This window comes from Lactuca virosa, chromosome 5, assembly GCF_052849685.1.
Source record: "Lactuca virosa cultivar CGN04683 chromosome 5, Lactuca_virosa_CGN04683_v6, whole genome shotgun sequence".
NCBI classification, from domain to species: domain Eukaryota; kingdom Viridiplantae; phylum Streptophyta; class Magnoliopsida; order Asterales; family Asteraceae; genus Lactuca; species Lactuca virosa.
The window spans coordinates 389,060,649-389,132,737 of NC_136430.1; the positions used below are offsets into that span (position 1 = coordinate 389,060,649).

Consider the following 72,089-nt stretch of genomic DNA (forward strand, 5'->3'; position numbering starts at 1 on the left):
GTTCTCGGAGTCCTTGCACTTCAGCTCGGGTCGCAGCCATTTCCCATCGAAGAAGCTCGGTGCGGTCTTGAGTCTGATCGTGGTCGTCGTCCAATCGGCGAATACGAACGGAGTTGACTTGGCTGGTAGCACCAACCTCCATGAGATGTTGAGTGTTAACTCTTGTCTGCTCTTCGTGGCGTGTGATGCGGTGAACTATGACAGGAAGGGCTCGGTCGGCTGACCCTCCTCTGCTGAGATCGTAGAAGCCTCGTTGCATGCCATAGGGAGGTCGTTGACCTTGCTCTCGGCTCCATCGATGTATAGTTTCGGCCCATTGGGGCGTCGGGCCCTGGTAGTGTTGTGGAGGAATAGGTGCAGGGTGTGGATTGTAAACTTCGGGTTCCGAGTCGGTTCCATCTGAGTCTTCTACTTCTTCACCGTCTACTGATTCTTCTTCTTCCATGGGCTCCTCATCCTCCATGGGTTCTTCTTCGGGATCTTCCTCTGGGTCTTCCACAATCCAACTGGCATTCCCTTGGTTGGGAAAGTAGGGATCACCTGGTAAGTGGAATCCTGCCATCGTACCTGTACGAGAATGGGGATAAGGAAGAATGTTGCGAGAAAAACCTTGGGAATAAGAAGTTAATTGTCGAAGTTGTGATTACGGCTTTTTGTGTTAAAATACTCCTATAGTATTTTTAAGTTTGATTCTTGAAATTTTTGGTAAGCTACAGACTTGTTGCTCACCATGATCCTTCTTCGGCATACATTGGTCCTACCTTGGCTAAATATAGTTGTTCAGGCTATATTCATCCAAGATCTGACTACATACCCCGAAGCTGAATCATGGTGTTCAACTGGTCTTGATACTTTTATGTTATTGCCATTATGATACTGAATTAGTATGTGCGATTGTGCGGATACTTTTATAAAAATATAAATTTTTATATTAAAGCATTTTTGAAAAAGCTACGTCAGAGAATTTTTGTCCCGTTGTATTTATAGTTTGTATATCTTACGTGGTTCGATATACTTAGTTCACTATAAACAAAGCTCTGATACCAATCTGTCACACCCCCAAACCAGAACAGCATAAACGTTCGGAGGCGGATGACGTCATGCTCAGTATCATAATCATAGTGAAGAAAGTAAAACACAGCCATCATAGATATAATTTAAAGGATTACATCGTTTCCAAAATACATGTTCAAAAACATACATGTTTCCAATTAAATTACATATGATGATAAAATGTGGCAAAAGAATCTACGCCTTAGCGTCTTGACTTCAGAAATCTTGCGGTTACCTGTATTACTGATTACCTAAGAATACAAGTTGTTTTGAAAAGAGAGTATCAGCACAAAGCTGGTGAGTTCATGAGTATTTTATAAAAAATGAGAGTGGTTTGTTACAAGTTTGTTTCCAGAAAATCCAATATTTTCTAATAGATTTGTTGTAAACTGAATCGAAACAAGGCCTAGTGTGTATAAGTAAGTCGTCATACTTATGCGTGTGTTTTATATTTAAATAAAACTTCTCTGTATAAAAACCTTAGAATTTCCGTGATTTGTATGTTGTGTTAATGTTCCATGCGAGATGTTATAATCATACTAAAGACTAGATGGCCTTGAATACGACGTTCTTCAGGCGTCGGAAAGTTATGACACTTGTCACCCCAGACCTGCCGGTCTAGCTGTTGCAAGCAGCTTAGGTGCGGGTTTGTTAGACGCAGTATAGATCTATACACAACTATCACGTTCTCGATCCACGAGATTCTGATTATAACACAAGGACTTTTCTGTGGTACTTAGGAGTACCCCGAAGGAGAATGTCTCGCGAGTAAAATACAAGATCACGTAGTGTACAAAGAAATATTTGCTTTGTAAGTCGATTGAGTAATTGTTTCTTTGTTTAACGAAGTGCACAAACTATACCTATTATAGTTTATCAAAAAGTATTGTATGTGTTTGGATGAAACCTTTTTATGCAAGTCATTGTATTTCCAAAAATCAACATTTGACATGATAAGTGTAAACCGTATGCACACCTTGCTCAGCATGTTACAAGGTGTAGGAAAACTTTTAAACATGTGTTAGAAAGTTTTGGTATTTTGAACTTGTATCCCCCCTGAAAACTAAGGAAAACGTAAAAATGTAGGGGTATGAACTCACCGGAGAGAGTGCGTGATTTGAAGAAAACGAGATTTTCTTGGGCGGCACCTCGACCGGAAAGTGGCGAGTTTTTCGGGAATCTCGGAGCTTCGGACCTTCGTCGGGGCTGAGGTATGAAACCGGGAAGTCGGGATATTGTTTGCACGCAAAACGAGGTAAGAATGTGAGAGAAGGAGAGAAAATGAGCAACAAAATCTGGAACTCTCGCATCCCTTTTATAGGAGCTGGAACCCTCGCGTACGCGGGGCGTACCTCGTACGCTGGGCGTACTCCGAAGTTACGTTGGGCGTTCGCATGCGTCACTGCTTACCGCATCCTCGGACGAAGCATTGGGGCGACGTGGACGATCCGGAGCCTAGCATCCGAGTACGCTGGGCGTACTCCTTCGGATAAGCCTCGAAGTGTGTGCCAAAAACTTCAAAAATGCGTAACTTTCGTATACGAGCTCCGTTTTTGACGTTCTTTATATCCACGCGAAGGTGAGAAAATACTCTACAACTTTCATTTAGACTTCGTCGGCTAGTTTTGATTTATTTTTAATTATATTTTATTTATTAGGCCGGGACACGATAATTCCGTTAAAAATCCATAACTTCTATATCCGATGTCCGTTTTCGTCTGTCTTTTTACCATTGAACTACTATTGTAGAGGCCTTCAACTCTCGTTTAGGTTGCGTTGGCTAAAAATCGCTCGATCTTTATTTCGAGTTTTTAGCTGTCTACCGCTGTTCCGAAACTTAGAAAAATCATAACTTCCTCATACGAAGTCAGATTTGGGCGTTCTTTTTATGTATGTTCACCGTTTAACCTTATTTACGACTTTCGTTTAGATACCTAAGGCTAAAAAGTATTTTATTGAAGTTTCACTTTTTACGTTTAGCAGTGTTTTACCGGGTGTGTCGTGGATTTTCGATTGGTCATAACTCCTTCGTTATAACTCGGATTTGAGTGTTCTTTATGTTTTTGGAAACCTTGGCACGATATCTAACACTTTATGCATCCTAATTAAGATTTTAGAACACTTCATTTTTTACGCTATTTTTATTGATTCTAAACCGTTTATAATATTTGACTTTTCGAACATTACATTGAGTCGAAATATCGGGTTGTCACATGTTGTAGCATTATACCGTAGTGAAATCCGTATGTATATCGTATGTAGTGACAATTATAGTTATGAATGCCATGTTCATGTTGTGATGTAAACTATAACTAAATCTATCATATACGTTTAGTAGTGACAATTTCTGTATTTGTTATGTTTCGAAAATCCCAAACTATATCGATTATAGTTTGCATGTATAGCGTAGTGAACATCGAGTCCGGAAAACTATGCAATTTAGTGATAAGTTGAAAAACTTCCCTTATGCTCAACATAGTACAAAAGGGTTAAAGTATGAGAATTGCATGAGTTTTATATTTGTTAAAAGCTCTTTGTATTAATTTACAAAAGCATTTATGGTTTAGCTTGTATTCTCCCCCTGAAAACGTTTTAAAACTAGTAAAAGTGTAGGGGTATGAACTCACTGTTGTTGTGTGAAAGCATCGACTGAAATAAAGATCCTCGAGTTGTTGTACGTGGCACTTAACGGAATCCGGAACCTGCTTGAATCGAGAAAACGATCTTTCACCACTTAGGAAGGTTTTGCGGCCGTGAAGAGTGGTTTACGGTCGTGAAGAGTTTACGGTCGTGAACTGGGTTTACGGTCTTTGAAGATGGGCCGTAAACGGGTTTACGGTCTTTGAAGATGGGCCGTAAACTCAAGAACAACGATGCTGATTTCGAAGAGAAATGTGTTCCAGATGCCCCGAAATAACTCTAAACGGTGTTTCTCGGTGTTTTCTCGAAGATTGAAGGCCTTCCAGGTGTTTACGGTCAAGAGTTTTAGAGAGAGAAAGAGAGAGTTTCCGGTCAAAGGTGTTCAAATGAGGGTGGGGGTCTCATATTTATAGAGGTTTTGTGGTCGGTGGGTGGGGTCCACCCGACGCTGGCCGCAAACGAGTTTATAGCCGTAAACAAGTTTACGGCCGTGAACTCCAGTCAGGCCGTGAACATGATGTTTTTCGAGGATAAATCGAGTTTCGCACGGTTTTGGTTCCGACTTGCATATATAAGTTTAATTATATAATACCAGATGATTTTCTAAATCAAAGGTTCGACGGAAGATTAATAAAATTCAAATTTTAATAACGGAAATTGCATAAAGGAAACGGAAAAAATTTCGGGTTGTCACAGAGTTGGGCCTTGGGCTTGAATCAAGCTAGGTTGGGGGTAAAGTATTCTTTTACCCCAAGCATGGATTTATGGTTATGTGTTGGAACCTAATTATTAATTGGGTGTCTTTTTTATGTTGACAGCTCGGGAATCTATCATCCAGCAGCTGGAGTTTATCCGCGGGACTTCAGCAGTGTGAGGTGAGTTCTCTTCATTATACAGAAAGGGTCTACGGCACCAAGGTTGGCCCTTTCTATTGTTATCCTGGTTATAGTATGCGTGTATGTAGTTATGATCTGTTATATCGGTATCCTGGTAGATAGGATGATACTATGCTTAGTGATTTGTATGATTTGTGCTTGTTTGTTGATTGTTATGTACTATGAGTATGTCCACATATATGGGTATGGTTGGGTTGAGGCGGTCCTGCTGTGTGCTGAAGGCCAACAGACCCAGGGCAGTCCGGATAGACTGAAGGCCCTACAAGGTGGTCCAGTTAGGCCGAAGGCCCGGTGAGCGGTCCGGATAGGCTGTAGGCCCAGTGCGGTCCAGACGTGTCGAAGGCTCGGAGAGTAGTCCAGACAGAATTTAGGCATGCGAGGCGGTCCAGTCAGGTTGAAGGCTCAGTATGCATACTATTTGTATTGATATGGTTCTGGTTTGTATGATGTTGGTATTTTGGGGGTAACTCACTAAGCCTTCGAGCATACATTTATTGATTATTGTTTCAGGCACTTCTGATGATCGCGAGAAGGCGAAGGCGTGACGTACACTTCCTCAGATTTTGATTTGGATTTTTGGGATACTCTAATATGGAACTATTTTGAAAACAATCTGTAATAAATAATGGTTTTTGGGTTATTTAAAAAGTTCTAAATTTTTGTGAATTTTTATGGATGTTACAAGTTGGTATCAGAGTCTTGGTTTGAGTGAATTGGAGGCACATTTGTGTGAATCCGATCTCAAACTAAGGAAAAAGATTTTTAAAGGATTTTCAAAATGGTTTTCAAAAGAAAAAGAGGATGCGAAGTGTGCGATCAGTCGGAGCCAGTAAGTAGACCCTAACATACCATACAATGATCTGATATCGTAATATGATAGAACAGTATGCTAGTGCTAGGCTAGGAATCTTTAGGAGTTGCATGATATAATTCCATCATCATATGATGCATGATAGCCTAGGGTTTTCTTTATATGGAATTGACATCATTACTGTAGTTGCTTAGTGTATGCATCATAGTTGTATATAACTAAGATTGTATAGCCTGAGAATATTTGGTTTAGCTTTATTTCCCGTTCCTTGTTTGGTTGTGGGCTTAAAGTAGGACCGAGTATTCAGATGTCTATAGGGTCCAGCGTTATGTATGGCTAGCATACACGAGTGCTGCAGGGTTGGTGGAAGTTTCATGGATAAGATGTGAGAGGTTAGCCGGATAGTCAGGAGATACTTAGCTTTCCTCTAGGAGTGAGGATTAAGCGTTGTTTATGCTTGTGTACATTGATAGGGTGTTGTGATGACCCTTGAGACAAATATGGGTAGGTGTGGAAGGTAGTATGGGCCCGTACTACTGAAAGCACAGGACCCATACGAGTAGCAAGGAAGTCACAAATCCCTAGGGTTTAGTTGGAAATTGGTTCCCTATTATTATATGGATTATCTGAGACCGGAACCGGATCCGAATCAGGATCAGGAGCTGGTAGCCAGGGCGGGCCAGCAGCAGTGACAGGGACTACTGGTCAGATGAGACCAGAAGAGTTGGATGCTAGGATTCATGAGATCCTACACGATGAGGTTGCTACACTTTTTCGGGCACAGTTGTCGGAGATGTTTGAGTCTATCAAGACCGCCATGGTGGAGTATTTTGATGAGCGATATGCAACCTTTGGTGAGACGGTTGGCGCTGCAGCCTCAGCAGTCGTAGTAGTTGCATGTGGTGGGGCTGGTTAAGCTTTCCAGTACCGAGACTACGATAACACGAAGCCCCCGACTTTAGATAGGGTTCAGGACCCGATCATATCCATGAGGTGGCTATCTGACGTGGAGGGACGTTTCTTCACATGTTCATGTCCTGCTAACCAGAATGTCAGGTACGCTCTGAACTTTCCCGAGGCTGGGATGCCAGTCGCGGGGACTCAGGAAGGGAGTGATGATTATGATCAGCTTGAGTTTTGCAGCTGGAAGTAGAATGGTTAATTGATGGATTGGAATGTCGTTTTCTAGGGCAAGGATTGTGCCCTTTCAGTTTTTCGAGTTCAAAGGAGTGAGCAGGCTTGTGACCTCGGGGTCAGGTTGTATTCTAGCTCGGGGTCAGTTGGTCTCAGAGGTTGGCAATAGTATTACAGTGTTGGTGAGCGCGGGTGGGTCGATGTGGCATGAGTATCTTTTGAGGCGTACGCGGTTATAGTCCCTACCTATAGGAGATAAGGTTCGGCTCGCTTTGGATCTCTTGTTCCGGGCGGCATGGATTGATTGTGTGATCTATTGCGCTTTCGAGATTGGAGACTATGTCTTGGGAATAGTTGTAGTCGGGTTTAGGGCAGAGGTTGTTTCAGCTACTGCAATTTAGCTATAGACGATGGAGTTGGTGAGTGAGTCAAGGTGCGAGACCCTGAATGATATGATTTCTAGAGCCCGAGGGCGGGAGATTTGTTTGGAGCACATTGGGAAGAGGGATATTATGTGGGAGGTCTGCAGACAGGGTCCCCAGGATGGTTATTCAGCATTGTCAGGATTTAGTGGTTTTAGTAACCGTTATTGATTGGCGGATGAAAGCGCCAAGGGAGGTAGCTCGTTGCTAAGGTATGGGTTGGAGCATCTATCTTTTGGTCTTCAAGATTTGAGTGTGGTATCATTCAAGCATTAGGGATTGTCGGCTTTACTGGGATTCAGGAAGTGTTCATCTAGTTCTTAGAAGTGTGTGATCTTCTGGGATTGGCTAGTAATGGAGCACTAGTTCCAAAGAGTTGGTTGTCATCGGATCGATCGTTCGAAAGTGAGAAGGATTGGAAATTCTCAAATTTTCATGTATTGTGAAGGCTTAGTCGAATCTAAGTGGCGGAGAATCGTCCCGGAATGCAGAAGCAGGACCGGTTTCGAAACTAGGATAAGTTTCGCATCCCCGTCAGGGAGGAAGGCGGCCAAAGTAGCTGCTTGGTTTGAGGGTTGTGTGAGTTGGGAGTTTGGTAAAACTCCCCAGCATGTGAATCGCGTCTTCTTGGTGCTTGATAGCAGAATTTGTGGAATCATGTTGGGGTTCCAGTCATGAATTGAGTTCATTTCGGGTGTTCCGTTGAGTGTGTGCTCGACTCTGAGGGTATTGGGATTGATATATTGAGGGTAAGTCATAGAGCTGCAAATGTGGTGAGGTGAAAGTATTGTAAGCCTACGAGGGAGCGGTAGCATTCACTAGTAGTCAGTTGGGGTGAAAGTGTTATGAGACTGCAGGATGACCCGTAGCATTCATGGATTCTTTTAGATGATTAGATCAAGATGGGCTAATTCGCAAGATTGTGGGTAGACCATAGCATGATGGGAATCAGGAAACGGTAGGTCGTTGGGGACCGGTCATGATGTAAGACTATAGTATTCTGGTAACGTTCACTTTTCGTATTTGATTCGACGGCGACAGGTTGTCAGGCTATTATGATCGGATGGACCAGAAGGATTGATGGAGCCATGAGTGGGGATATAGCTAGGGCAGTTATTGCTAGTCGAAGTATCCTTCGGGAGTCACGTGGGGCGACTATGAGATTGCTCTTGGCTCAGCAACCGGACAGGACTTCAGTATTCCAGATAAGTTGGGACCAGGGAGGTCTTCGGATTTCAGAAGCAACCAGAAGGCAGCCTACTATTTCGGACAGAATTTGTGTTTAGGGCAGTATTGGCGAATTGGCTTTTCGTGTGCATGAGAAGTATCTAAGTGTTTGGGGAAATGCTAAGTCACACGTCGAAAACCCCCAGATATCAGAAGTTGAATAGTTAGTTGAGAGATAAGCGGACTGGGTCCAACAATAATGATTCAGTATGAGCGGTCTGTCAGGGAGGCAGACCATCTCGAGACTACAAAATTTCAGATCGATTAATGTGATCATAATGCAGGGAATTCGTCCATCTTTGGGTTTTAGAACCTTGTGAGGGTTGGTTTTGATTGCCTTGGGAAGGCTAGGGTTATGCTCGGGATTGTGGCCATGTCGTTCAAGTTGTCTAGCGTGTACAGAATGATAAGGAATGATTTCGAGGACGAAATCTAATTTAAGTGGGGGAGAGTTGTAACATTCCGTTTATTAAATAAATAAATGGATAAAAACGTATAAATGAATAATAGCCCTAAAATCCATAATATTTATCGGGGTGTTGGTTTCGGGGAGTCAAATGACATGATTTGGAGTTTCGGGGGTTAAAGTGTAAGTCCGGGATTTATTTTTAAAGATTTTCAGAAGTTAGGGGGTGTTTGGTATCATTTGGACTTATATTGAATAGATTTTTGGGGAAAGGGCTAAAGGGTAAATTATGGGGATTAGCTTGAAAAATATCTGGAATGGAGGGACCGATTTCGTCAATATGGCCAAATGTTTGAATTGAACGAGACATATAACCCGTCACCTCCTCAAACCTTAACCCTAAACCTAAGTCTACAGTTGTCACCGTCCAGACGTGACCCACCAGCCGCCACCACCCCCTTCACTCTCGTTTTCCGATCAGCAAAGGTCATCGACGACGTCTTCTACGACCGGAGATATCGAAGACCGACGGGAACCGGGAGTCATGGCCATTGTGTTCGTTTTCCAGTGGAGGCGCGACCACCATTGTTGAAGACATTTCAGCCGTCACCTGCTTTGTTGAGGCCGACCGTCGCCCTACTCCTCTACTACCCCGTTGAGTGCCACCATCTACAACCCTACTGCCGCCAGTGATGTCGTGAATAGCAAAGATCTTCATGTGGGTCTCCAGAAGCCATGAGGTGAGGCTGTTGCTGTTGTACTCATTGGGTTTCGCACCACCATCTTCCTTCTCCATTTCTTTCCGAGGTCGCATCGCTGCTGCCGTCCCGAGCAACTACTTTTATGCGCTCTGGTTGCCCTTCGCCACTTGTTCCTCCACTGTTGCATTGACGTGGCCGTCGCCGCCATGCGGCTGTTTCGCTATGACTGGTATTCTTCGACCGTTGCTTTAGCCGACGTCCGTCGCCGCCCATGGGGCCGTCAACGACACCGATTCCTCCGACTGTCCCACTGCCACCGTAAGCACCACTATTGTCGCCATCTCGGGCCGATGTCGTCGCCATACGCCACCAGGTGGGTGGTTGGGTTCATCACATCGAGAAATGTGTGTGTGGTCGTTTGTTGGCCGGAAACTGAGAAGCTAACCACGATGGCCGCCAGCCATGGTGGTTGCCACCTTCTGCCGCCACCAGCCACCGCGAGAGGTGGTTGTGTGTGTGAAATTATATTATGTGCATGTTTATTTCAGTTGAAGTGGTGTTTGGGTGTTTGTGTGTGTGTGTGTGTGTTATTTGTGTGTGTGTGTGTTATTTGTGTGTATGTGTGTGTTCATTTGGATATTGCGTTGTAATATTGTATTCAACCAGAATAATTAAGGAAATCTGTCACGACCACCGTAAGGTGGTAACCGCCACCGTGAGCCGACATTGACCACCACTACCCGAGGTGGTAGTGGGTGGTGCCTAACTTAATTAACAATTAATTAACCTAAAATCTTAAGAAATGGACTAATTGGAACGCAGTTGGGTTGGAAACCCTAATTAGTGTATAGAAAACCCTAATTTTGGATTTGTTGGTTTGGACTTATCGGGACCCGCGTTTTTGGCCATTGGAATTGAATTATAAATTACACCTGATCACACTGTATGATTGACCTAGTAGATTAATCTACTTAATAGATTAAGTCTTTCATGGGTTAAGTGTTTCTAATTAACCCTAATCATCATTTTATGTGAGAAACCCTAACTATGTTTGGGCTTCAAGTTAGGCCTTCAGTTAGGCTTTTATGATTGGGCTATTGATGGGTCATCCAAGAACAAGTAAATGGACTAGATATTTGGATTGGGCTTTAGGATAAGGCCCATTGAAAAGGCTTGGGCCCAATTTGGAAAATTGGGCCATAGATGGGCCATAATTGGGCTTTGATGAATTTGAGATATTGGACCATTTGAAAGCCAAGTGTTTGGACTAGAATAAATGGTTGGGCCTTAAGGTAAGACCATGTAAGGGGTTTGGGCCAATTTGGAAAATTAGGGCATATGTTGGGCTTTGGTTCATTGGTTGACTTTTGGGCCTTAGAGTGTGAGTTGGGCCTTGGGCTTGAATCAAGCTAGGTTGGGGGTAAGGTAGTCTTTTAACCCAAGCATGGATTTATGGTTATGTGTTGGAACCTAATTATTAATTGGGTGTCGTTTTGATGTTGACAGCTCGGGAATCTGTCATCCAGCAGCTGGAGTTTATCCGCGGGACTTCAGCAGTGTGAGGTGAGTTCTCCTCACTATACTGACAGGGTCTACGGCACCAAGGCCGGCCCTGTGGATTGTTATCCTGGTTATAGTATGCTTGTATGCAGTTATGATCTATTAGATCAGTATCCTGGTAGATAGGATGATATTATCCTTAGTGATCTGTATGATCTGTGCTTGTTTGTTGATTTTTGTGTACTATGAGTATGTCGACATATGTGGGTATGGTTAGGTTGAGGCGGTCCTGCTATGTGCTGAAGGCCAATAGACCCAGGGCGGTCCGGATAGACTGAAGGCCGTGCGAGGCATTCCAGTCAGACCGAAGGCTCGGCGAGCGGTCCGGATAGACAGTAGGCCCTGCAAGGTGGTCCAGACATGCCGAAGGCTCGGAGAGCGCTTTAGATAGACTGTAGGCATGCGAGGCGTTCCATTCATGCTGAAGGCTCAGTATGCATACTGTTTGTATTGATATGGTTCTGGTTTGTATGATGTTGGTATTTTGGGGATAACTCACTAAGCCTTCAAGCTTACATTTATTGATCATTGTTTCAGGCACTTCGGATGATCGCGGGAAGGCGAAGGCGTAACGTACACTTCCTCATATTTTGATTTGGATTTTTTGGGATACTCTGATATGGAACTATTTTGAAAATAATCTGTAATAAATAATGGTTTTTTGGTTATTTAAAAAGTTTTAAATTTTTGTGAATTTTTGTGGATGTTACAGAAATTTTACCAATTGGTGAAAACATGTTGTTTGTTGCAGGTAAACACAAGAAGTTGTAAAACAAATCAAGTACTGATGGTTTTTTGGTCATTATAGTATCTTACTTTCAAGATTTTCCTATTTTAACATTGTAGTTTGAGAATTCTTACCGATTTATAGCTTAATCTTTTCATTTTTTTTTCGAAATTACAATATTGTACTTCATAATATTTTCCTATTAAAACATGGTACTTACAAAATCTACCTTTTAACAATAGGTTGAATATAAACATGTGGTGTGGTGGATTGTGTTGATTATCGAATGATGCACATTTTTACCCATGTGTTGTTTTTTTACAGTTTTTGCAACATTTATGAGCTGTTACTCTTAGGCTGGACCATTTTTCCTTGGTTATGTTTTTTTCTCACTTCTTTGGTTGATGGTACCTAATGTATATGTGAATGTTATATTTTATTTATTAATTTAAGTTGTTTATCAGAATAATGTATATGATGTTAAATGGTCAATATTTGACATATAAATGATTTTAAGTTGTTCAATAATAGTCATGACAAATGAAATTTTGTGATTAAATGTTAACAATAATCACAGTTTAATCTACTATGTGTCACTAAAAGTCAACAGTAGTCATGACAAACAAAAAAACATGTGACTAATAGTAGTTTATAGTCACGGTTTAATATATTACATGTCACTAAAATTCAACAATAGTCATGATAAACGAAAAAACATGTGACTAATAGTTGGTTATGGTTATCACTTAATTTATTATGTGTCACTAAAAGTGAACAATAGTCATGAAAAACGAACAAAACGTGTAGAGATGGCAACGGGAACGGGGAATACAGGGAACCCCAATCCTCATCCCCATCCCCGAGTTCTCATTCCAATCCTCATCCCCATACCCATCGGGGAATATAAATAAACCCCCATCCCCACCCCCAACGAGGACTGGGGATCCCCAACGGGGAATTGGGGATTTCTTTTTCTTATTTAATATGAAAACTTTTACGTAAAGAAAAACTTTAAATTTCAATTTTACCAGCACAAGTTTAAAGATTTTACAAAATATAAAAATATACATAGATTGCATAAAAAATATAAACAAATTTTCTACCAAATTTAAATAAATACATGAAAAATCAAATAGAAAAAAGTTATCAGAGTGATATTTGAGGTAAAATAGATAAACCAAATAGAGAAAAAATTATAAATGAGTTTAAATTAGATAAAAGAAAAAAAGAGTATAATTTCAACCAAGTAATTACTAATGAGTAAGGTTACTTTGGATCAAGTTTTATATATTGTAAATTATACTATAAATATATGTTTTTATTGTTTTTTATATTAATAGATATCGGGGGCGGGTCTAGGGTCGGGGATTAGGGTTATCTCCATCCCCATCCCCATCCCCACTTTTTTTATTTGGGGATTCCCCATCCCCGCCCCCATTCCGGGTCAAATTGGGGACTCCCCAGTCAAAATGGGTGTGGGTTTCGGGTTCCCCATCGGGTATGGGGTTTTTTGCCATCCCTAAAAACGTGTGAGTAAAAGTAGTTTATGGTCATGGTTTAATATATTATGTGTCACTAAAAGTCAACAATATCCATGACAAATGAAAAAACATGTGACTATTACTAGTTTATGGTCATGTATTAATATATTACATGTCACTAAAAGTCAACAATAACCATAAAAACAAAACCGTCACCATTTTATGGTTTATAGTCACCACAATTAAACGTCACCATAACTTACCTTTAATGATGCGATATTTTCCTACACGAATGAAAAAAAAATGTCATAAAATGTCCATGTGATTCTATGTATAACCATATATAATATAATATTTCTTGAATGATGACTTATGGATTATCTATGATTTTCAATTACAAACACATACCTCATGATATGGCTATTTACATTTCAATGGTATTCCTGGTAATCTCCCGTCTGAATTTTCAATTTCTTGTTTCATTTTCAATATGTGACTAAAAGAATGCAATTGACCATAACAAGACAAAGAAAATATTGGAGCTTGATAAAACTGATGATTCTAAAAATTATTATATTTATATGTAAAACTTTCATATTCTACCCACCAAGTTCTCATGTAATGTCTTATGAGGGTTTTTATTAGTCACATTGTGCTTATGACAAAGGAAAAGAGGATGGTTATGAAGTTGTCCATCACAAAGCTGAGCAAATAATTGTCTCCTTAAGGCGAGTGATTTCATTATGTGTATAGCTTGTAGTGTTTTTTAGTAGAACTTGTAAGGGAAATCAAAAGATTAAAAGTAATAATTGTATTTGTGGATCATATCACCTTCTATAGAGTGATTAATTATCCTTTTTTTTTAAACTAATATAAAATTCCATAGATCATCTATTTAGATTTTGCCAAAATTGATGTTTGCCCTCTTTTTAGGACATTGTATTTTGGTTGCACACTTTCGTATTGCATAAAATTCATTCAACTGCTTTATATTTTAGGGAAAATGACTTGATAGGGTAAGATACTTTTTGAAATGTACACATTTAGTCCTTATTCTTTTTTTTTTGTAAAATAAACCATTATACTTTATTTTTTGTAACAATGCAATCATTTATACCGGTCATATACGGATTTTCTTTTAGGAAAAATGACTTGATAGGATAAGATACTTTTTGATTTGTACACATTTAGTCCTTATTCTTTTTTTTTTTGTAAAATAAACTCTTATACTTTATTAATATGTACACATTAGGTCCTTTTCACCGGATTCTACAGGTTTTGCTGATGTGGAAGCACAAGTGGCACTAAATAACAATTAATTAGCTTAGTCACCGGAGGTGGGTGATCCTCCAGCAACAAGAAAAGGGCGGCGACCCTTCTCTTTCTCGTCTCTCTTCCTTCCGGTCGAACAGCAACAGCCAAACACCCTTTACCTGTTGTGTTTCTCCGATCTGTCTCTCTTTGCCTCCATCTTTGAGATATGTTGCCAGAAAAAGAAGAAAGAATCGACGAGGGGGCTACCAGAGCAGCTCCACGCCGCCAACTACCGTCTCTACTTCCTCCTGCCTCCCCCTTCGACCTTGTTGTTTTTGCCATCATTCCTCCTTGCTACCAGTGATGTGTAGGAACATACAAAGGAGTCGCCGGAGATCGGGGTTCTCCCTCTTTTTCATGATGAATAAAAGTTGGAAAAATCTCGTTGTGGATATGTGGATGCCACCTGGGTATTTCATTTCAACAAAATAAAAGAAAGGGAAAATGACTTGATAGAGTAAGATACTTTTTGAAATGTACACATTTAGTCCTTATTCTTTTTTTTTGTAAAATAAACCCTTCCACGTCAGCAAAACCTGTAGAATCCGGTGAAAAGGACCTGATGTGTACATATTAATAAAGTATAAGGGTTTATTTTACAAAAAAAAAATAAGGACTAAATGTGTACATTTCAAAATGTATCTTACCCTATCAAGTCATTATCCCTATATTTTATGTCGCTTTATATTTTATGTCGATGCGTGGCAGGTTTTTTTTATCAGTGGGTGTTGTTTCATCTTACAAAACCTAACAGAAAAGCAGCATACTGCATAGTTAGAGAGAAATGAATAGTTAGAGCATACTTCGTAGAAGTCAAAAAGGAAAACTTGTACCTTTAACAATGAATATTGCATCAAACTGTCGACAAAAAAATTCTAACCATAAAAATCCTCTTTTTTTAATTTAACCTCGTGTTACTGTCAAAAAAAAAAAAAAATACTCAGAAATATTTTATGCCAAAGATCACAATATCAGTGTAAAGAAACATTACTTCAAAGATTTCTAATTATATATGATTCAATTCAAAAAATCAACTAAACAAAAAAAATGATAATAACCTCAAGATTCGTTTACATGATCTTAATGACATTCATCACACCGGTAATGAAATCATAACATTTCATTTTCATATTTTTTTGGTTACATAAGCAAAATAAAATTAATTGCTCGCCGCCCCTGGCGATCCAAGAGCTCGCCGGCTCCAACTCGCCGGCATAACGACGAGAGAGAGGAATAATTGTGTGTGATTGGCAGTTGGACTTTCGACTAGAAATTCACCATCTTTTTTACCAAAAAAAATGACAAGCAAAAAAAATGGCATTGCAGCAAAATAATAATAATAATAATAATAATAATAATAATAATAATAATAATAATAATAATAATAATATTATGAGAGGTGCTAGAAGTGTTTGCAACTTGAAAAAAATATTGGCCGAACATGCTCAAACTCCAAATACTCAGTCTCCCCGTTGCGGGACTTTATAGAAACCTCGATTGTTGGGTAACTTGTGACATGATCATTCCTTACCCTGAAGGTGTTGATATTATTAGTGCTTTCAACCTCAATAACAACACTCTCCCTGCCGTAGTTGGTTTTTACGGAGATATGTTTACCGTTTGTACAGTTATAGGCGAACTCCTTTTGGATGCTATCGCAATCCCTAAAGCTATGATGTCTAACCAAATTCCATCCATTGCAATTAATCGTTATAGTCACTTCATCGATTTTTGTAGAGCTCTTTACCTCTACTACGTTCTTATTGTCGGTTAGGGTTTTTAAGACTATCTGCATATTGCGGTTTGATGAAAATCTCGATCTATCTAGTTTTGGTGTTCTGGGTTTTTGTTTTATAGGTGAAGGATGCGGATAATCAACCATCGTATGACCAATTAACGGTGAAATGGGTTTGACTGCGGAGTCGATTCGGATTCTGTAACTTTTTGGAGCTGGCCTCTTCAAATTCTAGGTCTTCAACGAGATGTATGCATGAACGTCCCACGATTTAACTTTCTATAAGATAAGTCCAATTTCTTTAGTAATTTTATGAATAGGAATCATTTTAACAAATCCATAAGCATCCACTACCCTGCTTTACCTAGGGTTTATAAATTTTCTTCCCTTGGGTTTAAAGGTTTTTTTAAGTTATAGTATAAGATTTACCAAGTACATCTTTATATTTTTATTTTTTAAACTCTTAATAAATTCACTATATTAAGAAAGCAAATTATCTTTCTATCTTTTCTTCAAACTCATTTCAAATAATAAATGAGGAATATATTATTTTTTTAATATTTATTTTGATATAGTTAGTAGGAAGATTGACAGATAGAGGAACAAAAGATTAAAAAATATATATTTGATTTCTCTTATATTAAACTTAGTTTGTGATAATTACATAGCAAAAAACATGTATTATGTCAAAATGTAGACAAATGGTCGGTGGGTTAAAAAGTATAATGGAGGTGGTGGAGGTTAAATATAAGGTGTTGTTTGTTTTTTCGAAGCGAAAATTTTTGAAGTCTGTGGACCACCTCTGCAACCCTCTGTAGCAGAAGAGGTGGACCAAACGGCTGCAGCATATAATAAAAAATTTGTTTGTTTTTTAACGTTTGCAGACTGCTGCAGTATGTTAAAATAAGGTGTGAAGATGTTTGAAGCAGATGGTCTAATGATGCGCTACGCAGCACATACGCATCAATTTTTAAGTCATAAGTCTTCTAGAAAACAAACAGATGTGAATGGCCAAGTACTGAGCGGCGCAGCAATAAGAAGTCAGAAGAGGTTTTTTTAGAAAAACAAACAGCACCTAAGTTTAGATTGGTACCCCAAACCTTTAAAAAGTATAGGGGTGGTTGGATTAAATTTGTAAAACTTTGAGTATTTGTTAAAACAATTATGATTTGGATTTCTGAAATTGGATGGCAATTGTGTCGTGTTTGGGTTAGCAAGTCATCAGTTGGCGGTTTAGAAAATTCAACTCGGACATGACCCATATAATTATTTATATCGTGGTGTTCAACCTAACTCGTATATGTTTAACCCAAACATGCCTGCTAACTCATTTAATTATACGGGTTCAGGGGTCATAACTGTTTAGTTAGGAAAAAAAAAAATTTAAAAAAAGCTAATATTAGTACAAAGTAAAAAACATTCCAAAAAAAACATCCAAATCCAAAAGGTTATACAAATAAAATGTTTAAAAAGTCCATGAATAGATAACAAATAAACACTTCCAAATTCAAATAATGACATGAATAAAAAAAGTTAATACGTTAACGCAAAAGAGACATGGTTTAAGACTTTTTTTTGGAAACGAATGTGACACTACAAATAAAATGACATTTAGTGGCACAGAAAAAATGTCAATAAAAACTAAAAAAGTGTCACTAAAGACCCATTGCGCAATCAACGGCACAAAAGAAAAAGTGTCACTAGAAGCCTTCCCACTAAAGGCCTATAGTGGCACTTTTTGGTTGTGTCGCTGCAACATTTTTTGGTTTTAGTGGCACTTTTTTACTATGCCACTACAACACCTGTAGGTTTTAGTGGCACTATTTTTATGCCACTATTAAACTGCTAAAGTAAATATTATTTTCATCATTTAAGTGACCATTTTTTTAACAAAAAGAGTATTAATAATGCAGGTGTGACTTTTTTTTTAATTTTAAATGAAATATAAAATAATGATAAGACCATTAAGATAACAAATGGAATACATAATATCATTATTCCAGTTAAAACGTGTCTAACAACAAAATTCAAAATATTTAACATATAAATTCTTCAACAAAGTTCAATAAGTCTAAATATTCTGCTCCTCTTGAATCAATAACTTGTCCATTCTTCTTTAAACTTCATCACATATTGGAACTTTTCACCTGTATGTAACAACACAAAACAACATACATATTCTTTAATATGTTTATAATATAATCAACTAAAAATTGATTTTCATTAACTAAAAAACTTGTCTTTTTGTTACATTGTTTTTGAACATTCATGTTTATGTTTCCTCACCTTCATGTTTTTCTCCTCTTCATTTAATTCTTCTTCTCTGATTGATTTCTAGAACTCATACGCCTGCATGCATTTGTAATATATATATATATATATATATATATATATATATATATATATATATATATATATATATATTAAGACTACAATTTAAAAAGATTGTATATTACATCACATATACTTGTGTCGGCATCAAGACTGTATAAAAATCCTATCTTCAAGTTAAATACCATATTTACCCATGTTTAGTGATTTACATTTTCTGGTCACATAAGAGGAAAACATAAGGACCAGCAAAAACGAACCAACCATATGCTACCCCTGCTCATTCCAACTTCGTTTTATCTTGCAAAAAATATTTTAAGTGAAGTTTCCAAATTTTCCCATATTTCAATATGTGCTTTTTATGATGTAAGAACTCTAAACTTTTGATGCTTGCACTCTAATTTAGCCTTAATCCACTCTGCATTCGTAGGAAGATATATCAATTTAACCACTCAAAACATAAAACAATCAACCCCCCCCCCCTTTAAAACTCCAAGAAAAACGTTGTTTAAATCTAATGCCATTAAGTATCCAACAAACCATAATACTCTGATGATAATGAATTTTCTAAGACAAAGTACCCTAAAATGAAATACATGCAAATCAAACTAAAAAGTAAAGGTGCGTCATTATTTCAAAGGATCCAATAAACTTCAGGTGCATCATTACTCATTAGTTAATTAACAGGTAAAGGTGATTTCTGATACACCTTTCTCCATCTCAACCTTATGCTAATTATTGATTTTTATCCTTGTTTTTCTATCATAACCAAATATTAAGCAACTATATAACTTCAACTTTTATAAAATATTACCTATAAAGTTTTATAACCTTTGAATGAGTCAATCACCCATTTAATTGACGGTGTGAATCAAAGTACATTCCAATATAGCATAGAAAAATAGAAGAAAACCCATAATAGGAAAAAAAAATGATGAATAAGGGTATCATGGGGAATAGCTTCTGAAAGATGACATATAAATAATGTAGTAGATGTTTTCTAATGGACAATACGTCGAACACCTGGTGTGCCTAATAATAAAATTGAATAAGCTTGTGTTGCTTTATAAACAGAAATACATACATATGGAAGGAGGCATATCGATTCCAAAACATATAAATGGACAGAAATTCGACATCCCTACACATAGCAGCAAAGATATTGATCAATTCCTAGTTGGAAAATGGTGATTTTACTTAATAAGTGCCAAAAAAAGAAGTTGAATCATGTAATTTTAGATGAAAGAAAGGAAAATAGAAAATATCAGTAAATTGATAAAGAAGGTGTTACATTTTTCTTTTTTAAAGAGGTCGACGATAGCTGGTCGTGTCACATGGAGTTGTAAAGCCTTCAAGCGATAGCTTGCTGTTGGCTCCAATCCCTGATATCTATCGGGTTTAGTGATGGATGTTAGAGATACATTTGTGTGCCTGGTTTCTAAAAGGAAAGAGATGAATTTTGTACCTGATTCAGAGATGTGGGCAGATCGCGGCGACAAGCAGTGTCAAGGCAACGGTTGCGAGTGTCCGAAGACTGAGAGACAATGTTTTAGAGCTTGGATTCAGGTCGATGGCTATGGAGATGACGATTGGGGATTTAGGGCATGAGTGGGAAAATGGTGGGAGCGTGAGAGGTAATTAGAAGATAGGAATTGAAACTTTTAGTCTTCATCTTTATCTATGTAGAAATCGAAAGGGGGAAAATTTCTCGATGGGAGGGAATCAGAGTATAAGCAGGGTTTTGTAAATTTTTAGGGAAAATATTTTCCCGCTAGCAACCAAGGAGGGATATTTTAATTTTTGGTGATGATTCTCACAAAACATACTCATCTGTTTTTTAGTTCATGTTTTCCTATTACTAAAATGATTTAATTTAATTTTTATTTCATTTTATTAATATTAAAATTGAACATAATATATGACATATAAAACTTTTAGTGGCACATTTACGCCACTACTAATTATAAAAACAGTGTCATCAATTATTAATGCCACGAAAAGTAGGCTATTAGTGTCATAAGATATAAAGTGTCATTGTATCTCTTAAAACTTATAGCGGCACACACAAAAGTGCCACTAAAAATAGGTTATAGTGGCACAAAAGCAAAATGTCACTAAAACGTTGTGCCACTAAATGTAATTTTATTTGTAGTGTGATATTATAAAGGGAACACCTCAAAAGCAAGTAGCTAATAGAGGCTCCAAACCAGAGTACATGAAAACAGAGAAAACAGTAATTGAAATACAATTACATCACATGAGAGGTGAGTTAATCCAATCCTCCCAACTACAAAACTCGCCTTTACCCCTATTTTTTATCCAAATAAACACCATCGACTTAATGTTCTCAACTACTTTGCGCGGGTAAGAAAATCTCGCTTGAAACAGCCGTTCGTTTCTATTTTTCCAAAGCATCCAAATCAGACCGTAACAGATAGCAATGAATCGCTTTCGTTTTTTAGGATTATTTCCCCATTTAACCGCATAGTCCATAATATCCGCCACTTCGTTTGCTTCAATCGGATTAATCCCACACCACCTGAAAATCATCATCTCAGACACCATTACAGCAAATGGGCAACTAATAATGATGTGACTGGCATATTCAGGCCCGCCAATGCATGACCCATAAAGGATCGAATCAAGTTTAAAACCTATGTGAGATAGTTCCATCACAGAGGGAATTCGTCCTTACATAGCTCTCCATACAAAACAGGTTACCTTTATAGGGATCTGCTTGCTCCATTTGATTGTTACATGTTGATTGGTGATAAGGAACACTTGATCTATCTTTTGCCTTAGCATATGCACCTTATAATTTCCAACCGAGCTTAGTTTGCATTTGATCTCATCTAGACCAGGTTGTAAACGAGTTGGTGTGATGGTATTTGTTAAATTCTCCAGCTCAGTAGTTAGGTTCACATTTATTGGACAAGAACGCCAACTCCAATTGATTCCATCTGTAAGTATCCTAATACTCACCTTACACCTTTTTTGAGTTTCAAGAGCATAAAGTGAAGGGAATGTAGTCTTTAATTTACAAGTTCCAATCCAAAAATCATGCCAAAATTGAATATTGTCCCCTGACTTGATCACCTGTTGAAATATATCATCAAAACTAAGACTCGACCCTTCAATGTCCTTCTTAGTACCCGATATGTTGTTCCATACACCATAAATTTGTTTTCTTGATAAATGCTCATCCAGTTTATTACATAAATTATGAATTCCTGAAATAACCTTACATCATAGGGATGAAGATTCGTTTCTTAACCGCCACCACCAATTCACTATAAGAGCTATATTAAGTGATTTAATGGACCCAACTCCTAATCCACCATTTTCTTTAGATGCTATAACTTTTTCCCATGACACCCAATGTGTAACACCCCCAAACCGAAATGGCGGAAACATTCGGGGGCGGAGGACATCATGTATAGTATCACAACAATTGAATAATAGTAATCAAAGCAACAACAACCATTGTATTGATAGTATAGTGTTTACATTACATTTGAATCATACACGATTGACTCCAAAAGTAAATAACAAATAAAGACTCGAAGCTACTATGCTCCATCTTCTTGAACCCGGTGCATGTACCTGTCAACTAATGTCCTGAGAATACAAGTAGGTTTTGAAAGAGTATCAGCATAAAGCTGGTGAGTTCATAAGCTTTTTTTTTTAGAAAACTGTTTTTTGTCCTTTCGAAAAGTACGTTATGTTTCTCCAGAAAAACTTATATTTTCTAACGTAATGAATGTATAAACCTTAAGTAAAAATGATTCTTACCAGTTCCTCCTGCAAGTACTTAGTGTATACAAATCATATACAATACAGATCGAACAAACAATTGATTGTGTGGTTCTGCCCCAAGCCCACAACCAAACAAGTAACAGGAAGTGAGGCGGAGGCCACACATTCCACTGGTTGTCGGATCCTTATGTACATAATCCTGAAGTATTCACTAGATACTTACAAAGTTAACTGTATTGATTCGTTGATATCTGTTGAAAGTGTTCCTTAATAAAATCCATTATTTTCTTATTGAATGCATGATTAGCCAATTCTTTTTATAACTACTTAGCTCATAGTAGCTATGCATAAACCAATATCGAACAGACGATTGATTGTGTGGATCTGCCCTAAGTCCACAACCAAACAAGGAACAGGAAATAAGGCGGAAATCACACATTCCATGGTTTGTCAGATATTCTTCACACATAGCCTGGAGGCATAAACTAAGGAATTACATAATTATTAATGAATGTTCATTAGTGAAATGAATAACCGATTGTTTGAAGAGTACTAATGTTTATCCTAGAAAATCCTATATTTTCCCTAAGTGTAAGTTATTGAATTATCTGTTCCAAACCGAAAAGTATAAGCATGTACCATACTTATGTTGTTAAGCATTGTTCTGTTTGAAAACCATTATGAATACCTTTGTATGAATACCTTTGTAGGAAAACCTTTGTATGAATACCCTTGTATGAAAACCTTTGTATGAATATCGTAGTGTGAATACCCTCATGCGATCACTTAGTACATACGAGTTATAGAAATCTGGATCGAGCAGACAGTCGATTGGGTGATTTCGCCCTAAGCCCACAACCAAACAAGGAACAGGAAATGAGGCGGAAATCACACATCCCACTGCAAGTTGGATGTTAATTTCATATTACCCTAGTGTATACACTAAGTAATCACATAGTTACTAACCCTAGTGTTTGTTTATTAGGTGTATTATTATGTGAACGAGTCGTTGTTTCACCTGTGGATTCTTATAACCATACTATGGACGATCAACAATACGACGTACTCGGAAGTACGTCGATAAAAATGACGTTTGTCACCCTAGGTTGACTGTAGCTAATAGTCAGGGTGTGAGATTGTCACTCCCGTATAGATCTATACACAAACTCACGCTCTCCCTCTCAGGAGACTCTGGTTACAAGGCGTCTCACACTGCTGGCTCTCTCAACGAATTCACGAATAATACTATGAAAACCTTTTTTGTTATGAATCCTTATAAAATAATGTCTTTTAATTCATAATTCATAAGTTTGTTTCCTCTGTTCTGGAAACTGTATTTGTAATGTTTGTATTTTAACATGTTTTGTAAAACTGATTTCAAGTCTAGTAGTGACGATGTTTACCATGTATGCAATTTCTATGTTCAATGTATACTAGTGATAGGAAAATATAATAAATCAAATTATATTTTTAAACACAAGGTTACTTGTGCTTTTACTTGTATTCCCCCCCTGAAAACATTAAAAACTCGGAAAATATAGGGGTATGAACTCACCGTTAATTGTGTGCAAGCGTCGAATCAATGAACTGGAAACGAAGACCCTCGAGTTGTTGTACGTGGCACTTAACGGAATCCTAATAACGATTAAATACATATATGTATCTAACTTAGCGATTTTATTAAATAAAGTGTTGGAAAACACTTTCTTTCGGTTAAGGAATGTTACCGGGACTTGAGTGAATCGAGGAAAGCGGGGTTTCATCCTAATGTACCACTTAAGGAGTGTGTACGGTTGTGAAAGGGAGTGTATGTCCATGAACCGTGTACGGCCGTAGACTGCCTTGGAGGGGTGTACGGCCTTTGAAGGTGTACGACCGTGGATTAGTGTGCGGTCAACGATCTTGAAGGTGTACGGCCGTACACTCAAGAACAAGAGTGTTGGAATCGATGAATATGTGACCTAGATGCTCCGAAATGAATCCCCAATGGTGTTTTTCGATGTTATACAGAAGAATAAAGGTGATTTAAGAGTGTACGGTCGAGAGTCTAGAGAGAGAAGTAGAGGGTGTTCGGCCAGAAGAGTGTAAATGAGGGGTAGGGTCTCGTATTTATAAGGGTTTTTGTGGTCGGTGCTGGGGTCCACCCGACATGGGCCGTAAACGAGTGTACGGCCGTACACGGGTGTACGACCGTGAACCCAAGTCCGGCCGTGAATGCTGTTTTGATCGAAGGAAATCTCGAAATTTCGCGTAGTTTTTGGTCCCGACTCATATATGAATCTTAATTTTTTAACAAAATGACTTTCCAAGCCAAAGGAATTCGACGGGAATCAATAAAAATCCAAATTTTATTAACGGAATTTGGATAACGGAAATGGAAAAAGGTTCGGGTTGTCTCATCATCCCCCCGTTAGAGGGAATTTCGTCCCGAAATTCAGATTCCGAGTGGATGGTTAAGGATAAGGAAATGAGACGGTTACTTTGGTTCCATTCAATCCTTGCGTTCTTTCAATGAATTCAGATCCTCGCTGGTTGTTTCAGCGGATCATCATTGATGGGTGCGTTGTTCTGATCTGTGATGGGCGTGTAGGTTTAGCTTGCTCAACTATGTTCATCCAACTGGTAGAATGTCCTTTCGTAGTTCTAAGCAGCCTTTGTCCTGAAGTTCATGGTAGGACTCATAACTGGTCCATCTACCATTGTCTCATGTACACAAGTCGTATATAATTAAGATTGATAAGACGGTCGGATGGGTGACTCTGCCCCAGGTCCACAACCAGACAAGGAACATGAGATAGGGCGGAAACACACATCCTAAGTCCGTAGAATCTTAATTATATACCACCCTCGCGTGTACATTTAACATCGATAGGCTAACCGTATCTGTCCCTACCCTCTGTGCTTGAACTTGACTTGTTGTGCGAGTGATGTTTCCAAAACGATCTGCTGAGGGTGCTTAAGGAAGGTTACGGGTGGATACCATACTCCTCGCATGAGTATATTCGGGGGTTTGAAGCGAGATGAAATTTAGAGGTTCGCATCTAGTTTGTCGTTATGAGTGAAGAGAGTTTTGTTATTCGGTCGGTTTAAGGCAAAGGGGTCTCCTCGGTGACACGTGGGTTTGGTATAACGCAGACTCAGTCAGACTAAGTAGGATGACATCGTAAGATCGCGTGTTAAGTTAGTTTGGAAGGAGTGTTTCGTTATGGCGTCAGTGTATCTGTGTGTGTACATTTCTAGTGCTTTCTGTATTGACCTTGTTATTACTATTGCGAATGTTTTGTACTGTATTAAGTGTACTGAGAAATTGTTCTAGTGAATGATACTTGATATTATGATTCCTATCCGATCCTTCTATAATCGCTTGGTGTCTACAAGTCATATATATATCATTTTCACAACTTAATAGACTAGTTCAAATACTCATTCACATTATTCACAAATTAAAACATAAATCATTTTCATTGAGGCATTTCATCAAACACCTTTGTCTGCCTGTTGTTTTCAAAAATCAGTTTTCAAAAATCAAAAAGACAGAGAGCAAAGAAGGGAAGCGGTAACGGTAGAACCACCACAACCACCAACAGAAGGTGAGTTCTTATTAAAAAAAATCACATCTTACCATAAAAACATAAGAAGGTGGTGGAACCACCACCAGCCACCGGAGAAGACGAGTTTTTTTGTTATTTCTCAACAGATCTGACCGCAACACTTTTTTGGCTTCAGATTTGCTCTGTAGTCAGTTGCCGGAAAAACTTTGACGAATCATAAGCTACACGTCTGGAAGAAGGTAGAGACAGAGCAGGCCTGAAGGAAGGGTGGATCCTCACCAAAACTTCATAGATCTATAGTAGAAAATCAAAAATCTATAGACAAATATCGTAGATCTGAGGCAGAAATCAAAGATCTGAACCGGTCGAAGCTTGTACATCTGATGATGGTGGTTCAACGGTGGTAGGAGACGGCAGAGGCGGTGGTGCGGCGGTTGACAATAGATCTGAAGCTGAAACACCTTCATAAGGTTGTTTTTAGTGGTTGTTCTAGATCTAAAGTGAAAAAACGTTTCTGACTTGACTTGACATTCTGGGGGAAGTTGTGCGGCCAACGACGACGTCCATCGACATGTAGTCGTGTCGTCGACAGTGATTGTAACAATATCATATCTAAAGAAATCGCACCAAAAAGAACATATCTGATCAGATTAGAGTGACGTTGGAAAATTGTAGATCTGGAAGTGTTGGTTGTAAATATGAAGGCGGTGGTTCCAGATCTGAAGGTGGTGGTTCTAGATCTGAAGCAGTTCCTAGATCTGAAGCAGTTCCAGATCTGAATGTTATGGTCTACCGTCGGCGATATTCTTCTGGTAGCGTTGGTGCAGACGGTGTCAGTGGCAGAGAGAGAGAGAGAGAGAGAGAGAGAGAGAGAGATGAGAGTATTTGAGTTTGAAAAATTGGTAATAAATATGAAAATAATCTTTTAGTATTTAGTGTGATTGTAATGTAAAAACTGAAATAACACAAATACCCTTAATGAAAGGTTTTTAAATGGATCTTAACTTTAGGGGTTCTTATTTGATCTTTCACACACACACACACAATAAGAAGAAATCGAGCTTCTTTTTTAGTACATTGCATGCTAATGATGATGGGTTTATAATTTGTTGATCAGCTAAATGTTTATTCTACGGATTTTGTATATTCATATTAATTGACTTATTTATGTTTTCCATTTCCTTAATCCTTATAAAGATTTGTATCAAAACAAAGGACATCAAAGCTTAAAAATGATGTTACTTGGTTCGAGATTTGATATGAATTACTAATAAATGGAACATCTTCTAATCTTTATATTGTTGCTTGTAGGCACATATGCGATGGAGTTGGCTGGAAATATTGCCAAACAAATAAAACAAAATAATTCCAAGACATTTTGGGTTAGCCATTAGAAATGATGAAATACCTTTGGGCAATTATTTTGTATGCAACATATATAGTTAGTATGTTGACTCGACTATAATAGCATTCTATTAGACTTTTGGATATGACTCGACAGCATACGACCGGTGCAACCTGATTATATTAGCAATTATAGTCCATTTTTACATGTTTCTATAACATATTTTGGGGCTTTTTTTTACCAAATTGCTCAGGGCCTACAAAATCTCGTGGTCGGCCCTGATGAGAACCCTAACAGTCTCACAACCCAAACCGTCACCACCAGTGAAGAGGCGAGGACAAGGACAATGCTAAGCCATCAATTTTTGATTCATCTCTTTCTTTCATTCCTCAGTCGTTATCGACGTTTACCTGATAAGTTTTTCCAATATATTTTCTATTTGACCTAATTCTCACATATTGAGACCGGTAAACACAAAGACAAAAAATATTGTAATTTAGCGTCATTAAAAATGATGCATTTATTTATTTATATGTTTGAAAGGATCCAGATGTATCAACATACCTGATGTCAAACAATAATTTGTAGCTAATGCTTTAAACTAAATTGAGTTAAAAGTGCTTTAGATAAAAAGTTGTTGCATTCACTTTTTTACATGTTAAAATAGAATAAAATTTTTAAAAAATTATCTGGATATTAGAACATTCTTTGATAACTGGGATGCCTGGTTATTTTCTTAATGATAAATGATAACTAAGATTGTATATAAAACGAAGAATGAAGAACTTATAAGTTTCTTAAACTAGAAGTGTGTGTTGATTAATCTTTTGTGTTCATACCATTCTGTCAAGGTGATAATTAATAGATAAAGTTGGTTTGTGAAGGTATTTTAGTATGTTTCTCTTTGTTTAGATTACTAAAAAAAACCTTTTGTATATGTTGCAGGTAACAAGCCCCTCGACTCAACTCACCCCAGAAACACAAAAATACAAAGTTTTGACAGAAAATGAAGAGAAGGGTAAAATTGTCCAAATGCCGAAAATTTATGATTATTTGTGTCTATTTTGGTCCTGCTTGTGTTTGTGTTTGTAGTTACCAACCATTGTTTGTGTTTGTAGTTACCAACCATTGTTTGAAGAGATTTTCTTATATATCCTTCAAATCAAAGACCTTGCATCTGATATGCCCACTTGGTATGGTTTTTTTTTCGAAAAAGGGCAATGTACTTTTTATTTTGGGTTTCCAGTCACCTGGTATGATTTTTAGCATGAAAGGGCATTGTAATTTGATTTTTTTTTTTTTTGGTTTTCTATCACCTGATATGATTGTAGTCAAAGGGCAATGTACTTTAACTTATTTTTATAAATTAATTTTAGTGTTTATAGTTTTAGGATTGACAAAATACATCCAACATGTTGGCAATGTAATATAAACATGTTTATTTTTCAGGCAATCTATTGTACTATGGGACCATTTATTTTAACTATTTTTAAAAGTTGGCCATTTTATTCCGGTCAACATTGTCTAGATAGGGACAATATATACATTTTTTTTAAACAGGGACCATTTTTGTTATTTTTTAAACACAAACCATGTATGTGTTCTTTTTAATATGGAACCATTTCAGTTAATATTATGTATACAGGGACCATTTATTCATTTTTCTAATACATGGACTATTTGTGCTTCTTTTTTTTTAACAGGGACTATTTCTATTTATTTTTTAAACACGGACCATTATATGTTTTTTCACACATGAGTGGTTTCAATTAATTTTTTAAGTAGTTATAATTTAGTAAACATTCCTTTCACGTTTTGTCACTTGTATGACATTTTTCCATAATATGGTAACATACTATGATTTTATTATTTGGTTTTCTGTTACTTGATATTGTTTTTTCATTGAAAGATCATTGTACTTGGTATGGTATTTACATGAAATAACATCCTGCTTTAGAAAATTTTATGGAACACAACCAAAGGGTTGTACAAAGAGCATCCAACTTATCTAAACGTACATTTATCTTTGAACAAACAAGTCAATGACATTAAAAGAAAAAATTTGAAATTAATTATTTTTATGTTAAATTGTGGTTGTTGGTTTTCTTAAAAAAATATTATCTATATTCTATTTTGTCACAAAAACTGAAATTTAATAGTTTAATGAAAATGAATAAAATGACTATAGGATAAATCAGTCAAAAGAAAATAGTTTTTTGTTATTCAATGCAATCATCTTATTTTTTTTATTGTGTTAACCGGTTTACAAAATTTTCTATTATGTTTGTTTCTTGTAACTGTTTTGTCGAATGCTTTTATGTGTTTACAAAATTTCCTATATAGTTCACTTCAGTTTCTAATAAAAACTAGCAACATTTAAAAATAATTTATTAATGTACCTTACATGTTTTATGTGTTTGTCATATGTTATTTCAAATATTACATGTTTTTGGATATCCTATGTGTCAAAAGGGACTATCTAACAAAAGGAACTATACCCATACCTACTCAGCTACCCACCAACCCCCACACAACACACCCTACCCCATATGTCGAATGTTTTATGTGTCCGTCATGAGTTATTTTAAAATAATTAATCGCCTCTATAAACAAATTTCTAAAAGAAATTATTCGCACCCGACGCTTGGCGCTGGTAAACGGCTAGTATATATATATATATATATATATATATATATATATATATATATATATATATATATATATATATATATATATATATATATATATGGTGTGCCGGTCCTCTAGAAGTGGCATTTCGTCTTTTCATCGCGGATGGATGGAGTCATTAGTTAATTATGAAGGTAATTGATTATTTTTTACAATATTTTTGTATGTTTTATTTGGTGCTGGTGTGATTTTTGTGCATAGAGAAATTGTCTCAAGCTGAAGTCGTTAAAGAATATAATGCTTTCACGCACCCACTAGTTGATACTAAATTCGGCATTTTATAATATTTACGTTATTTATTCTATTATTTTTTTTATATTGAATATTTATCATTTTATCTTAATTACATTAATTAAGTCCTTCAATACTTTTGAGTAAACATATGGTATCAACGACATGATTTTAAGGGTTTCATAAATAAAAAAGTAAAGCTACTTATTTTCAAATAAGATTAAAAAATAATAATAATAATAATAATAAAAATAATAAAAAAGCGATTGACCATTTAATCTGATAAATCATTTTTTTTCTTTTTTGTATTTTTCTATTTCCGAGATTGAAATTTTATATGGTTTTATACAGAATATAAATTGAGCTTTACGTGTGTTTTTTTTTTCTTCCAAAAAGAGCCTTAAAAGTTATGTATTGAATATAAATTGATGCAGATAAAATTAAAGAAAATTCTTGAGACAAATTAGGAATCGATTTAGGCAATAATCCTCGAGTAGGAAAAGTTTTTGTGGGAGTATTAATAGTGTCATGGGTCAAGGACTTAATATTTAAGAAGATGAAACTCCGTTATCTTCCACCCCTTAACTTAAAGTCTTGAACCTTACAAGATCTTAATCTTATTGCTTAAAAAAATCATTATTTCGCATGAAAACCATAAAAGACGAAAACAAAAAGAGTGATCAAGGACGAGTGTTTTTATTGTAGAGGCTATAACCCAAAAGTCCCACATATTTACACCGTTTCAAAGCCTCCCAACACCAAAATCCCATCCAAAACTAAAACTTTATTTAAAAAAAAAAAAAAAAAAAAAAAAAAAAAAAAAAAAAAAACCCTAAAAAAATTCATCTACCACCACCACCACCATCTCCGCCACATTTACAACAAACAAACTTCACCGGAACCACACACAAGTCATCAATCCCCACACACCTCGTGTGTTGCCACACCCCACACCCATCACACGCCAACATCCTCTCTCCATCATCATCCTTCGCCCCACACCGACAATCCAACGTCCACGTCTCCACCCCTCTCTCCATCCGGTACCGAGTCAACCCGATCTTCCCATTCCCATTCCCATTCCCAACACACTTCCCACTAACTGTAACTGTATTAATATTATTATTATTATTCGACCCGATTAAGAGCTTGATTTGGGTGGACTCATCGACACCTCCATATCCAACGAGCTCATCGGCTTCAAACCTTCTAAGAACTAAATAAACATCTTGGAAAGCTTTCGAGGATTCGGTTTTTAAGTCATGGATTGTTGCGTTTGAGGGAAGGATTAGGTGTTCGGGAGGTGGGTTAATTGTGGTTGGTTCTTCCGTGAGTTGGAGTTTGCAGTTTAGGATTAGGGAATGCGGTTTTGAGTTTGGGAATTGGAGTTCGGGGTGGTAGTTTTTTACAAATTGTTTGCAGTCAAGGATTTTTTGGGCGGAGGAGGTTTGGTTTGTTATGTGATGTGGTGTTGTGTGTTGAGGAGGACGGAGTAATGATTCGTATAAGAATCTTAGATCTCGTAATAAATGATCTTCCGAGGGGCAATTTGGGAATTTCGGATTGTTGGTCATCGAGATTGAATTCCCGCTTCCCGGTTCCAACCTACATTGATTACTTTCTTGTTTTAGTATTGTACTTTCGAAATCAACAATATTATAACATAAATTAATGGAGGAATAATGACAGAAAAGCACTTAAGTTTGAGAGAAATGTACGAATTTGTCCTTTTGTGGATTTTAGCTTCACCAAAACCGGATGCATGCAACTTTTTTTTTTTCAATTTTACCCTTTTGTGTATTTCTGGTATATTAAAAGCCTTAGGGTGCGTTTGCTTGTGAAAAACTGTTTTAATTTTCCAAGAAAATGTTTAGAAAATAGAGTTTAGTTTTCATTTCAGTTTTCAATAATATTTTTAGAAAACATGTTTGGTCAGAAATTTTAGAAAATTGTAAAAATCACTTTTCTAATTTACATACAATTTGGAAAACAGAAAATTTTCATTTTCTTGGAAAAATTTTCAAAATGTTCGGTTTTACCTTTTTTTAAAAGCCCTTAAGTTTGGTTTTTCGATTCATTAGAGTCCTTAAGTTAGACAGAAATGTTCGCTTTTACCATGTAAATCTACAAAAAAACGTAAAATTGAAAAAAAAAAAAAAAAGTTGCAAAAATCCGATTTTAGTGAACCTAAAATCCACAAAAAGGTAAATCTACACAAATCTGCGTAACTTAAGGGCTTTTATGTCATTATCCTATAAATAAAAGTAGGATACTATAATAAACAACTTAAAACAAAATTTAGAACTAACCGATATTCGATAGAACCGGAATCCGAATTCAAACGCGCGTTAATCACCATCCCATCCGCCGCTTGTTTCCCTTTCAACTCCTTAAGACAATAATCCAAAAGCTCAGGCCGACCCACCCGACAGACCGCCCCACGTAGGGACCGCCAGCTAACCCAGGCGGACCCACTAACCGCGCGTAAAACCCTAAACATTGCCTCCTCAACACGGAGTATATCACCCATACTCCACGCACACAACACCCTCGAATCACTCAATTTAGCCTTCTTTGAAGAGCGAAAATCGACCTTGTTGGCATCGTGTATTAGGGTTGTTAGGTATTGGAAAAGGTCTTGAAAAGTTAGGAGTTTGTGATCGGATAAGGATTGGTAGAAGGAAATTGAATCTTGGAGATGTGTTCTGGGTTTACGGGGTTGGGGTGATAAGGTGGATAAGGGTGTGTTTGCTAGGGTTTCGATAGCAGTGTTGTAGGCTTCAAGGGTAATTCCGTAACTTCCCGCACCGAATTTGTAACCCCAGTCTCCGTACCATGGATGACCCTTGATTATTGAGTGGAGCAGTCGGAAGTCTAAACCGTATTTTTTTGATACGTCCATGACACTCACTTGTCTGTGTCATTGAAATACAGAGTAATTTTGTTAGAATTGGGTTGATTTTGATAAATTTTTTGAAGTGCAAGGTCATAAGAAAAAAAAATTAAAGTATATTTTAAATTGAGTTGGGGTTTTTTGTTCTAAAACAAAAGATGAAAACTAAACTGAACTATATGTTGTTTGATTAACTATTTAGGGTTTCTTTTAGTTTCCATTGCACTCCAATTGGTTTAGATTACCAAAATGCTTTTTATAGGATAAAAAACTGAAAAGCAAAATGTATTTCACCATTTAAAAAATTTGACAGCTTAACCAATTTCTTAGTGATTAAACAAACCATTATACCTATTAAAACTGTTTAAAAGTATCATTTTTCAGTCACTCTGTTTTCTAAAAGTTTAAAATTAAGAAAAAGAAAACAAGAGTGATTAAACAAACCATTATACCAATCACAACTGTTTAAAAGTACCTTTTTTTTCAGTCACTGTGTGTTCAAAAAGACTTAACAATTAAAAAAACATACACTCACACATAGCTTACTTTCATCTTATTATCACTTTAGCCACTGAACTATTAGTGAAATGGCATTGTGATTTTCTAAATGCCACGATATCAAAACCAGAAAAATGGATTCTTAAATCAGTTAAAAAAAGGATAATGTTTAATCAGTACAGAAAATAGTTTAAGTAACCAAAAACAAGAAAATAGCAAAAGTACAAGTGCTTTACAGTATTTTCCCTACTAAACAATTGCAAAATTCGATAAACTTGTTATTCATTCTTTTATAGATTTTGACTTTGAAAAATCCTTGTATTCAACTGTTATTTTCATTGCTTTATGCAACAGACAAACCCCAAAAATGGAAGAAAAAAAAATAACAAAAAAAACACCCAAAAAGGAGAGATTCCTAACCTGACTCCAAGAACTTTACAAAGTCGATCCCAAAAGTCCATGATATGAGTGCCTGAAAGGACCCTTGACCCACCTTCTCTCCCATTGACTCTAAGAAGATGTCCATAACCATTTACATGAACTACACCATGTAAAAGATGATTGGTATCATCCAATTGGTTATACATCCAATCCTCTATATCTTCTGTAGTCATCACATGGTTACATGTCTTACACCTACAAAACCTCAAAATCATTACACATACTCTTTGATAAATGATACATAATGTGTTCATTATTACTATGAAAGGATTGTATCTTTACATAACCTTTTGCAGAAACATAAAGAATGTATATGAACTTAATATACACCTTTAACAATTAACACAATGGATTACATACAGCACTAATTGGATACTTGGGATACATGGTTTTTATTTATGATTTTGGTTTCTTTGTGTAGAATTTACATGAGATAACAAGAAAAACATACAGAGACACATACACACACACAGACCTTGAGTCAGATAAATGGAGGGAAGCACCACAACCAGCACATGACTTGTTATAACCACCAATGGAAGCCCCGTCACCCTTTATTATGAAATGGTATCTCTTTCCACATACAGGATTCCCGCTCCAACCTTCATATACATATAACAATCAAGTTATACCAAGTCTTTGTATATATTAAGTGAATTATTCTTTATAACACAATAGCTCTTTCAAGCCCTATCTTCAAAATACAACATAAATTACATGAACACAATGAATAAAACACAGAATTATCTTATCTGAGAGAAAGTGTCATGTGTCATCGGATTTATGCAATGTTTGAACATGTAAAACCTAATAACACAAAAATCAACTAGCAATTTCGGATTGAAACCAGACCAAAGCAAAATAACTTGGAATTATCGACAAATCGCTGCCTAAACACTACGAATAAACAAAATCAGACGAGATCAGAGAGATCGGAGAGCATTTGGCACTAATGAGTACAGATACAGCTGAATTTGCCGCCGGAAAAACGATGATGCCTGAACAGAACGCCGGTGATTCTGGAACAGATACCATGTCGATGATTGGCGAAGAAATCACCCATCAATCAGTATCGATCTTCGGACCCTTGACTAGATCTAGTACCTAAATTTAATTAATCATTCAAGGAGGGAGATGGAAATACGATCTTGGAATTTCAAGGAGAATACGCTAATGGAAACGTAAAGATGGAGATAGATAGAAAAGGGAAAGAGGTAAAGACAAGGTGAAAGTACGATTCTCAAGCACATCAAGAAACACTCAATACGACGTCGTATGACATAAATATAATATATTATTTATGAATAAAACAAAATAAACATAATAATGTAATACCGAGTTTATTAAATAAAATATATATAATATCTAAAAAAAATCAAGTGATTTGAAATAAATTTTGTTTCAACTTTTTTAGCTAAAAGTACGTGACTAAAAAGACACGTACCAAACAAGAAGACCCACGAATGTCGTTAATGTCACCAAGTAATGTGTCAGCATCAATCATATCTACCCGGATGACAAACCCCCCACATGTCCATGAGTTTTAAATTATTATTATATATATATTAAAATTGTGGGAGAAAGCAATAGTAAACTTGGTATAAATTTTGTTTCTTTTGGTCCCTTAAGTTACATTCCAGGTCCCTAAACTTTTTATGTTTGTGAATTTTATCACTTTTAATCATTTTGCTCATTATTCTTTACCCATTTTGACACTTTTGGTCCTTGCAATCAATATTTTTACACTTTTTTGGAACCTTTTAATATTTAAAGTTTTGCCACAAAACTTTAACGGTTTGACAACTTTGATCACTTTTCTAAAAAGTTGCTAATTCCTACCCCTTTAATTCTTTAGCCATTTTCACACTTCTGGTCCTTGCAGTCAAAACTTTTACATTTTTTGTCCGGGGCAAAGCCCGGACTTTTCATCCTTACACTTTCTATGTCTGTCATATTTATCAATTCGGAAACAACATTGAAAGCTTCTGGCCCCCGCGTAGCGGGGGTAACCTTTCTAGTTATTATAATAAAACTGTTTATTTTATTATTTTATTAATAAAATAATTATTTTTATTATTAGTTTATCTTCGACAAAATTGATGATTAGCACTAATTAAGCTTAAGCAGCCATACAAATCAAAATTACCATCATTAATTAATCACCAATTTTCCCGCCAATCCAGCTGGCAATATTAAAGACGCATTGAGAATACGAGAAATTTGAGATCTAATTTGATTTTGGATATTTCGAGAACGCAACAACCAACCAAAAGCAAGAAAACATGCAAAAGATGACCGAGTCAAACTGAATCAGATTCGGTCGAGTTGAGTTAACTCACCAACAACTCGGCACTGATCGCAATAAACCGACCTATATCTGATCACGTCTTCATCTGATCACGTCTTCCTCCACCACATCGAGGCAAACAGACGCATCACCACCGCCCACGGCGGAGCTCGTCTGTTCCCCAACCCGGAACAGGATCTGCCACGTCAGCAGATGCGGTAGGAGAGACGACGACGGGGGTAGGAGCGCGTGCCGTAGCAAAAACTCACGGACGCTGGTACGGAAAGGGGCCGTCGGCGTCAAATCGCCGGAGGGGAAAGTTAGAAAATCGTTGAGGTCGGCGGTTACTCTTCTTTTCATCCTCTTTAATGGACGGCCGTTGACGACCATTATTTGAAACGTCAGATCCCGGCGTGTGAAAAAGGAATAAAAAACGTCGTACACTGGAATGAAGAAGAAATTGTTGGAAAGAGAAAAGGGAATTTGTGAAAAGGAAAAGAGGCGTAAATTAGGGCTTGAAGTATTGGTTGATTTAATGGAGTTGTGCGAGAGGGGGAATAAAATCGAAGGAGTAGAGTCGGTTTCGGAGGTGGAGAGAGTCAAGTGCTATGAAAACGATTCTTTAAAGGGATTTTGAATTTATCCGTTTGACGATTTATGGCAACTTCATTAATCTAATCAATTAGATTTAAATCAAATTTCAACTTACACCTTAATCATTAAGGGTGTGTTTGGTTGGGTGGAATGGAATTGACTAAGTAATGGAATGGATGAGGTAATGGAATGTTTCATTACCCTTCCATTGTCATGTTTGGTTAGTTGATGGAATGGAACGACTCATTCATCCATGTTGTTTGGTATGTACAAAAAAGAGAAAGTAATGGAATAAAAATAATTTACAATGACAAAAATACCCTTACAACACAAAATTCATAGAATTCAATAAAATTTAACATTATCTATTTGGAAATTGTAGTTTCTATTCTAAATGGTTTATATAAATAAGAACTTTTATTTATAATAAAAAACTTTATCTCATAAAAACATATCAAAGTCTAACCAACACTAACAAACTAAAATTATCATAATTTTCATAACTTAAAAAACTGCAATATCATAAAAAACCATATAAATAACGTTAAGCATCATCTTCAAGCAAGTCCTTTACCCATTCAAATTTGTCTTCATCCTCAACGGTAAAGAAGATTACCATCAACTCATCATTCTTTGAAAGCATACGAACTGCCTTGTTACAATCACGGACAGTTAAACCAACAACTTTTTTCATCTCAGAATTAAGTTTTTTACGTAGGTCTTCTCTATCTCTCTCGATCCCAAAAACCGCATTAAAGGTACTTGTTGCATTATCAATCTTTAAACGTTCTATGACATTCCTTGCAGGTGAGTGCTTCATGTTAAAATATTCCTCTGCCTTTTCTGGACGATGACCATTCAACCAAGTATTCAAATGATATCTTTGACCTCTGAATGGTGCGAGGAATCCTTCTCCATTCGTGTACTCGACATCAACAAGATAATAGTTGCCTTTACTAACTTGTAATCCATTTTCTCGAAGCATTGCACTACGCAGTATTCTACCATCTGCAGCAGATCCTTCCCAGCCTGGTAATACATAAATGAATTGCATATCAGGAGTGCAAGCAGCAAGTACATTCGTTGTAATTTCGCCTTTTCGATTTCTGTATCTAGGTTTGTCTGCCTCTGGTACATGTACACTTATGTGTGTCCCATCTATTGCTCCTAAACATCCCTATAGCCAAAATTAAATATGTATGAGAATTAGAATACTAACCAAGAATAATCTATATACACTCGAGTTTAGCAAATCACATACTAGACCTGGCAATTCGTGTATTCGTGTCATGAAAACGTGTCAGCCACGAATTTGACACGATACGATTACACAATGAGAAATAAGCTTTATCTCAATTTTTAAGATGTATTCGTGTCATGTATTCGTGTCGTGTCGTGTCTCTCACAGATTCGTGTCTTCGTGTCTGAAATTGCCAGGTCTATCACATACCTTGAACCATTTCCATCTTTCATCAGTTGAAGTTTCTAATATAGGCTCGGGTTTCTTAAACAATTCTTTTTCCAACCGAATAACAGCATTGAGTACATTATTGAAATGTTTACTAATTATCTCTCCTGATCTATGAAACTGAAACTTCGCCACACGATTTTTCACATGGTGGGCCAAAACATACAAAAATATCGCCACTTGTTCGTCAATTTGGAGATACCTAGAGGCCTTTAACTTGCCATCAATCTCAACCATATGACAAAGCTTAACAAACGTTACCCTATTCATTCTTAATTGTTGTGTACAAGTCTCATCACTTTCGTACACTAATCTTTGCATATACTGCTTTCTCTCTGGGTATAACATCTTGTAGTGAGGTCTAGTTGGACACATAAATATATGTATGGCAATAATAATACTCACTAGTTGAAAATACCAATTTACCAAACTGATTATCTCAATCCACAATGTACTAAATGCAGCAAGTTTCTTTGTTCTTTTTTGTCTATTCATTTTAAGGCGAGCCATAACTGCAATAGTAATAAATTTTTGTAAAATAATGAAATATTGAAAGCATATAAAATTTATTAATGGTTAAAGCTGAGGTGGCACTGGAGGCTAATCCGAAAAGGTGTGGTTCATATGACATGCCAAGTGGGACTGGGCGGACTGTTGTGGGTCAGCCCTTGGTGGGAGTGGGTGGGTCAAAGGATCCGGGTCCGGTGGTTACGGGTACGCCAGGTAAGAGGAGGACCCTGGTGTGTTTGTTAAACAGGAACCCAACTGATTTTACCATAATCGGTCCTGGGAATAAGTACATGAGAAGGTTCTGACTTTTGAGGTGAGTTGAGTTTGGAAATTTTTTATATATGAAGTAGTATGTAATGTATGCATATCATGAGATGGAAACTAGACTTTGTGACTCAGATCTCATGGTTTCTTAAGGTCAAACTAAACTTTAGTCGTGTGTTTGGATTTATGGTCTATGTTTTTTTATGTGTTTTTTTTGGTAAATCTATCATCAAACTTGTCATATTTCTTTTGTCCAGGTCAAACTGGTGGGAAACTCTGTGTGTGTGTGTGTCTGTTTGTTTTTTTTCATGAACAAATTACATATCCCTGGATATGGTATCTTTTTCTTGCATGCATATTTTGTGACAGATTTTTCTCCAGACCTGTCATCAAAACCCCCTGAAATGACACCATCTTGGAATCTGAAGATGGGTGTAGAACTCTTCGTTTTTAGGGTCTATATGAAATAAAAAGAGCTATATGGTTGGAATGTAAAGTTTTTATGATTTTCTTTTTAGAACGACAGCTAAAAAATGTTTTAATGATTTGACCTGAATAAAGGGATGAAACAACATTCTAGCGTTTAGAAAGATTCTTGTTAATCCTATATCCCATTCAATCTAAATCTACAGGCATATACACAACATATGTTCATCCCCCTTTTACAAAATTCAAGTTTTCTTATCAGATTTATACAGCATACAAACAATAATTTACAGCTCTAATTATATGATATCAGTGGCACATAGAAAGAAGAACACGCAATGAATAGAACACATTCAGAAATTAGATAAACAAAAATAAAGGCAGAGAGATGCTAACCTTCACAAATGACGTTTCTTGATGAGTATAACTTCAGATCAACTTGAAAGAAATCTTAAAAAGGGGATTACCAGTACTAAGAATGGTCGAATGAAACCCTATATAGAGACGATCTGCTGCCATACGTGGCTGATTTTATGCGATTTTGGAGATTGTGGTTGCTAATTTGTTTCCGATTTGGAGGGAAATCAATTGATATCTAGCTGATTTTTCTGCGTTCATGATAGATACCAGGGGTAAAATGGGAAGATGTGTAATAGCGCTTGAATGGAATGAAAAAAAATCAGGGGTACCCCCTTGAATGAAAACAGCGTGTTCAGGGGGAATGTGATTCCCTTTTGAATGGAGATATCATTTCCTTACTCCAACCAAACACACGTCTTGCCATTCCATTTGAATGCTTTATTCCTTTCCTGCCTTAATCACCCCTTACCAAACGCGCCCTAAGTTTCAATAGTATTTTAAATATTCATTTTTTATGGGAAATTGAGTAATCTAACTATTAATTATTGTGATTTACTTTTTTAAAATACATGTTTGAAATTTTTTTAAAATTAATCTTCTTCTTCTCTGGAATAGATCATTCCGGACTAATGTATTCGGTAAGACCCATATCGATTGGGATTGGGTTCCGGATATATATCATTACAAAAGTTATTATAGAATGCAAACGTGAATATCATCATATTTAGAACTAAGTGGGCAAATAAGATTCGGATTTGATTCCGATGAGTTGGAGGTTTTATGGTTTTTAACTCCTTTGCTTCTACTTGTTTATATTTTTTATTATATATGTAAATAAGTGAGTCTGAAACACAAAGAACCGGTCTGAAACACGAAGAACGGGTCTAAAGGTTACCTTTGAACTTTGAATGTGCCCAAATTATGTAGTTTTTAGTGTTAGTAAGTATCAAAGTATTAGAGAATTGGTTTTTTTTTTACTATCTTGCGTTATTCCACAATGAAAATTAGTAGTCCGAACACACATAACGCATTTCGAAACACACTGAACATGTTCGAAATGCAACGAACTACATCGGAATCCGAATAACAAATCTGGATGTTCATCCTGATGAAATTGAAAAGCTCCATACCCTATTTATACAAGAATCAAGGGAATGTATAATAGTGATTTGACCTATTCCAACGACTACAAATCTATCCGTTAAAATTCAAATTACCTTATCCGTTAGAATTATTTACTTTATTTTACTTTAAAATTATACCTTTAAATATGGGAAAACTAACTTCAATATTTCGCATGTATAACTTGGGGGAAATTGTTAGGGGCAGGATCCCAGAATCACATTCAGGATCCCCAAATATTTTTGAAGCCTCAGGATCATTAAATATATCCCAGGATCCTAATTATTACCACCAATATTTCTAACACTTATAACGGCTATATTTTTGCTTTATTTTTTCACATGTGTAGACCTAGCCAACACAATACTTATTATCAACGAAGAGTCATCTCAATCAGGCAAAAGACTCAGAATACCAAGTCAAATAACATCCATATGTTGATTCTAGAGGATCCCTGAATTATCGGACTTCTTGTTAATTACACCAGACTATAAATTACACATGTATCTAGCACACTATAGACATGATAAGCTATATCATTACACTTGTACTCGTATTACCTTCATCATCTTTATAATCTCAGATATAAATCAATAAAACACATCAAGGCAGGTGATCATTATCACCTCCCAAGGTTTTATGCCGGAGATCCTATAAAGGATCAAGTGCTTTCCTTGTAACTCACTTGTCTCACTTTGATCATTATTTTACACTTACATTGCACTAACACCACAACCTCTTATATAATTTGGTCGATTTACACTTGATTAATTTTTTACCAAAACAAGTACGATACTCATAAATAATTCTCTATTATTCATTCACCAAATAAATTACATTTATCTTCTTACAAGTTTCAAATATCACCTAACTACTAAAACTAACATAGTCTCTTAAACCTATGCTCCTAGCATGCTGGTAATATTTGACTCTACTTACAGCCTTTGTGAAAGGATCTTCAACATTATCCTCTGATAATACTCTCTTTACCAGAAGGTGTCCTTCTTCTACCCGATGTTGAATATAATGGTACTTTCTGTCGATATGCTTAGATATGTCATGATCCTTTGGTTCTTTTGCCAAAGCAATCGCGCCTTCATTATCACAGAAGAGTTCCATTATGTAACACCCATATTTTAGGTATTTTCAATTTAGAACCTTATCATATTTTATTTTTGCAAGAATGGTCCGTACGCGGGGCGTAACTTATTTCCTCCGCATGGCGTAAGAAAGGGGTGTGATATGTGAGGGTTTTATACCCTACATAGGGCGTACTAGCCGTATATAGGGCGTAAGGCTATGGTTTTCAAACCCTAATTTTTAGGGTTTAGACCCTATTTAAATGACTTTAAGTTCTTGAGAGCCTCCCTATGCTCAACCTCCACCCCCATTTCCAGAAGTAACAAAACCCTAGTTATGTTGTGAGGATCTTAAGCCTTTTGAGTATTCTTTTGTGTGTTTTGTGAAGAAGGAGATCATTGAAGGAGCTCTTGGGAGTTTATTGCTTGTATCCAGACCTTTCTTTTCATTTAGCTTCTTCAGGAGGTAAAAAGCTCTCACCTTGGTGGTTTATTTGTTAGATCTTGTTAAGTTGTTGGGTTTTTATGTGTTTTTATTCCTTGAACTTGGTTCTTGTGAGTATAAGTTACCCCATAACTCTTGAGCGCCATTTCTAGCCATTTATAAGCTTGTGAAGTCATAAAAATGGGAACTTGGACACCCCCATTCTTCCATGCATGAGATTTTAGACTTTAGAGAGTATTTTAGATCTAGCGATTGAGTTTATGCTCTATTAAGCCATGAAAAAACTTAAAGTTGATGACTTTATCAGTTAAGACATCCCTTAGATAAAGATATGTGAGTTGGACGTTTAGTCTTTAGGCTTTAAGGACTTAATGAGAAATTGGTGAATCAGTGAGGTTATGTAGGGCGTAAACCTGGCTATACGGGGCGTAGCCTACCAATTGCCCGATTTCTGCATAAGGCTCCTAAGTAGGGCATGGAGCTTGGAGTACACCATGCATAGGTCAACAGGAGTTCAACATTTTACTTTTTGACTTGTTGACTTTTGGTTAACTGTGAGGATTTAGGAATCGGAAGGGAAAAATGGTCTTTTTCCCAAATAAGGAATGATCTTGGAGTTGGACTTGTTGATTTGGGATGATTACCTTAATTATTAATTAGGGTTTGGTTTGATATGTATAGTATGAGGAGGTTCGCATACCAGCAGCTCAGGTGCGAGATTTAGCTGTTAGCAATTGAGGTGAGTCTCTTCACTGTACTTGCGGGTCAAAGGCACTAATGTCGGCTTGTTGGATTATGTTTGTAGGATGCTAGCTATCTTTGTGTCTATTGCATGTGTTTGTATGTATGTTGGGCAGGGCCCATTATGTATTCCAGGTGGGGGCCGATGAATTTCGGGTGGGGCCCGATGTATGTATGGTATGTGGTATTTAGGGTAACTCACCAAGCTTTGTGCTTACAGTTTTATGTTTATGGTTTCAGGTACTTCCGGTTCCAAGGGAAAGAGCTTGACATGATTGCATCACATCCGCTAGTATTCCGCATTTATGAGATGATTTGTACTCTGATAGTTATTTTATACATTTTCATACTTTGATGGGTTTTGAAATGAATGATGGTGATTTTGATTGACTTAAAAACAAAAGTTTTACTTAGTATTTTTGGGGATGTTACACATTGGCTCCTAAATAGTTGGATTGACTCCAAGATCTACGATAAAGTTCTTCAACCAAGCCGCTTCCTTTGATGTTTCACTAGTTGTAATGTACTCTGACTTATAGGTGGAGTCAGCCACTATGTCTTTCTTGAAACTCTTCCAAGTAACCGCTCCCATATTTAATAAGAACACCCAACCATACTGCGAACAAAATTTGTATCGGTCTGTTTGAAAACTGACATCAATATAACCAGTCACTCTTAACGTATCACTGCCTCCAAGAACTAGGAACATGTATTTTGTTCTTCGTAGATACATAAGAATATTCTTCACCACAATCTAATGGGCTCTGCCTGGATTTCCTTGAAATCGACTAACCATGCTCAAAGTATAAGACACATCAGGGTGAGTACATGTCATTGCATACATGATCGATCCTACAACCGAAGCATATGGGACTCGACTCATGTCAGCTATCTCTTTATCAGTACTACGACTTTAAGTCTTACTCATCTAGACAGTACCATGAATAAGTGATTCTCCTTTCTTTGAATTCTCCATACTGAAACGCTTCAATATTTATCCAAATATGTACTCTGGCTAAGACCAATAAGACGATTCTTTCTATCCCAATGAATCCTTATTCCTAGAATATAGGTCGCTTCCCTAGATCCTTCATAGCGAAAAACTTTCCAAGCCAAGACTTAACTTCTTGAAAAGTTGGAATGTTATTTCCTATAAGGAGTATGTCATCAACACACAACACTATGAAGGTCACTATACTCTCACTAGCTTTGACATATACACATGAATCATCTTCACTTCTAGAGAACCCAAACTCTTTGACTTTCTTATGGAAGAAAAGATTCCAACTGGGAGATGCTTTTTTCAATCCATAAATGGATTTCTCAAGCTTACACACTCTATCAGGAAACTTGGCATGCACAAAACCCTCTGGTTGATTCATGTAGACGTCCTCGGATAACTTCCCGTTAAGGAAAGCGGTTTTAACATCCATCTGTCGGATTTCATAATCATGAAATGCAGCTATAGCAAGAATAACCCTGATAGATTTTATCTTAGCTACTAGTGAAAAGGTCTCATCATAGTCAATCCCTTGGGTTTGAGTAAAGCCCTTTTCAACCAGCCTAGCTTTATAGGTGTGCACCTTCCCATCCATGTCAGTCTTCTTTTTGAAGATCCATTTGCACCCGACTGTCTTTCGACCAGGTACGTGATCAACCAAGTTCCATACTTGGGTATCATACAAGGACTGAATCTCACTCTCCATTGCCGACTTCCATTTAGCAGCCTCAAGGCCTACCACTGCTTCCTTGTAGTTAGCATGCACATCCAAATTTACCAGTGTATGATTGTTGATAAACGTATCACCATATGTAGTTATATGGAAACCATAAAACTCAGGTGACATGCTAACCCTACTGGATCGACAAAGGGGTAATGAGTTTTCAACTAGCTAAACTAGAATTTATTCCTCAAGTTGAGTGTTAGTGTTGTCATAGGTTCCTTCATTGGATGACTATTGAATTTCTTCAAGATCGATAAAACTCCCACCGTCCTCTTTGAATAGGAGCTATCTATCCCGAAAGACTCCTCTTCGAGCTACAAAACCACGTTCTCACTAGGTCTGTAGAACAAGTATCCAAAGGAATTTTATGGGTGGCCAATGAAATAACACTTCTCGGCTCTAGGTTCGAGTTTTCTGTGAGTCTCTCGTCTTACGAGTTTTTCACAACCCTAAACCTTAATATGTGCGAACAAGGGAGTTTTCCCTGTCCACATCTCATGAGGTGTTTTGTCAACCTTCTTTGTTGGAATAAGATTCACGATATGGGCGACTGTCTATAAGGCATACCCCCATAGATGAATAGGAAGATAAGCTCGACTCATCAGGAAACGAACCATATCTAGTAAGGTTCGATTATGCCTCTCATCCACACCATTAAATTATGGTGTTCTACGAGGAGTTAATTGTGAAACAATTCTACATTCCTTGAGATAGTCGTGGAACTCGATACTAAAATACTCACCACCTTTGTCAGATCTGAGTATCTTTATCTTCCTTCCCAATTGATTCTTGACTTCATGATTAAACTCTTTGAACTTTTCACATGTTTTCGATTTATGTTTGATCAAGTAGATATAAACATATCTGCTATAATCGTCCGTAAACGTCATGTAATATCGATTAGCATCTATTGTGGTGGATCTAAATGGGCCACACACATTTGTATGGATGAGGTCCAATAACCCTTCACCTCTTTCACATGTTCCAGTGAAAGGTGATTTTGCCATCTTACCCAAGAGACAAGATTTTCATTCATCACATGTCCTAAAATCAAATGATTCTAACACTCCGTCCTTTTGGAGTTGAGCGATGTTTTTTTGTTTATGTGCCCAAGACGACAATTCCACAAACATGCCTTGTCCACACCATTGGACGAATCAATATGAAACACATTATTGCCTAAGTTATCAACACGGGTCACAGTTTCATACACTCCATTACAAGGTAAAGCTTTAAATATAAAAACACCAACCAATATCATTATCAAAAGAATATTTAAAACCTTGTTTGAACAATGCATGAAAAGAAATAATGTTTCGTGTCATTTATGAAGAGTAGCAATAATTCACCAAATCAATCCTAACATCACTACTAAGCACAAGCCTATAAGTCCCAATCTTGGTAACAGTTGAAGATCGCCTATTGCCTATGATCAGATTGAGTTTCCCATGCTCCACTTCCTCACTTTCACTTAGTCCATGTAAATCGGAACAAATGTGGAAACCACATCCTATATCAAGAACCCAAGAATGAGAAAGTTATGTGTTATTGACATGGATAGTGTAAATACCTGAATATGATTCCTTGATCTTTCCATCCTTCAAGTCCTGCAAGTAAATAGGGCAACTTCTACTCCAATGACCCTTTTCTCCATAATGGAAGTAAGTGACCTCTTTTGGATCACTGATCGCAGGGACATCAAAATTGAGCTTCGTCTTGGACCCACTGCCAAACCCTCCAGCAGGGCCTTCCCTTTCCTGTTGGATTGGGAAGGAGACTTCCTCTTTTTCCCTTTGCCATATCCAATGGCTAGGGCAGGAGCATTGGTTGTAGTAGGAGCATGATTTTTCTTCATCCCCGACTCAACAATTTGCAACAAATTATAGCATTGGGTCAATGTCGTCTCCGTGTTTTTCAAATGATAAGTCAAAACAAACTGATGATAACTAGGAGGAAAGGAGTTAAGGGTCATGTCAATGGCTAACTCCTCGTTAAACAACACATTGAGCCTATGGAGTTACTCCATGTACCTTTGCATCTTATGTATGTGAGCACAAACCGATTCTCCTTCATTAAGCTTGCATGCCATAAGATACTTGACCACTTAATAGCGCTCTTGTCTCTCCTTCTTTTGGAACTTTTCAGCAAGGTCAAGATGCATCTCATATGGCCAGTAGTCCTCATAGAACTTGGCCAGATCAGGTGCCATAGGTGCCACCATGATGCAAGCAACATTTGTGGCGTCATTAAATGCTTTTTGTGGGAAGCAATTTCCTCAGGAGTAGCGGTGGAATGATCGATTTCAATAAAAGGATTTTCAAGGATATATTCTTTTCCCTCGTATCGAAGAGTCATCTTTAAATTTCTCATCCAGTCCATGTAGTTGGGACCAGTGAGCTTCTCTTTTGACAAAATCGAGAGTAGGGAGAAGTTTGAGTTGGAGGGGGCAGATTGAGTAGTAGCGAGATCACTAGATCATTAGAGATTCATTGAATCTTATCAATGGCATGTTTAATCTCTGATTATTCTATTTAATTTGTGACTGAGATGCCGAGGATCACAAATAAGATGTGAATAATCATGCAAACTCGCTTGACAACATCGATGTCATTTATCATCTCAAATTAATGTGCCGATAAACCACGTACACTCCACTAACAATGATAATTTTTGATTTGTCTATCACTCAACTTTATAGTCCCAAATTAGTGTGACGGTTAACCATGCACACTCCACTAACGACATATAAAGAGTGATGTGTGTTTTCATGGATTAACATACACTTCACATTTGACCTAAAGTAACTAGAGTTGGGATTTATAAAAGGTTTAGTCACTTTATAGTATCATACTTTTAGAGGTTATGTCGTATCAAACACATTCGGCTAACGACCCTCCACCATATACGGGAGCGGTGAGTGAGAGTGGACAACCATTCAATGGTCATTTTATAGGCCATTATCCTTATACCCCCCCTAGAGTGTGACTTCGTGAATGAGGCCTGCTATTGATTTGACTGACTTGTCTTATACATATATATATATATATATATATATATATATATAATTATATATAGTATAAGGTGTATTTTAAATATTTTTAAAATACAAGGTTCAAACATTAGTTATCTAAATTATCATATAATTAATTAATTAATTTAAACCTAGAATGAATTTATAATTATCCTTTAATTATTCTTATAATTAAATTAATTATTAAATTCATAAGAGATCATTCAATTTAATTTATCTAATTAAAAATTATCAAATAAGGATATGTCCTAATATTTAGGGTTTTGTTGATTATCACACAAGGCATTCAAAATTCAAAATCAAGAAGAATTAATACCTGATAATTACCAAAAATAATACCATAAATCAGATTAGGAGGATAATAACTGAAAATCTGTAAAATCTATTCTCATGTCGTGACAGGAGCATTGTCACGTCATGACAACAATCTATTTGCGAAAACAGGTTTTAGTTCGATTAAACTCATGTGCAATCAATGTTTGACAAGCCTAAGTTCTGATACCACTAATGGATTTTATAGAAAACAAAATTGTGCAATGCGGAAAACGAATAATAATTAATAGGGTATATGCATCCTATAAAAGATCTATGAACAACTAAACCTAGCATAACCCTAGTGTAATTCAAAAATTACAAGGTATAGAGTTACATACCTTTTGATTTGTTATTGTAAACAAATCACACCAATCCTTGTAATTGTAGAGATTGGAAAGTCTAGTGCAAAAGAGATGATGCATCTTATGGTTTGTACCCAAACCCTAGCAACAAGAGCACAAGTGGAGAGAGGAGATGGGAGAAGAAATTCGGCACTTTGAGGCTTAAGAAGAGTGGACGAAAATATGAGACCCTAGGGTCCTATTTATAGTTGATAAGGAAGCCTTGAATAATCCTAATTTGAATATAATAATAATATCTCAAATATCAGAATTATCCAACTCCTTAATTATCAATGAGGAGCATTCTAAAAACCCTAAATACATAGCCAAAACCGGCCATGATAAGAGGGTTCTAGAATCTCTCTCTCTCTCTCTCTCTTGTTCAACTATTGAACAATTACAACTTAGTCCTTGTACTTCCAATTAATTCTAATTAACTCGAAACTAATTCCAACTAATTTCAGATTATTATAAATTAATTATAACTATTTCTAATTAATATATTAATCATATAATATATTAATAAATTATCATCTCTCTCCAAATGCAATTCTTCTTGGTTGTTAGTTCTAAGGGCAACCCAAAAAGGGTTTTGCTTCTAATTCAAGAATATACTAATTTAGTTATTGGCTTAGACACATTAATCCAACACAAAGTTGTCTATGTCAAGATAAGTAGGCACTTGGTTGATCGACTTACTAAACTTATGATGAAAGATTTGGTTACATCTACCATGAGAGTCATTGTCACACCCCCAACCGAGAACGGCGGAAACGTCTGGGGGCGGATGAAGTGACTTCATGTACAATATCATAACAGTTGAATATAAGTGAAACATAGCAACACAAACATTCATACATTGAGATTTCAAGTATTACATTGTTTATAAATCTCTGTTTGTTCAAAACTTGAATACAAATAACTGAAAAGTAGAAAATATGAAACAACGACGCCGACCCTCAAGAAGGGTTGAGTACCTGTCTACTGGTTTCCTGAGAATACAAGTGATTTTGAAAAGTGTCAAACAATTAAGTTGGTGAGTTCATAAGCATTTTTGTGTGAGAATGATTTCTAACGTTTTCGTGTAAAATGATTTGTATACTTCTAGAAAATCCAATATTTTCTTTAATATGAACTATACTTGTATGTATTTCCTTTGTATCTTTTCCTTGTAAAATAATAATGTATGTTTCCAGAAAATCCAATATTTTCTTAATGAGTTGTAGATGTATGTATTTATTTTTTATCTTTCCTTGTAAAATGATAATCTATGTTTCCAGAAAATCCAATATTTTCTTCAATGAGCTGTAGATGTATGTATTCCTTTTGTGTCTTTCCTTGTAAAATGATAATATATGTTTTAGAAAATCCAATATTTTTTTGAATGTGAACTATAGTCTTAAACCCTAAGACAAAAAATGTATGAGTATTGATGTACTGAACAATAATATGTAGTTATATCCTTTTATAAAACTAATGAAGTGTAAACAATAGTATGTAGTTATATCTTTTTATAAAACTAATGAAGTGTAAGTTACTCCGTAAACCAAATCGTTTTGTCAATCCCTATGTGAGTTATTATAACCATGCTTAATATGATTGATATACCTGAACGACGTTCTTCAGGCGTCAGAATTGGTAGACTTTTGTCACCCTAGACTTGCCGGTCTAACTGTAGCGAACAACTGACGTGTGGGGTTGACAATCCCGTATAGATCTATACACAATTATCTCGCTCTCCCTCAAGGAGACTCTGGTTATAATGCAGGACTTAAGGTGTATGCTAGGTAGGTACAGCGAAGAGAATGTCTCACAAGAGCATCAACAGATTCACGGGAACTATGACTCATTTTTCAAGTAAAATGAAATAATTATACATTTGAATAATTATATGGTTCTTCTGAAATGAAAGTGTGGTTTCTGACTTCCAAAATTTACTAATTATAGTTTATTTTGAGTGTTTGTTGAGACTATTTATAGACTCTATTATATAAATATAAAGTTGTTATTTTGTCTAGAGTGGATTTGTGGGTATTTAGAGGTGATGAAGTGAAGATTTCAAGCCTAAACCCTTGTATGGAGTTGATGAACTTCCTTGAGAAACATGTTATCCTAAAGGTTTTTAACACATTTTAATGTGTGTAAATAGAGTGAAACCAACATAAAAATGTGTAGAATCACTAGGAAATCTCGAAAATACTAACCAAAATCTAAGGATAATGCTTGGAGAATGATGAACTTGGAAGCTTGTTATTTGGTCTTGAGAGGAAATTAGAAGTTAACAGGAAGTAAGAAGAGAGGAATGGTGGGATTTTGGAGATAATTTCGTCCAAATATAAGGAGTAGAAAACTTGATGTGATATTTACTTGGAAATCTGTTGGTTAATTTCATGGATATACGTTGTGTATTGTTCTGCATGGGGAACTGATAAGATATCACATCTTAAAGTCAAACCTTATCCTTTGTATCCCACTGGAATCATTCTAGGATGAACTACCTTGGAGTTTTCGGCCATACATGACCGAAATCTCCTCATTCCCTTTGAGATTTCGGTCCTAACTCCCACACTAATATGATTTCGGCCTTAGTGGACTCGTCCTTAGAGTTTTCGGCCTTAATGGACTTGGATCTTGGTGTTTTCGGTCCTAAGGGTGTTCTATGTGACATCCCCAAAATCACGGCCAGAAAAGACCGATTTCATTTATGCTTTTAAATAAAATCAGAGTAATCCTTTGATTAAAAGAGTTGCGGAATTTGTTCCCAAAACAAAACAAGATAAAAATTTATCAAAGCATTTCATAAAGAAATGTATTTCCATTATATAACAAAATTTCGGGATGTCATGTTCCGATACAGACCAAAAGCATAAACAATACAAAATAGACCTTACAACAATTATACATAACTACATGTCTATAATCCAAAAATATTTTGACATTGTCATCCCACTTATGCCCTTGCGCCACTACCTGTAATACAAGGAAACTTAGTGGGTCAGGCTTGGGAGCCTGGTGAGCATATAGGGTTTTCAACCCACAATAAATAATTATATTTAATTTCACCAACCAATAACAACCTGATTACCCATTCCCGTTATCCTCACTTTATGTCCCTAAAACAACAACTATTACAAGGGACCTAATCTAGGATTTTCATCGGGACGGACATTACCGCAAAGGGGCTTCCTTAGCAATATATGTCCTAAAGGCAACCATGAGGGGGATAGAGTACACCGGTGAACACATCGTTCACAACACCTACAGGTTATGAGCCTGCTAATGTTCCACTGGACTGTCTAGAATGAGTTCGTGGTCGTCATGCATACTCCGCTAGATGACTAGATAAACAACGACATCGAGGCCTCTCATCATTTTATTTCATCACACACCAACTGTCTACCCATGTTCTACCCAACATATTAGTAGATAAAATATATACATTTATATACAGCTTAAAACTTGTACAAAACATCCATTCAACAACTAGTTCAAATAAGCAAATAATATATAAACACAAAGCACGTATTTTATAAAGAATACTTCATATCTATGTGCTAGAAGAAAATGAATATACACTCACTTGATTAGACAATGATCGGACAGCACCTCGTTTCTTAAAATAAACTTTCCCGATAAAACCGGGATGTTTTCCTTGAAAATCGGGCTTCTCGTGGGCAGAGTTTCGGCTCGGAAACTCCACTTCTCGGGATCTTCGGGGCTTCGGGACTTGCTTCGGGTCTCGGGAATAATATCGGGGCTTCGGGATAATTCTGGCACGAAAAACGAGACAAAACGAGAGAGAGAGAAGAGAAAAAGAGCAAAAAGATCGGCTGCCCTCGCACCCTTTATATAGGGGCCGAAGCCTCGCATTACGCTGGGCGTAATGCTCAGCTACGCGGGGCGTACGCCTCGGATCGTCATTGCTTACGTCATCGGAGCACTTGAGTGCGAGGCGGGTCACGCTTCGGTGTACGCTGGGCATACTCAACCCTACGCTGGGCGTAGTTCGGATAGGGTCAGCAACTCCTTCGGATAAGCTTTGGTATGCGTGCCACGATCTTCAAAAATTCATAACTTTCGCATACGAGCTCCGTTTTCGACGTTCTTATATCCACGCGTAGGTGAGATTATGTTCTACAACTTTCATTTAGACTCCGTCGGCTAATTTTGACTTTATTTGTATTATATTATTTTTAGTAGGCCGGGACAGGAAAACTCCGTTATAAATTCATAACTTCTTCATCCGACGTCCGTTTTCGTCTGTCTTTTTACCGTTGCACTAATAATGACGAGATCTTCGATTCTCGTTTAGATTGTTTCGGCTAGAAACCACTCGATCTCATATTCGAACTTCGGGCTGCATACTGCTAAGCTGAAACTTAGAAAAATCATAACTTCCTCATACGAAGTCAGATTTGGGCATTCTTTTCATGCACGCTCTCGGTTTAACGTATTCTATGACTTTTGTTTAGATTACTAAGGCTAGATATCGCTCTAACTTAAATTCGTATTTTACGTCCTTCAGCGTCGTGCCGGTTCTGTCGCGAAATTTCAACAGGTCATAACTTCTTCGTTATAACTCGGATTTCAGCGTTCTTTATATATTCGGAAACCTCGTCACGACTACAACATTATTATCCATAGATATCGGCTTTATCTAACATTTCATTTTGACGGTTATTTTTATTCTTAATTCAATTAAGACACACAATTAAGCACAAAGCACATAATACTCAATTTAATACACTTCTATTATTTCAAAATGAGTTACAAAGGTTAACCTAGACTATTACAACAACATTAATGCTTAGCCTGGAAACACGGGCGTTACAACTCTCCCCACCTTAGAATGATTCCGTCCCCGGAATCACATATCAACAAACAAATGCGGATAGCGACACATCATGTCACTCTCCGTTTCCCAGGTGAGATTTGGCCCATTCGCATGTTTCCAACGGACAAGCACTAATTCGACCATCTTACGTCGCAACTTCTTAGTCTTTCGGTCAATGATTGCCTCCGTTTCTTCAATTAATCTTTTGTTCTCATCAATTCTCAACTCCGAAAGTGGAATCATGTCGGGAACTTCTCCCGTGAACTTCCTCAAATAACACACATGAAAAGTGTTATGAATTCCACTCAGTTCTTCTGGTAGTTCGAGCTTGTATGCTTGATTCCCAATCCTCTGAAGAACTTTAAACGGTCCAATAAACCTTGGACTTAACTTTCCCCTTTTTCCAAACCTTATAAGTCCCTTACATGGCGAGACTTTAAGCAAAACCGAATCTCCAACTTCAAAGGTCATCGGTCTTCTTTTCTTGTCAGCATAGCTCTTTTGACGATCCTGAGATGCTAACATTCTCTCCTTAATTATTTTCAACTTTTCAGCAGTTTGATGGACTATCTCCGGCCCCATAAACTGCTTTTCCCCAGCCTCAAGCCAACAAGATGGCGTATGACACTTTTGTCCGTACAAAGCTTGATAAGGTGCCATCTTAATGCTCGAGTGGAAACTATTATTGTAGGAAAATTCTACCAAAGGTAAATGTTCGTCCCAGTTACCTTGGAATTCCAGGGTACATGCTCTCAGCATATCTTCAAGTGTTTGTATTGTTCTCTCGCTCTGACCATCAGTCTGTGGATGGTAAGCTGCACTCAAACACAACTTGGTACCCAACTCCTCTTGTAGACTTCTCCAAAATCTTGAGGTGAAACGGCTGTCACGATCTGATACAATCGTTAACGGAACACCGTGAAGCCTCACAATTTCCTTCACGTAAGAATTCGCGAGCTTATCCATAGACCATTTTTCATTGGCTGCTATGAAATGCGCACTCTTAGTGAAGCGATCAACGACTAACCAAATCATGTCGTGACCATTCTTTGTTCTGGGAAGTTTAGTGACAAAATCCATAGCAATGTCTTCCCACTTACCCATAGGCACAGGTAAAGGTTCTAAACTCCCGTATGGTTTCTGATGTTGTGCCTTGACTCTCGCACAGGTCACACACTCCGCCACATACTTCGCAATGTCGAGCTTCATCGTCGGCCACCAGTAATAAGGTTTTAGGTCCTATACATTTTAGTGCTGCCAGGATGAATTGAGTACATGGTTTTGTGAGCTTCTTCCATCAGAAGATCTCTTATTCCTCCTGACTTAGGTACCCAAATACGACCTTGGAATACCTTCAGTCCATGACCGTTTGTACCAAACACCAATGTTTTGCCCAAACGTTCCTCTTTTCGGTCATTCTTTTCAGAAGCTTCTTCTTGAGCCTTCTTTATACTCTCCACAATTGTTGAGACAACTTCTATTTTCAACGCTCTTGGCATTTTTCTTTCAAGATTGACTTTCCGACTGAGAGCATCAGCGACAACATTTGCTTTACCGGGGTGGTAAAGTATCTCACAGTCGCAGTCCTTAAGTAATTCTAGCCAGCGTCGCTGCCTCATATTCAATTCCTTCTGATTAAAGAGATATTGGAGACTCTTATGATCAGTGAAAAGTTTGCACTTCGAGCCATAGAGGTAATGCCTCCATACTTTTAGAGCAAATACTACCACTGCCAACTCCAAATCATGAGTGGGGTAGTTCTTTTCATGCTCTTTCAGTTGTCGAGACGCATATGCTATCACATTTTCTCTTTGAGTCAACACACAACCCAATCCAACACCGGACGCATCGCTATAGACAGCGAAGTCTTCAACTCCATCGGGTAAAGAAAGAATCGGTGCTTCACATAGCTTCTTCTTCAACAACTCGAATGCTTCTTTGTGTTTATCACTCCAAGCATAAGTAGCTCCTTTGTGATTCAAAGCTGTTAATGGAGTAGCGATCGAAGAAAAGCCTTGGATAAACCTTCGGTAGTATCCGGCTAATCCCAAAAAGCTTCGGACCTCCGTGGGACTTTTTGGTTGTTCCCACTTCATCACAGCTTCAATCTTTGCTGGATCAACCATTATTCCTTCTTGGTTGACCATGTGACCCAAGAATTGGACTTCTCGAATCCAATAATCACATTTGGAGAACTTAGCATATAGCTTCTCCTTCTTCAAGACTTCTAACACTTCGCGCAAGTGTTTTCGATGCTCCTCCTGGCTTTTCGAATAAACCAGAATGTCATCTATGAACACTATCACAGATTTATCCAGGAACGGATTACAAACTTTGTTCATTAAATCCATGAATTCTGCTGGAGCATTGGTTAGTCCAAACGACATAACCAAAAACTCGTAGTGTCCATATCGCGTTCTGAATGCAGTCTTCTCGATATCCTGCTCTCTTACTTTTAGCTGATGATATCCTGACCTTAGGTCGATCTTTGAAAAATAACTTGAACCTTGTAGTTGATCGAACATGTCATCAATCCTCGGCAATGGATATCTATTCTTTATCGTTGCCTTATTCAGCTCTCTGTAGTCAATGCACATTCTCATACTCCCGTCTTTTTTCTTTACAAATAACATCGGGGCTCCCCAGGGTGATGAACTAGGTCTAATGAAACCTTTGTCCAATAACTCCTGAAGTTGTGTCATAAGCTCTTTCATCTCTGTTGGCGCTAATCGGTACGGTGCCTTTGCTATTGGTGTGGTTCCTGGTAACAAGTCTATTCTGAACTCCACTTGTCTATCAGGCGGTAATCCAGGAAGATCTTCGGGAAATACTTCCGGATACTCACATACAACAGGAATGCTCTTCATCTCCTTTTTCTCCTTCTTTGCGTCAATCACGAATGCCAAATATGATGTACATCCTTTGGCCAAACACTTCCTGGCTTTCATTAGAGAAATGATTCTAGAATTTACCCTGTGTTTGTCCCCGTACACCATAAACGACTCCTTCCCTGGCGGGTTTACTTTTACTATCTTCTTTCTGCACAATATTTCGGCATCATTGGCGCTAAGCCAATCCATTCCCAGCACGATGTCGAAACCATTTAGTTCGATAGGCAACAATTCCTCGTGGAAATTATTCCCATTCAGGTCGATTAAGATGTTTTTCATACGATGGCTAACAGGTACAAACTTGCCACTAGCAACTTCGACTAATAAGGCATTATCTAGTCTATCGACAGGCAAAGCTAGTTTTCTACCAAATCCATGCGAAATAAAGGAGTAGTTGGCTCCTGAATCAAATAAAATTTGGGCAGGCAATTTGTTTACGAGAAAGGTACCTGAAGCGACATCGGCTTCTTCTTTAGCAGCTTCCAGTGTCATCTGAAAGGCTCTCGCTTTTGGCTTTGGGGGATTGTTGGGTTTTGCTGCCTCCTTCTTTTTCGGACAATCCCTCGAGATGTGCCCCTCCTCCCCACACTCGTAGCAGACTTTCTTGGTTAGGGTGCATTCGTTGGCATAGTGCCCTAGCTTTCCACATTTGAAGCATGTGACTTCCCCATCACATTTCCCATGATTCTTCTTCTTGCATTTGTCGCACCACTTTGCTTCGCCTCCTCATCCTCTCGAACTAGACTTCGAGAATTTCTTTTTCTTGTTGGACCCTGAAGGACCATCCAAGTTTCTCTTCTCACCAACTTCTGATCTCTCCAGACCCTTCTCCCTGATCTGAGTCTCAATATTCTTAGCAGCCCAAATGGTGGCTTTCAACGTGGTTGCTTGCTTAACCATTGGACCATAGTCCGCTGGTAGTCCGAGGGCAAACTTATTGACCTTTGAGAGTTCTGTTGGAACTAGGTATGGGATAAGCTTCATCTTTTCCGTGAAACTAGCAGCGTATTCAGTAACGCTCATTTTTCCCTTTTTCAGATTCTGGAACTCATTATTGATTTCCAGAAGGTCCTGCTCGGAGCAGTATTGCAGTTTCAGTTGTTCCACAAAGTCTTCCCAAGACATCTTGCTTGCTTCTCCCTTGGGCATAGAGTCAGCTAACAACTTCCACCAACTCAACACGCCAGATTTCAACAAAGGGATCGCAAGAGCGGTCTTCTGCCTGTTGCTGCATTCGCAACTTTCAAACATTGTCTCCATTTCGGAGACCCAATCCATAATTTGCACCGGCGTCGGGCTTCCGGATAGACACGGTGGCTTAGATGCCATAAAATCCTTGTATTTACATCCTCTTCCATCATTTCCTCCATCACGATTATCTTGTCTAACAATTGGTGGGTTGGCTTGGCCAATGGTACCACTGAAGTTTCCACCTTCCGACGGCCCTCCATTCACTTCGGGCTCTTCAACTTGGATTGAAAGTTCTTCACGATTTTGTCGAAGCAGACGTCTAGTTTCCTCCATCTGACGATCCAACATCGCCTGAATCATCACTTGCACACTAGCCATTGTTACCGGCTCAGGTGCCGCTGCTACAACAGGTATTTGCTCGATTACAGGTTGTTGATTCCTGTTTTCGTTTGCGTTTCCAGCGCCGCTTCTTGTTCTTGCCATCGTTGATCTATACACCGAACAAGGTGAATTTAGATACTCCTTCACGACGGATAATTATCCAAATCACTCTGAAACGTTTATATGCTAGTTCTAATTCCGTAGTCGCACACTTAGAATCCTAAACACATAAGGTTTCCAGAGCCGGTCGGCCACAGACCATAGATCCGAACAAATAATATCATATATGGCAAACATATAGCATTTAGCACGTAAAAGCATTTTAGGCAATTTTCCTAAAATAAACTAGTGCTCGCATCTCAAAATCATCGCTTAGCATTCTAAGTTTAAGTCTAGAAATTCTACAAATTCCTGGTTCGCTTAAACTAATGCTCTGATACCAACTGTGACATCCCCAAAATCACGGCCAGAAAAGACCGGTTTCATTTATGCTTTTAAATAAAATCAGAGTAATCCTTTGATTAAAAGAGTTGCGGAATTTGTTCCCAAAACAAAACAAGATAAAAATTTATCAAAGCATTTCATAAAGAAATGTATTTCCATTATATAACAAAATTTCGGGATGTCATGTTCCGATACAGACCAAAAGCATAAACAATACAAAATAGACCTTACAACAATTATACATAACTACAGGTCTATAATCCAAAAATATCTTGACATTGTCATCGCACTTATGCCCTTGCGCCACTACCTGTAATACAAGGAAACTGAGTGGGTCAGGCTTGGGAGCCTGGTGAGCATATAGGGGTTTCAACCCACAATAAATAATTATATTTAATTTCACCAACCAATAACAACCCGATTACCCATTCCCGTTATCCTCACTTTATGTCCCTAAAACAACAACTATTACAAGGGACCTAATCTAGGATTTTCATCGGGACGGACATTACCGCAAAGGGGCTTCCTTAGCAATAGATGTCCTAAAGGCAACCATGAGGGGGATAGAGTACACCGGTGAACACATCGTTCACAACACCTACAGGTTATGAGCCTGCTAGTGTTCCACGGGACTGTCTAGAATGAGTCTGTGGTCGTCATCCATACTCCGCTAGATGACTAGATCAACAACGACATCGAGGCCTCTCATCATTTTATTTCATCACACACCAACTGTCTACCCATGTTCTACCCAACATATTAGTAGATAAAATATATACATTTATATACAGCTTAAAACCTATACAAAACATCCATTCAACAACTAGTTCAAATAAGCAAATAATATATAAACACAAAGCACGTATTTTATAAAGAATACTTCATATCTATGTGTTAGAAGAAAACGAATATACACTCACTTGATAAGACAATGATCGGAAAGCACCTCGTTTCTTAAAATAAACTTTCCCGATAAAACCGGGATGTTTTCCTTGAAAACCGGGCTTCTCGTGGGCAGAGTTTCGGCTCGGAAACTTCACTTCTCGGGATCTTCGGGGCTTCGGGTCTCGGGAATAATATCGGGGCTTCGGGATGATTCTGGCATGAAAAACGAGACAAAACGAGAGAGAGAGAAGAGAAAAAGAGCAAAAAGATCGGTTGCCCTCGCACTCTTTATATAGGGGCCGAAGCCTCGCATTACGCTGGGCGTAATGCTCAGCTACGCGGGGCGTACGCCTCGGATCGTCATTGCTTATGTCATCGGAGCACTTGAGTGCGAGGCGGGTCACGCTTCGGTGTACGCTGGGCGTACTCAACCCTACGCTGGGTGTAGTTCGGATAGGGTCAGCAACTCCTTCGGATAAGCTTTGGTATGCGTGCCACGATCTTCAAAAATTCATAACTTTCGCATACGAGCTCCGTTTTCAACGTTCTTTATATCCACGCGTACGTGAGATTATGCTCTACAACTTTCATTTAGACTCCGTCAGCTAATTTTGACTTTATTTGTATTATATTATTTTTAGTAGGCCAGGACAGGAAAACTCCGTTATAAATTCATAACTTCTTCATCCGACGTCCGTTTTCGTCTGTCTTTTTACCGTTGCACTACTAATGACGAGATCTTCGATTCTCGTTTAGATTGTTTCGGCTAGAAACCACTCGATCTCATATTCGAACTTCGGGCTGCATACTGCTAAGCTGAAACTTAGAAAAATCATAACTTCCTCATACGAAGTCAGATTTGGGCATTCTTTTCATGCACGCTCTCGGTTTAATGTATTCTATGACTTTTGTTTAGATTACTAAGGCTAGATATCGCTCTAACTTAAATTCGTATTTTACGTCCTTCAGCGTCGTGCCGGTTCTGTCGCGAAATTTCAACAGGTCATAACTTCTTCGTTATAACTCGGATTTCAGCGTTCTTTATATATTCGGAAACCTCGTCACGACTACTACAACATTATCCATAGATATCGGCTTTATCTAACATTTCATTTTGACGGTTATTTTTATTCTTAATTCAATTAAGACACACAATTAAGCACAAAGCACATAATACTCAATTTAATACACTTCTATTATTTCAAAATGAGTTACAAAGGTTAACCTAGACTATTATAACAACATTAATGCTTAGCCTGGAAACACGGGCGTTACATTCTAGCCTTATGATTTCGGTCCTACCTCTTCCCTTAATTGTGTTTTTGGCCGTGGTATCACCCATTAAAGGGTGATTTCGGTTTTGGTGTTTCGAGGCCACAAATTACAAGGTAATGTTTTAATTTTCATGATTTCATGTTCCAATGATTTGGTTTTGTCTTGACTTGTTATAGTTGTTTACTTTCAAGAGCTTATATATATATATATATATATATATATATATATATATATATATATATGTGTGTGTGTGTGTGTGTGTGTGAACTTATATACATACCCATACCACTAATGCCCTTATGGCTTTCAAGAGTTTATTTGTAACAAGGTTACGTTGTGAATTCACTTGCACATGGCTACAATCTAGACCTTGCTTGATCCAAATCTTTTGGGTTGTCACATCATCCCCCCCCCCCCCCCCCGTTAGAGGGAATTTCATCCTGAAATTTGTATATTGAACGGGTTCTTGGTAGCACTAGGGAAAGGTTGTGGGTATTTCCGTTTCATCTGATTCTCGTGTTCCCAAGTGAATTTGGGTCCTTGCTTGACGCTACAGTGGACCTTCGCTATTGGTATTTGACTTTGTTTCGTTCTTTTGATTTCCCTGTCCATGATCCCCAGATGTTCCTCTTTGGGGTGTAGGTTCTCGTCTACCTTGACTTCGTCGAGTGGGACTATAAGAGTTTCGGCGGACAGACACTTCTTGAGGTTGGACATAGGGAATGTGGGATCTACGTTGCTGAGTTCTTGTGGCAACCGAAGTTTGTGAACCACCAGACCAATCCTGGCAAGGATCTCGAATGGTCTAATGAAGTTTGTGTACTTGATGCCCTAGAGGTAGTGTCTCTAGACCTTAAGGATAACACTATTGTCACCAAGGTTAAGGTTACGTGTGGTGCAGTTAGCCTTATTAACCCTAGATTGCCTCGGGAACTTCTTCCTACGAAATTGAGCTAGTGGTATGCCGACTTTGGGTCGTTCCTTGAAGTTGGTTGAACGGATTGTCGGTTCGGGATAGGGGATATTGACCCTTGATGATGGGTTTTTTTGGCTGTTGGTAGTCAATGGTGCTATGGACAATTCGCCCTTCCTCTTTACGAGTCTGACGGGTGCTCTCTGAGGTTAGAGGCTCGGTCTGATAATTTCCTTATTAGGTTGTTCCATCAACCGGACAATTTTTGTATTTATGTTGATGCTAAGTGGTATTAGGGATTTGGCTACAGGAATGGCTCCAAGGGTCGAGTGGATTCCGAACTCAACTTGGCACATGGGTGGTATTTCTGAAAGAACTTTTGGGAATACCCCGGGAAGGTTATAAACCTCTGGGATACCCTTGATGTCTTTCGTTTCGTGTTTCCTATTTCTAGTGTGGGCTAAGAAAGAGTGTGGTACCTCTTACATAGGTACTTATGAGTCTAGATGCAAGGGACGATTCAGAGGTTTGTGTCGGGTTTGTCGTCTTGGATAACAAGGGTTTCGTTATTTGGTAAGTTAAATCGAACGGTTCTCATAACGTATGATATGGGTTCGGCGAGGGCTTATCTAAAACATGTAAATGGTCGCGCCGGAGTTTCCTACTGTTACTGATATTAGGTTGGTTTTAGAAGAAATGTTTGTTTAGAATTAGAGTGCATCCTAGGTATGTATTGTTGGTGGTTTTAGTTTTTCCCCTAGTCATCTCTATCGGGAATATTTTCGTGAATGTTTGAGGGTTTTATTTAGCATGCAATTATACCCTGTGACTTACGAGTTTCCTTTCTGCATCTCTATTGTAAAGTATGCATGCGTATGAGTTAGTTGGGGAGAAGTGTACCGGTAATCACAGTGGGGTCCTTCGTTGCCTCCTCGTGTTCCATTGTTGAAATATTTCCGACGTCTCTGACATCTGTGTCCTTAGTCCTTGGGCACTCTCTCTTGAAATGGCCCGTCTCCCCACATTCATAGCAAGCCTAACTCATTCTAACCTTAGCAACTTGGGTGGCCTGTCGGGTTGGCACTCTGCAAAAGCGACTGGTATGACCTTTTCTGTTGCAATTCTTGCAATGTATCTCCCGACAGGATCCTTTGTGATGGAAGTTACACTTGTGGCATTTAGGTAGGTTCCCAGTATATGACCTTGTCGGCACTGATGCAGTAGGGGTAGTGGTGGCATGAGCTACCACAATTTGCTGTCTATTGGCAGGTACCTGAGTCGAACGATCCCCTTTCTTGTTCCAAAACTTTCGTTTCTTGGGTAGTGCCCCTCCTTTGTCGCGGGAGTTCTTAGGTTTGTGATTTGGGGTGTCCTTGCAGGAACACACCTTCCGGTGTCCTTGGTTGCCACCAGGGTTGGTATTGCTGGCACTGCCCCCCTTTCCGTTTGCGTTGTTAGCGCTAAGTTGTGCCATGACGGCTGTCACAACGGCTGTTATGGTGGCTTGAAATGTAGTGAGGCCCATTTGTAGAACAGGTGTTTTGCCGGTATGCTGGTTACTTTCTTGTTGCGGCATGATTCTTTTGTATGGCACGAAACAGGTTCGTAAGTAACTATGGTCGTTGCTAGTTGTATCTCATCTATATTTATATATATACTTTTATGTATAGACGTATATAAATCACATGTTTTGTTGTATGATTCCCAAATGTTTCGACCACATCATCAAAATGTACTTATGGTGGTAAATAGTAGGTATTGTACGAACGTTAAGTTTATCAAAATAGAGCATAGCCATCGACACATTTAGTTGATTCGGGTTACATGGGTTCTTGGAGGGCGTACCTCTCTTGATTTACTACTACTAGTTGTGATGAAAAATGCAATAAACCTAAGACATAGTGCGAGTAGTGTAGCCACTAACTCACTTGGATATACTAGTCTATCATATGCCAAAATGGCGCACAAGGTGCCCAGCCATCTCACTCATTTTGCGAGTGGCCCCTCCGCTCTCTGTTCTGCTAAGGCTGCCCTAGCCTCAACTGCAAGGATATGTGGTCTCATGGTGGCCACTTCCTCCTCTAAGGAGTGTAGACAGTTCGTAATGTCCTCCTACTCTGCTTGCTGGTTCAATATAGCTCCTGAATGGTGTTCTTGTTCTTCGCGGATGCGTTGAATTCACATTGTCGCATTCCAGGCTTTGCTTCCAATCTCCATTTCCTCATGATGGAGAGCCTGAACTTGGGTGCCTAGACGGGCCACTCGTGGTACCATTGGAGGTAGTGTTTGACCCGTGAGGGTGCTGGGGCCCGAAGTATGGTGTAGTGGGTGCATGCCTAATGCGGATCGTCGGCTGTCTCCTCTAGCCCAGGCATGTAGTTGGGTTTCCCCCTTGTGGAGGTGCATCATGGACAAGGTAGATGTCAACAATGAAGCTTGCGCTTGCATGGGCAATATTTTCTTACTAGGAATGTTCATCCCAAGAGGACCCCCTATTGGGTGCTTACGTACCTGGAAGGAGGGAAGTGAAAGGGCCTCTTACCCGCTCCCGATAAGGTAAGGCTCACTACGGATCTCTCCAGCACCTTCATCCTCGTCTGACTCTTCATCAGAATCCTCCCCCTCGTAATCTACCTCTTGTTATTCTTCGGGACCTACTTCTGGGTTCTCCTCATGAACCTCTTATGGCTCCTCCTCGATCCATCAGTTGGCTACCATGGCAGGGTAGTGGGGGTCTTCGTGGTGAAATTCATCCATGTTGTCTGTGCGAGAATAGGGGTATATAAAGAATCTATGAGATTAATATAAGCATTTCTAATGAAAATTTTTATAGTGTGATCCTTACCGGGTCCTCCTATAATCATGTAGTGTATACAAGTTGTATATAACTAAGATCGTATAGACATTCGAATAAATGATTCTACGCTAAGACCACAACCAAACAAGGAACAGGAAGTAGAGCGAAATCACAAATTCTAAGTCTATAAAATCTTAATTATAGATAACCTTAACGTCTACATTAAGTAATTATAGACCTGCCAGTAAGGGTCTTTAGTTTTCACATGATTTATTTATAGTATCATAAAATACTCCTATAGTATTTTAAGCTTTATGTTTGGTTCTAGAGTTTCTTGGTATATAGAGTTGGTAAGTTTTAGATTTCTTGCTTACCACAACTATCCCAGGCATACGCTAGTCACCTCTCGGATAAATATAGTTGATCAGGCTATATTCATCCTAGACCTGATTACATACACTAAGGTTTAATCGTAGTGTCCAACTTATCTTAATACTTTTTGTTTTGTTCTTATTATGACACTGTTCTAGTATGTATGTATGTATATATGTATACTTCTATAAAATATTATTATATTTAAAAGTATAACTCTTGGTCAGAGTGTTTTAGTCCCATTGTATTTATAGTTGTATATCTTGGATGGTTTGATATACTAGTTCACTATAAACAAAGCTCTGATACCAATTTGCCACACCCCCAAACCAGAACGGCGGAAACGTCTGGGGGTGGATGGAGTGACTTCATGTACAGTATCATAACAGTTGAATATAAATGAAACATAGCAACACAAACATTCATATATTGAGATTACAAGTATTACATTGTTTACAAATCTCTGTTTGTTCAAAAGTTGAATACAAATAACTAAAAGTAGAAAACATGAAACGACAACGCCGACCCTCAAGAAGGGTTGAGTACCTGTCTACTGGTTTCTTGAGAATACAAGTGATTTTGAAAAGTGTCAACAATTAAGTTGGTGAGTTCATAAACATTTTTGTGTGAGAATGATTTGTAACGTTTTCGTGTAAAATCCAATATTTTCTTTAATATGAACTATAAATGTATGTATTTCCTTTGTATATTTTGTTGGATTAGTGTCTAAGCCCGTAGCCATATTCGGTAAGTACTTGACCCGGTTGTGCATGGTCCTTTTGGGTTGCCTTCACCAAAGCAACTTGACTAGAGAAATAATAGAGAAAGAGGTTATTATGGTTTATTAATATATTATAAGAATTATATATTAAAAGAGAAATCATATTTGTTTAATTAATATTGGTCAATAATTAATTAAGAATTAATTTTGTGATCAAATGTAACTAATTAAACTAGAGGGGCTGAATTGTAATTATGTGATAGTTGCAAAATAGGGCAAAGGATGCCCTATGGATAGGGTGGACGAATTCAAGGTGATAAGGCATTAGAATTCGTCCAACATAAGGATTCTAGGCTTATCTTATGGGCTGCTTAGTGGGCAAGCAACCAGATAAGGATAAGGACTGGAACCCTAATCTCTACCCTATATAAAGACCCCTTAGGCCTAGGAAAATCGACCACTTGTTCCTAGAACTCCCTAGAGCCGATTTTCTACCTCTCCCCTCTCTCTCTTGCCTCTCCATTTGCTCTTGGTGTTTATGAGCCATTAGAGGTACTACACTTGTGGTACTTGCTTTCAAAGACAAGAAGATTCAAGATTTAAGTTGTTATTACAATATAACAACAAGAGGTATGTATTTCATCCTTCTTTATGGATTTCGAAATTCCTAGAAGCTTGTTAGGGTTCTTCAAGTGTTCATAATGTTGTATAACTAATAGTGATAATATAGATCCAACTCTAGGGTTGCATGCACACATATGATTGTTTGTATAAAACCCATCAGTGGTATCAGAGCCATTGGTTTTTGTTTTCAATTAGCATTATACAAATGTATGAACTTGACAAATTAGGGTTTATGGCCAATAAACCCTAGGAGGCATGAATTTTCGAAATTAGGGTTCTTGAACCCTGATTTTCGAAATTTGATAGGGTTTCCCAAACCCTTTCCTTAGCCTCCAAGATTTCGAATTCTAGGGTTATCCAACCCTTGGATTTCGAAATTTGCCTCCTTCCCCAAGATAAGATCCTAATTTTTAGGGATTTGGATAAATGTCATATCTTGTAATTATCTCTTAAGTGTTTAAATTTGGTAATTAAAGATTTTGAATTATCCCATCCCGTAATTTCGAATTCTAGGGGATTTAAGGGATTAGGTTAAATTAATTGTTTAATTTAGTAGATATCCTTCAAGATTTAACAATTCAGATTAATTGTTTAATTTTGGATAATTATTAAATCGATGTTTTAATATTTAAGATTTTAAAAATTAAAAGGTTTGATTTTTCGAAATTTTAAATATAATTAAAACCAAATTATTTTGAAAAGTTTCAAAACTTGCCCTCAAGTTTTGGAATTTAAATTTTGATTAAAAGTTTAATTTTAAAATGTTAAATTCTAAAACCATAGTTTTATTTCTTGAAAAGTTCACATCACGCCCTTATGGTTTTATTAAATTGATTAAGTGTATAATTAAAAGAGAGTTAATAAATCCTTAATGATATGGTTTACATTTAATTAAATTAAAAGTGTAATTTATAAAATTAAACCACCTAGTATTTTAAAAGTGTAAAATACACCCTTATACTATGTATAACTTTAAAAGTCTAATATTATATATGTATAACTTAAATTGCTAGTCTTACCGTTATTAGGCCTCATTCACGGAGCTAGTCTATAAGGGGTGTTTAAGGAAATTGCCTATAAAATGGCGATTGAATGGGTATCCACTCTTACCCACCGCACTCTTGACTAGTGGAGGGTCGTTAGCCGAACGGGTAGGATAGGGCAAACCCTCTCCTCATTAAAAGTATAATGAATAATAAAGTAACTAAATGTTTTACAAAATTCCCAATCTTAGTTACTTTAGGCAAAAGTGAATTGATGCAATTCCATGAAATTACACTTTGTGCCCTTGCGAAGACTTTAGTGGAGCGTGTGTGGTTAACCGACACACTAATTGAGTTCTAAGCAAAGGTAGCAAAGGGTGACTCGATATTTGTCATAGTTTGATGGAGCGTGTGTGGTTAACCGGCACATCGAATAGGTGACTGTAACATTGGGGGCACCATGTATATTTGCATGGTTATTCACACCCTGTTTTGTGATCCTCGGCATCCCAGTCACAAATCGAGGGGCATATCGAGATTTAAACATGTCATTGAAAAGTTCAATGAATCTCAAAAGATCTAGGAGTTTCTAATACATTTAAAACCTAATTTTTTTTCGTTTTTCATGGTGGAAATTGGTAAATCGTCATTTACCTACCTTCAAATGTTCTGCGAGTTGGATTACGGCATCTCTCTTCCAATTTGTAGGATATTGTGTTGGGTCCTAGCCTTAATATATCATTTGGGTGTTTTATTAAGGACTCAATCAACTAAACTTGAATTTTTCTCCCGTTTTGTAGATGTCTCAATCTAATCATGATATTTCACGATTGGATTGTGGAAATGGAAATCATGCTTCACTTCCTCCACCTCCTCCAGTAAGTAGTAATTCTCCCTAACCCACGTGTTCGAAGACTTGAAAAGTTCAAGGTCACTCAAGCCCTGTTGGCAAAAAGACACGAAGATGGAAAGTCTATATGTGCTTATATATTGATAGATGAGGAATGTTGGGTGTCGATGTCTCAAGGAAGTTGGTTATTGACTTGGTTCTTCAATCATTTCCCGAATCATATGGTAAGTTCGTAAGAGAGTACTATATGATGGACCACGACATGACCCTTATTGATTTGACTTATTTGCTTATTGCTGCTGAATCAGAAAGGATTTGGCGCACTGGTCGAGCAAATTTTTCTGATAAATCAATATCCCAACCTTCTGCTGGCAATGGCAACATTGGAAGTTCAGAAAAAGTTTTCTCTACGCAAGAGAAAGGCTAAGTCTGAGATAGTCCCGTGTACCATTCCAGAAGAATCCATTTGTTTCTACTGCCAAAAGAAGGGGCATTGGTTATGAAGCTGCCCTGACTGCCTAAGAGATCTAAGAGATGGGAGAGTCAAGATGTATGACTCTACTTTAGGCAATATCCACTATCTAACTCTATTAAGTTCCTATTTGGAGATTCTTAATACATGATGTGATAAGGTTACACATTGATGTTTTGAAGGGATCGAAGAAAAGAAAGGAAGTTTAAAGGAAGGAGCGAACTGAGTCTGATTGCGAAGAAATGGATTACGATCGCATGGATTCGATGATCGGATTTTTGAGCTGCTGCTTAGAGTTATGGTAGATTGCTTAGGAATATGTAATAGCATAGTTTTCATTTGCATTGTAAGGATATATATTTTTCCGCAATAAAATAAATATTGATTTTGTCTTATTTATATTTCTTTGCAATGGCAATTGTGAAAATTGATGCCTGTATGTTTCTATTATAACCAATATTAAGTGGATGTGATTCTTAGTTATGTTATTTATGGTAGTGTCGTGATTTTCTAAGTAAGGAAAGATTCTCATCGCCCAAGTTTCAATTGGACAGAAGTTTGGAATCATATGATTTGAATCATGTGATGTATGAAAATCTTGATACTTAGAAATTTTAAGGCTAATTCCTTGACAAAGAGTCAAGTGAAGGACTAGGAGATCGAGTTCACAATGGTGTGCACTGGTCAAGTCCACCATAAATAACAATAAGATTATTCGTCATGATTTACTAAAAGTCTAGTAGACGTGATTATGCTTACAAGATTAAGTGTAATTCTGAATCATTGAAAACTTTCAATGAATGGCATAACGAATAAAAAGAATCAATGAAGGTAGAAAGATAAAAGTTTCTCCAATCTAAGAAGAAGGGAGAGTACTTGTGTATCATGTTTTATGATCGTCTTAAGAACCATATTACAATTCATCCTCTTAGGACACCTTAGTGCACTAGTATGGCTAAGAAGAGGAGTCGAGAATTGTCAAAATGGGTTAAGTCAATAAGATGAATAGTACTTCGTTCCAAAATCAAATCTTAGAGTCAAACTTCAAGATTGTGACTTGAGTGATATAATATTAAGTAGGAATGTTCTTACACTTGCACATTTTGGTAAGTTGTGATGTCTTGGATAAGACAAAGACCAACTAGTACCAAATTGTGTGTAGGTTTGTCTTGATAAAGACACACACTAACTCTTGAATATTTGTTTTGTCGAGAAATGTTTCTTGACAAGAGAATCTTATATGTCAAGAGGTCAGTGGGAGTCTAAATGATCTTGAAAAGGTTCAAGAACTAATCAAGAATAAACCTATTATTAAACACTAGCACACGACTTGAGGTTTGTAACCTATCGTGTTAACATATTATTGTTTCTGTGTCATTCCAGTTTGGTAAACTATGCATGTGAGTTCTATGAGTTCAAAGGGGCAAGGCACCTTGATCAATGGAAAGTACATTGATATGTAAAGGTGAGCTGCTAAATAACTTGGAAGCAATGGTGGGACCCTTGATGGCAAGAAATTGAGAATGAACATGCTCTGTCCATAAGAGTTTGGATTTGTCACAATCATTATGGTTATGAAAAATTCACATGGATAGAAACACATATGCCACAAAATCTAAGTGTCATAAGGTTTCTATCCTTCATGAAAATGATTGTGAGGAAACGCTTTCACTAAGAGAGATTTTGAAGATAGCATTATGTAATTTGGATTTCTCAAATTCAACTATGATTACGGCATCCCTCTTCATAGTTCGAATTGTGGGAAATGGCAAAATGGGTCTGAACATTTTAGACTTATTGCTATAAGTTCTAGAATCGTTTAAACACACACATATGAGCTATCTAAGGAAAGGTGTATGAGTGTAAGAAGCTTAGATAAAGTCTTATCGAAGCATCTAGTATTAGAAATATGAACTTAAGAAATTCAATAAGCATTGTTTTCTAGAAGTTCAACTGTTTTTCTGAATACGTGTCAAAGCTAGTGGGAGCATAAATATTATGCTGGTAAAAGATATAATCATCATGTTAGTGGGAGCATGATTATTATTTTAAAAGGTTGCGAGTTAGCAATACTAATTATAGAAAACAAGAGCTTTACTTTGCAAAGTTGCAAGGGTAAATAAGTTGTTTTGCTATAATTAAGGGAGAGAATATTGTACTTCGTTTCGAAATCTAAGAGCTTAGATCGAGAGATTTTAATCAAATCTAGTCAAATATATGATTTGTGTTCTCAAAATTTAATTATGATTATGGCATCCCTTTTCATAGTTCGAATTGTGGGAATGTGACGATTAGAAATATTATGGCAAAATACTGGTAAAGTATTACATCTTTATGTAAGACATTATGTTTCGTGTTCTATACGCTTCGGGTATAGGATCGATCGCATATGCTATAATAATTGACCGTTCTAAAATTTTTCCAAATGCTTAGGGCATTAAGAGGGAAAAAGGACTGGAACATGACATGACTAAATTTATTAAACAGCTGTCAAAGAACAATCTAAGGTTCGCCAAGGATTGGTTGCTTGTGGGGCAGTTGGAAGTGCAGTAATGGATGGACTATACGAGCATTATTAGATATGATTCTCTTAGATATGATTCTAGAACTCCCTAGAGCCGATTTTCTACCTCTCCCCTCTCTCTCTTGCCTCTCCATTTGCTCTTGGTGTTTGTGAGCCATTAGAGGTACTACACTTGTGGTACTTGCTTTCAAAGGCAAGAAGATTCAAGATTTAAGTTGTTATTACAATATAACAACAAGGGGTATGTATTTCATCCTTCTTTATGGATTTCGAAATTCCTAGAAGCTTGTTAGGGTTCTTCAAGTGTTCATAATGTTGTATAACTAATAGTGATAACATAGATCCAACTCTAGGGTTGCATGCACACATAGGATTGTTTGTATAAAACCCATCATCTTTTCCTTGTAAAATAATAATGTATGTTTCCAGAAAATCCAATATTTTCTAAAATGAGTTGTAGATGTATGTATTTCTTTTGTATCTTTCCTTGTAAAATGATAATGTATGTTTCCAGAATATCCAATATTTTCTTCAATGAGTTGTAGATGTATGTATTCCGTTTGTATCTTTCCTTGTAAAATGATAATCTATGTTTCAGAAAATCCAATATTTTATTGAATGTGAACTATAGTCTTAAACCCTAAGACCAAAAATGTATGAGTATCGTTGTACTGAACAATAGTATGTTGTTATATCTTTTTATAAAACTAATGAAGTGTAAGTTACTCCGTAAACTAAATCGTTTTGTCAATCCCTATGTGAGTTATTATAACCATGCTTAATATGACTGATATGCCTGAATGATGTTCTTCAGGCGTCGGAATTGGTAGACTTTTGTCACCCTAGACTTTCCGGTCTAACTGTAGCGAACAACTGAGGTGTGGGGTTGTCAATCCCGTATAGATCTATACACAACTATCTCGCTCTCCCTCAAGGAGACTCTGGTTATAATGCAGGACTTAAGGTGTACGCTAGGTAGGTACGGTGAAGAGAATGTCTCACAAGAGCATCAACAAATTCATGTGAACTATGACTCCTTTTTCTTGTAAAATGAAATAAGTATACCTTTGAATAATTATATGGTTCTTCTAAAATGAAAGTGTGGTTTGTGACTTCCAAACTATACCAATTATAGTTTATTTTGAGACTATTTATATACTCTATTATATAAATATAAAGTTGTTATTTTGTCTAGTGTCAAAATATGAAATCAAAAACATAATATGTTTGGGTTGAAACCCACCAAAGTAGTAAATGACTTTAATGTAACCATATTTGCTAGAAAGACTATCTTTTAGTAAAAGTTTCCAAAAATCATGTTGTTTTACAAATCATAACTTTCCTATGATTTTATAACATAGAATATGTCACACCCCCGAACCAG

General features: G+C 37.3%; 1 protein-coding gene and 1 long non-coding RNA gene across 2 annotated transcripts; both read right to left on the reverse strand.

Moving 5' to 3' along the window:
- Positions 1–18,180: 18,180 nt before the first annotated feature.
- On the reverse strand, positions 18,181–19,829 carry LOC145114723 (uncharacterized). The gene is made up of 4 exons (XR_013711174.1): positions 19,730–19,829; positions 19,523–19,579; positions 18,394–18,456; positions 18,181–18,254 (listed from the first exon to the last, which is right to left on the reverse strand). It is a non-coding gene; the product is annotated as an uncharacterized LOC145114723 (long non-coding RNA).
- Positions 19,830–30,686: 10,857 nt separating this feature from the next.
- Positions 30,687–35,078, reverse strand: LOC145117725 (PHD finger protein At1g33420-like). Its single transcript, XM_079054031.1, has 4 exons — positions 34,317–35,078; positions 33,821–34,036; positions 32,319–32,924; positions 30,687–31,614 (listed from the first exon to the last, which is right to left on the reverse strand). The coding sequence occupies exons 2-4, from the start codon at positions 34,012–34,014 to the stop codon at positions 30,852–30,854; spliced, it is 1,563 nt and encodes a 520-aa protein (XP_078910157.1). The 5' UTR covers positions 34,015–34,036; positions 34,317–35,078; the 3' UTR covers positions 30,687–30,851.
- Positions 35,079–72,089: the final 37,011 nt, after the last annotated feature.

Bases quoted from the DNA above. Each gene is read 5' to 3' on its own strand.
- LOC145117725 (XM_079054031.1), bottom strand. From the start codon at position 34,014: ATGACTACAGAAGATATAGAGGATTGGATGTATAACCAATTGGATGAT. The intron at 32,925-33,820 runs GTTAGGAATCTC...TCAATGACACAG, and splicing joins TGTAAAGTTCTTGGAGTCAG to ACAAGTGAGTGTCATGGACG. The intron at 31,615-32,318 runs GTTAGTTCTAAA...TAATCAATGTAG, and splicing joins TCCGGTTCTATCGAATATCG to GTTGGAACCGGGAAGCGGGA.